The 72,089-nt window shown below is 42.3% G+C and overlaps 1 protein-coding gene across 1 annotated transcript; it reads right to left on the bottom strand.

Moving 5' to 3' along the window:
- Window positions 1-33,020: 33,020 nt before the first annotated feature.
- LOC143363619 (uncharacterized) lies at window positions 33,021-38,303 on the bottom strand. The gene has a single exon (XM_076804184.1). The coding sequence runs from the start codon at window positions 38,301-38,303 to the stop codon at window positions 33,021-33,023; it is 5,283 nt and encodes a 1,760-aa protein (XP_076660299.1).
- Window positions 38,304-72,089: the final 33,786 nt, after the last annotated feature.

Genomic DNA, 72,089 nt, shown 5'->3' with positions numbered 1-72,089 from the left:
AGGATTGGATAGAGGATAGGATATGATAGAGGATAGGATAGGATAGAGGATAGGATAGGACAGAGGATAGGATAGGGGATATGATAGGATAGAGGATAGAATAGGATAGAGGATAGGATACACGATAGGATAGGATAGAGGATAGGATAGGATAGAGGATAGGATAGGATAGAGGATAGGATAGGATAGAGGATAGGATAGGATAGAGGATAGGATAGGATAGAGGATAGGATAGGATAGAGGATAGGATAGGATAGAGGATAGGATAGGATAGAGGATAGGATAGGATAGAGGATAGGATAGGATAGAGGATAGGATAGGATAGAGGATAGGATAGGATAGAGGATAGGATAGGATAGAGGATAGGATAGGATAGAGGATAGGATAGGATAGAGGATAGGATAGGATAGAGGATAGGATAGGATAGAGGATAGGATAGGATAGAGGATAGGATAGGATAGAGGATAGGATAGGATAGAGGATAGGATAGGATAGAGGATAGGATAGGATAGAGGATAGGATAGGATAGAGGATAGGATAGGACAGAGGATAGGATAGGGGATTTGATAGGATATAGGATAGGATACACGATAGGATAGGATAGAGGATAGGATAGGATAGAGGATAGGATAGGATAGAGGATAGGATAGGACAGAGGATTGGATAGGATAGAGGATAGAGTATAGGATAGGATACAGGCAAGGATTGGATTGAGGATAGGATTGGATAGAGGATAGGATAGGGGATTGGATTGGATAGGATAGAGGATAGGCTAGGATAAAGGATAGGATAGAGGATAGGATAGGATAGAGGATAGGATAGGATAGAGGATTGGATAGGATAGAGGAGAGTATAGGATAGAGGATAGGATAGGATAGAGGATAGGATTGGGTAGAGGATAGGATAGACGATAGGATAGGATAGAGGATAGGATAGGGGATTTGATAGGATAGAGGATAGGATAGGATAGAAGATAGGATAGGATAGAGGATAGGATAGGATAGAGGATTGGATAGGATAGAGGAGAGTATAGGATAGAGGACTTGATAGGATAGAGGATAGGATAGGATAGAGGATAGGATTGGGTAGAGGATAGGATAGACGATAGGATAGGATAGAGGATAGGATAGGATTAGAGGATAGGATAGGACAGAGGATAGGATAGACGATAGGATAGGATAGAGGATGCGATAGGATAGAGGAGAGGATAGGATAGAGGATAGGATAGACGATAGGATAGGATAGAGGATAGGATAGGATTAGAGGATAGGATAGGACAGAGGATAGGATAGGATAGGGGATAGGATAGGATAGAGGATAATACAGGATAGACGATAGGATAGGATAGAGGATAGGATAGGATAGAGGATTGGATAGAGGATAGGATAGGATAGAGGATAGGATAGGGGATTTGATAGGATAGAGGATAGGATAGGATAGAGGATAGGATAGACGATAGGATAGGATAGAGGATGCGATAGGATAGAGGATAGGATAGGATAGAGGATAGGATAGACGATAGGATAGGATAGAGGATAGGATAGGATTAGAGGATAGGATAGGACAGAGGATAGGATAGGGGATTTGATAGGATAGAGGATAGGATAGGATAGAGGATAGGATAGACGATAGGATAGGATAGAGGATACGATAGGATAGAAGATAGGATAGGATAGAGGATAGGATAGGATAGAGGATAGGATGGGATAGAGGATAGGATAGGATAGAGGACAGGATAGGATACAGGAATTGATAGGATACAGGAAAGGATAGGATTGAGGATAGACGATAGGATAGGATAGAGGATAGGATAGGGGATCGGATAGGATAGAAGATAGGATAGGATAGAGGATAGGATAGGATAGAGGATAGGATAGAGGATAGGATGGGATAGAGGATAGGATAGGATAGAGGACAGGATAGGATAGGATAGAGGACAGGATAGGATAGAGGAATGGATAGGATACAGGAAAGGATAGGATTGAGGATAGATGATAGGATAGGATAGAGGATTGGATAGGATAGAGGATAGGATAGGATAGACTATAGGATAGGATAGACGATAGGATAGGATAGAGGATAGGATAGGATAGAGGAAAGGATAGGATAGAGGATAGGATAGGATAGAGGACAGGATAGGATAGAGGATAGGATAGGATAGATGTTTGGATAGGATACAGGAAAGGATAGGATTGAGGATAGATGATAGGATAGGACAGAAAATTGGATAGGATACAGGATAGGATACGGTACAGGATAGGATAGGGGATTTGATAGGATAGAGGATAGGATAGGATAGAAGAGAGGATACGATAGAGGATAGGATAGGATAGCGGATAGGATAGGATAGAGGATAGGATAGGATAGTCGATAGGATAGGATAGAGGATAGGGTAGGATAGTGGAAACGATAGGACAGAGGATAGGATAGGATAGAAGATAGGATAGGATAGAGGATAGGATAGGATAGGATAGGATAGAGGATAGGATAGGGGATTTGATACGATAGAGGATAGGATAGGATAGGATAGAGGATAGGATAGGATAGAGGATAGGATAGGATAGAGGATAGGATAGGATAGAGGATAGGATAGAGGATTTGATAGGATAGGGGATTTGATAGGATAGAGGATAGGATAATATGGAAGATAGGATAGGATAGAGGATAGGATGGCATAGAGGATAGGATAGGATAGAGGATAGGATAGGATAGAGGATAGGATATGACAGAGTATACGATATCATAGAGGGTAGGATAGGATAGAGCATAGGATAGGGGATTGGATAGGATAGGATAGAGGATAGGCTAGGATAGAGGATAGGATAGAGGATAGGATAGGATAGAGGACAGGATAGGATAGAGGATAGGATAGGATAGATGTTTGGATAGGATACAGGAAAGGATAGGATTGAGGATAGATGATAGGATAGGATAGAAAATTGGATAGGATACAGGATAGGATAGGATAGAGGATAGGATAGGGGATTTGATAGGATAGAGGATAGGATAGGATAGAAGAGAGGATACGATAGAGGATAGGATAGGATAGCGGATAGGATAGGATAGAGGATAGGATAGGATAGACGATAGGATAGGATAGAGGATAGGGTAGGATAGTGGAAAAGGATAGGATAGAGGATAGGATAGGATAGAAGATAGGATAGGATAGAGGATAGGATAGGATAGGATAGGGGATTTGATACGATAGAGGATAGGATAGGATAGGATAGAGGATAGGATAGGATAGAGGATAGGATAGGATAGAGGATAGGATAGAGGATTTGATAGGATAGGGGATTTGATAGGATAGAGGATAGGATAGGATGGAAGATAGGATAGGATAGAGGATAGGATGGCATAAGGGATAGGATAGGATAGAGGATAGGATAGGATAGAGGATAGGGTAGAGGATAGGATAGGATAGACGATAGGATAGGATAGAGTTATAGGATAGGATAGAAGATAGGATAGGATAGAAGATAGGATAGGATAGAGGATAGGATAGGATAGTGGATAGGATAGGATAGAGGTTAAGATAGAATAGAGGATAGGATAGAGGATAGGATAGGATAGAGGACAGGATAGGATAGAGGATAGGATAGGATAGAGGATAGGATAGGATAGAGGATAGGATAGGATAGAGGATAGGATAGGATAGAGGATAGGATAGGATAGAGGATAGGATAGGATAGAGGATAGGATAGGATAGAGGATAGGATAGACGATAGGATAGGATAGAGGATAGGATAGGATAGAGGATAGGATAGGATAGAGGATTGGATAGGATACAGGAAAGGATAGGATTGATGATAGATAATAGGATAGGATAGAGGATAGGATAGGATAGAGGATTGGATAGGAAACAGGATAGGATAGGATAGAGAATAGGATAGGGGATTTGATAGGATAGAGGATAGGATAGGATGGAAGATAGGATAGGATAGAGGATAGGATGGCATAGAGGATAGGATAGGATAGAGGATAGGATAGGATAGAGGATAGGATAGGATAGAGGATAGGATAGGATAGAGGATAGGATAGGATAGAGGATAGGATAGGATAGAGGATAGGATAGGGGATTTGATACGATAGAGGATAGGATAGGATAGGATAGAGGATAGGATAGGATAGAGGATAGGATAGGATAGAGGATAGGATAGGACAGAGGATAGGATAGGGGATTTGATAGGATAGAGGATAGGATAGGATGGAAGATAGGATAGGATAGAGGATAGGATGGCATAGAGGATAGGATAGGATAGAGGATAGGATAGGATAGAGGATAGGATAGGATAGACGATAGGATAGGATAGAGGATAGGATAGGATAGAAGATAGGAAAGGATAGAGGATAGGATAGGATAGTGGATAGGATAGGATAGAGGTTAGGATAGAATAGAGGATAGGATAGAGGATAGGATAGGATAGAGGATAGGATAGGATAGAGGATAGGATAGGATAGAGGATAGGATAGGATAGAGGATAGGATAGGATAGAGGATAGGATAGGACAGATGATAGGATATGGGATTTCATAGGGTGGAGGATAGGATAGGATAGAAGATAGGATAGGATAGAGGATAGGATAGGATAGAGGATAGGATAGGATAGAGGATAGGATAGGATAGAGGATAGGATAGGATAGAGGATAGGATAGGATAGAGGATAGGATAGGACAGAGGATAGGATAGGGAATTTGATAGGATAGAGGATAGGATAGGATAGAGGATAGGATAGGATAGAGGATAGGATATGATAGAGGATAGGATAGGATAGAGGATAGGAAAGGACAGAGGATAGGATAGGGGATTTGATAGGATAGAGGATAGGATAGGATAGAGAATAGGATAGGATAGAGGATAGGATATGATGGAGGACACGATAGGGGATTTGATAGGATAGAGGATAGGATAGGATAGAGGATAGGATAGGATAGAGGATAGGATAGGATAGAGGATAGGATAGGATAGAGGATAGGATAGGATAGAGGATAGGATAGGATAGAGGATAGGATAGGATAGAGGATAGGATAGGATAGAGGTTAGGATAGGATAGAGGATAGGATAGGATAGAGGATAGGATAGGATAGAGGATAGGATAGGATAGAGGATAGGATAAGATAGAGGATAGGATAGGATAGAGGATAGGATAGGATAGAGGATAGGATAGGATAGAGGATAGGATAGGATAGAGGATAGGATAGGATAGGGGATTTGATACGATAGAGGATTTGATACGATAGAGGATAGGATAGGATAGGATAGAGGATAGGATAGGATAGAGGATAGGATAGGATAGAGGATAGGATAGGACAGAGGATAGGATAGGAGATTTGATAGGATAGAGGATAGGATAGGATGGAAGATAGGATAGGATAGAGGATAGGATGGCATAGAGGATAGGATAGGATAGAGGATAGGATAGGATAGAGGATAGGATAGGATAGACGATAGGATAGGATAGAGGATAGGATAGGATAGAAGATAGGATAGGATAGAGGATAGGATAGGATAGTGGATAGGATAGGATAGAGGTTAGGATAGAATAGAGGATAGGATAGAGGATAGGATAGGATAGAGGATAGGATAGGATAGAGGATAGGATAGGATAGAGGATAGGATAGGTTAGAGGATAGGATAGGATAGAGGATAGGATAGGACATATGATAGGATATGGGATTTCATAGGGTGGAGGATAGGATAGGATAGAAGATAGGATAGGATAGAGGATAGGATAGGATAGAGGATAGGATAGGATAGAGGATAGGATAGGATAGAGGATAGGATAGGATAGAGGATAGGATAGGATAGAGGATAGGATAGGACAGAGGATAGGATAGGGAATTTGATAGGATAGAGGATAGGATAGGATAGAGGATAGGATACACGATAGGATAGGATAGAGGATAGGATAGGACAGAGGATTGGATAGGATAGAGGATAGAGGATAGGCTAGGATACAGGAAAGGATAGGATTGAGGATAGGATTGGATAGAGGATAGGATAGGGGATTGGATTGGATAGGATAGAGGATAGGCTAGGATAAAGGATAGGATAGAGGATAGGATAGGATAGAGGATAGGACAGGATTGACGATAGGATAGGATAGAGGAAAGGATAGGATAGAGGATAGGATATGATAGAAGATAGGATTGGATAGGATAGGATAGAGGATAGGCTAGGATAGAGGATAGGATAGAGGATAGGAAAGGATAGAGGATAGGATAGGATAGAGGATAGGATAGGATATAGGATAGGATAGGACAGAGGATAGGATAGGGGATTTGATAGGATAGAGAATAGGATACACGATAAAATAGGATAGAGGATAGGATAGGACAGAGGATTGGATAGGATAGAGGATAGAGGATAGGATAGGATACAGGAAAGGATAGGATTGAGGATAGGATTGGATAGAGGATAGGATAGGGGATTGGATTGGATAGGATATAGGATAGGCTAGGATAATGGATAGGATAGAGGATAGGATAGGATAGAGGATAGGACAGGATTGACGATAGGATAGGATAGATGATAGGATAGGATAGAGGATAGGATAGGATAGAGGATTGGATAGGATAGAAGATAGGATAGGATAGAGGATAGGATAGGATAGAGGATAGGATAGGATAGAGGATAGGATAGGATAGACGATAGGATAGGATAGAAGATAGGATAGGATAGAGGAAAGGATAGGATAGAGGAAAGGATAAGATAGAAGATAGGATTGGAGAGGATAGGATAGAGGATAGGCTAGGATAGAGGATAGGATAGAGGATAGGATAGGATAGAGGACAGGATAGGATAGAGGATAGGATAGGATAGATGTTTGGATAGGATACAGGAAAGGATAGGATAGAGGATAGGATAGGATAGAGGATAGGATAGGATAGAGGATAGGATAGACGATAGGATAGGATAGAGGATAGGATAGGATAGAGGATAGGATAGGATAGGATAGAGGATAGGATAGGATAGAGGATTGGATAGGATACAGGAAAGGATAGGATTGATGATAGATAATAGGATAGGATAGAGGATAGGATAGGATAGAGGATTGGATAGGAAACAGGATAGGATAGGATAGAGAATAGGATAGGGGATTTGATAGGATAGAGGATAGGATAGGGTAGAAGATAGGATAGGATAGAGGATAGGATAGGATAGAGGAGAGGATAGACGATAGGATAGGATAGAGGATAGCATAGGATAGAGGATAGGATAGGATAGAGGATAGGATAGGATAGAGGATAGGATAGGATAGAGGATAGGATAGGATAGAGGATAGGATAGGATAGAGGATAGGATAGGATAGAGGATAGGATAGGATAGAGGATAGGATAGGATAGAGGATAGGATAGGATAGAGGATAGGATAGGATAGAGGATAGGATAGGATAGAGGATAGGATAGGATAGAGGATAGGATAGGATAGAGGATAGGATAGGATAGAGGATAGGATAGGATAGAGGATAGGATAGGATAGAGGATAGGATATGATAGAGGATAGGATAGGATAGAGGATAGGAAAGGACAGAGGATAGGATAGGGGATTTGATAGGATAGAGGATAGGATAGGATAGAGAATAGGATAGGATAGAGGATAGGATATGATGGAGGACACGATAGGGGATTTGATAGGATAGAGGATAGGATAGGATAGAGGATAGGATAGGATAGAGGATAGGATAGAGGATAGGATAGGATAGAGGATACGATAGGATAGAGGATAGGATAGGATAGAGGATAGGATAGGATAGAGGATAGGATAGGATAGAGGATAGGATAGGATAGAGGATAGGATAGGATAGAGGATAGGATAGGATAGAAGATAGGATAGGATAGAGGATAGGATAGGATAGTGGATAGGATAGGATAGAGGTTAGGATAGAATAGAGGATAGGATAGAGGATAGGATAGGATAGAGGATAGGATAGGATAGAGGATAGGATAGGATAGAGGATAGGATAGGTTAGAGGATAGGATAGGATAGAGGATAGGATAGGACAGATGATAGGATATGGGATTTCATAGGGTGGAGGATAGGATAGGATAGAAGATAGGATAGGATAGAGGATAGGATAGGATAGAGGATAGGATAGGATAGAGGATAGGATAGGATAGAGGATAGGATAGGATAGAGGATAGGATAGGATAGAGGATAGGATAGGACAGAGGATAGGATAGGGAATTTGATAGGATAGAGGATAGGATAGGATAGAGGATAGGATACACGATAGGATAGGATAGAGGATAGGATAGGACAGAGGATTGGATAGGATAGAGGATAGAGGATAGGCTAGGATACAGGAAAGGATAGGATTGAGGATAGGATTGGATAGAGGATAGGATAGGGGATTGGATTGGATAGGATAGAGGATAGGCTAGGATAAAGGATAGGATAGAGGATAGGATAGGATAGAGGATAGGACAGGATTGACGATAGGATAGGATAGAGGAAAGGATAGGATAGAGGATAGGATATGATAGAAGATAGGATTGGATAGGATAGGATAGAGGATAGGCTAGGATAGAGGATAGGATAGAGGATAGGAAAGGATAGAGGATAGGATAGGATAGAGGATAGGATAGGATATAGGATAGGATAGGACAGAGGATAGGATAGGGGATTTGATAGGATAGAGAATAGGATACACGATAAAATAGGATAGAGGATAGGATAGGACAGAGGATTGGATAGGATAGAGGATAGAGGATAGGATAGGATACAGGAAAGGATAGGATTGAGGATAGGATTGGATAGAGGATAGGATAGGGGATTGGATTGGATAGGATATAGGATAGGCTAGGATAATGGATAGGATAGAGGATAGGATAGGATAGAGGATAGGACAGGATTGACGATAGGATAGGATAGAGGATAGGATAGGATAGAGGATAGGATAGGATAGAGGATTGGATAGGATAGAAGATAGGATAGGATAGAGGATAGGATAGGATAGAGGATAGGATAGGATAGAGGATAGGATAGGATAGACGATAGGATAGGATAGAAGATAGGAAAGGATAGAGGAAAGGATAGGATAGAGGAAAGGATAAGATAGAAGATAGGATTGGATAGGATAGGATAGAGGATAAGCTAGGATAGAGGATAGGATAGAGGATAGGATAGGATAGAGGACAGGATAGGATAGAGGATAGGATAGGATAGATGTTTGGATAGGATACAGGAAAGGATAGGATTGAGGATAGATGATAGGATAGGATAGAAAATTGGATAGGATACAGGATAGGATAGGATAGAGGATAGGATAGGGGATTTGATAGGATAGAGGATAGGATAGGATAGAAGAGAGGATACGATAGAGGATAGGATAGGATAGCGGATAGGATAGGATAGAGGATAGGATAGGATAGACGATAGGATAGGATAGAGGATAGGGTAGGATAGTGGAAAAGGATAGGATAGAGGATAGGATAGGATAGAAGATAGGATAGGATAGAGGATAGGATAGGATAGGATAGGGGATTTGATACGATAGAGGATAGGATAGGATAGGATAGAAGATAGGATAGGATAGAGGATAGGATAGGATAGTGGATAGGATAGGATAGAGGTTAGGATAGAATAGAGGATAGGATAGAGGATAGGATATGATAGAGGATAGGATAGGATAGAGGATGGGATAGGATAGAGGATAGGATAGGATAGAGGATAGGATATGATAGAGGATAGGATAGGATAGAGGATAGGAAAGGACAGAGGATAGGATAGGGGATTTGATAGGATAGAGGATAGGATAGGATAGAGAATAGGATAGGATAGAGGATAGGATATGATGGAGGACACGATAGGGGATTTGATAGGATAGAGGATAGGATAGGATAGAGGATAGGATAGGATAGAGGATAGGATAGGATAGAGGATAGGATAGGATAGAGGATAGGATAGGATAGAGGATAGGATAGGATAGAGGATAGGATAGGATAGAGGATAGGATAGGATAGAGGATAGGATAGGATAGAGGTTAGGATAGGATAGAGGATAGGATAGGATAGAGGATAGGATAGGATAGAGGATAGGATAGGATAGAGGATAGGATAAGATAGAGGATAGGATAGGATAGAGGATAGGATAGGATAGAGGATAGGATAGGATAGAGGATAGGATAGGATAGAGGATAGGATAGGATAGGGGATTTGATACGATAGAGGATTTGATACGATAGAGGATAGGATAGGATAGGATAGAGGATAGGATAGGATAGAGGATAGGATAGGATAGAGGATAGGATAGGACAGAGGATAGGATAGGAGATTTGATAGGATAGAGGATAGGATAGGATGGAAGATAGGATAGGATAGAGGATAGGATGGCATAGAGGATAGGATAGGATAGAGGATAGGATAGGATAGAGGATAGGATAGGATAGACGATAGGATAGGATAGAGGATAGGATAGGATAGAAGATAGGATAGGATAGAGGATAGGATAGGATAGTGGATAGGATAGGATAGAGGTTAGGATAGAATAGAGGATAGGATAGAGGATAGGATAGGATAGAGGATAGGATAGGATAGAGGATAGGATAGGATAGAGGATAGGATAGGTTAGAGGATAGGATAGGATAGAGGATAGGATAGGACATATGATAGGATATGGGATTTCATAGGGTGGAGGATAGGATAGGATAGAAGATAGGATAGGATAGAGGATAGGATAGGATAGAGGATAGGATAGGATAGAGGATAGGATAGGATAGAGGATAGGATAGGATAGAGGATAGGATAGGATAGAGGATAGGATAGGACAGAGGATAGGATAGGGAATTTGATAGGATAGAGGATAGGATAGGATAGAGGATAGGATACACGATAGGATAGGATAGAGGATAGGATAGGACAGAGGATTGGATAGGATAGAGGATAGAGGATAGGCTAGGATACAGGAAAGGATAGGATTGAGGATAGGATTGGATAGAGGATAGGATAGGGGATTGGATTGGATAGGATAGAGGATAGGCTAGGATAAAGGATAGGATAGAGGATAGGATAGGATAGAGGATAGGACAGGATTGACGATAGGATAGGATAGAGGAAAGGATAGGATAGAGGATAGGATATGATAGAAGATAGGATTGGATAGGATAGGATAGAGGATAGGCTAGGATAGAGGATAGGATAGAGGATAGGAAAGGATAGAGGATAGGATAGGATAGAGGATAGGATAGGATATAGGATAGGATAGGACAGAGGATAGGATAGGGGATTTGATAGGATAGAGAATAGGATACACGATAAAATAGGATAGAGGATAGGATAGGACAGAGGATTGGATAGGATAGAGGATAGAGGATAGGATAGGATACAGGAAAGGATAGGATTGAGGATAGGATTGGATAGAGGATAGGATAGGGGATTGGATTGGATAGGATATAGGATAGGCTAGGATAATGGATAGGATAGAGGATAGGATAGGATAGAGGATAGGACAGGATTGACGATAGGATAGGATAGATGATAGGATAGGATAGAGGATAGGATAGGATAGAGGATTGGATAGGATAGAAGATAGGATAGGATAGAGGATAGGATAGGATAGAGGATAGGATAGGATAGAGGATAGGATAGGATAGACGATAGGATAGGATAGAAGATAGGATAGGATAGAGGAAAGGATAGGATAGAGGAAAGGATAAGATAGAAGATAGGATTGGAGAGGATAGGATAGAGGATAGGCTAGGATAGAGGATAGGATAGAGGATAGGATAGGATAGAGGACAGGATAGGATAGAGGATAGGATAGGATAGATGTTTGGATAGGATACAGGAAAGGATAGGATAGAGGATAGGATAGGATAGAGGATAGGATAGGATAGAGGATAGGATAGACGATAGGATAGGATAGAGGATAGGATAGGATAGAGGATAGGATAGGATAGGATAGAGGATAGGATAGGATAGAGGATTGGATAGGATAGAGGATAGGATAGGATAGAGGATAGGATAGGATAGAGGATAGGATAGGATAGAGGATAGGATAGGATAGAGGATAGGATAGGATAGAGGATAGGATAGGATAGAGGATAGGATAGGATAGAGGATAGGATAGGATAGAGGATAGGATAGGATAGAGGATAGGATATGATAGAGGATAGGATAGGATAGAGGATAGGAAAGGACAGAGGATAGGATAGGGGATTTGATAGGATAGAGGATAGGATAGGATAGAGAATAGGATAGGATAGAGGATAGGATATGATGGAGGACACGATAGGGGATTTGATAGGATAGAGGATAGGATAGGATAGAGGATAGGATAGGATAGAGGATAGGATAGAGGATAGGATAGGATAGAGGATACGATAGGATAGAGGATAGGATAGGATAGAGGATAGGATAGGATAGAGGATAGGATAGGATAGAGGATAGGATAGGATAGAGGATAGGATAGGATAGAGGATAGGATAGGATAGAGGATAGGATAGGATAGAAGATAGGATAGGATAGAGGATAGGATAGGATAGTGGATAGGATAGGATAGAGGTTAGGATAGAATAGAGGATAGGATAGAGGATAGGATAGGATAGAGGATAGGATAGGATAGAGGATAGGATAGGATAGAGGATAGGATAGGTTAGAGGATAGGATAGGATAGAGGATAGGATAGGACAGATGATAGGATATGGGATTTCATAGGGTGGAGGATAGGATAGGATAGAAGATAGGATAGGATAGAGGATAGGATAGGATAGAGGATAGGATAGGATAGAGGATAGGATAGGATAGAGGATAGGATAGGATAGAGGATAGGATAGGATAGAGGATAGGATAGGACAGAGGATAGGATAGGGAATTTGATAGGATAGAGGATAGGATAGGATAGAGGATAGGATACACGATAGGATAGGATAGAGGATAGGATAGGACAGAGGATTGGATAGGATAGAGGATAGAGGATAGGCTAGGATACAGGAAAGGATAGGATTGAGGATAGGATTGGATAGAGGATAGGATAGGGGATTGGATTGGATAGGATAGAGGATAGGCTAGGATAAAGGATAGGATAGAGGATAGGATAGGATAGAGGATAGGACAGGATTGACGATAGGATAGGATAGAGGAAAGGATAGGATAGAGGATAGGATATGATAGAAGATAGGATTGGATAGGATAGGATAGAGGATAGGCTAGGATAGAGGATAGGATAGAGGATAGGAAAGGATAGAGGATAGGATAGGATAGAGGATAGGATAGGATATAGGATAGGATAGGACAGAGGATAGGATAGGGGATTTGATAGGATAGAGAATAGGATACACGATAAAATAGGATAGAGGATAGGATAGGACAGAGGATTGGATAGGATAGAGGATAGAGGATAGGATAGGATACAGGAAAGGATAGGATTGAGGATAGGATTGGATAGAGGATAGGATAGGGGATTGGATTGGATAGGATATAGGATAGGCTAGGATAATGGATAGGATAGAGGATAGGATAGGATAGAGGATAGGACAGGATTGACGATAGGATAGGATAGAGGATAGGATAGGATAGAGGATAGGATAGGATAGAGGATTGGATAGGATAGAAGATAGGATAGGATAGAGGATAGGATAGGATAGAGGATAGGATAGGATAGAGGATAGGATAGGATAGACGATAGGATAGGATAGAAGATAGGAAAGGATAGAGGAAAGGATAGGATAGAGGAAAGGATAAGATAGAAGATAGGATTGGATAGGATAGGATAGAGGATAAGCTAGGATAGAGGATAGGATAGAGGATAGGATAGGATAGAGGACAGGATAGGATAGAGGATAGGATAGGATAGATGTTTGGATAGGATACAGGAAAGGATAGGATTGAGGATAGATGATAGGATAGGATAGAAAATTGGATAGGATACAGGATAGGATAGGATAGAGGATAGGATAGGGGATTTGATAGGATAGAGGATAGGATAGGATAGAAGAGAGGATACGATAGAGGATAGGATAGGATAGCGGATAGGATAGGATAGAGGATAGGATAGGATAGACGATAGGATAGGATAGAGGATAGGGTAGGATAGTGGAAAAGGATAGGATAGAGGATAGGATAGGATAGAAGATAGGATAGGATAGAGGATAGGATAGGATAGGATAGGGGATTTGATACGATAGAGGATAGGATAGGATAGGATAGAAGATAGGATAGGATAGAGGATAGGATAGGATAGTGGATAGGATAGGATAGAGGTTAGGATAGAATAGAGGATAGGATAGAGGATAGGATATGATAGAGGATAGGATAGGATAGAGGATGGGATAGGATAGAGGATAGGATAGGATAGAGGACAGGATAGGATAGAGGATAGGATAGGATAGAGGATAGGATAGGATAGAGGATAGGATAGGATAGAGGATAGGATAGGATAGAGGATAGGATAGGATAGAGGATAGGATAGGATAGAGGATAGGATAGGATAGAGGATAGGATAGACGATAGGATAGGATAGAGGATAGGATAGGATAGGATAGAGGATAGGATAGGATAGGATAGAGGATAGGATAGGATAGAGGATTGGATAGGATACAGGAAAGGATAGGATTGATGATAGATAATAGGATAGGATAGATAATAGGATAGGATAGAGGATTGGATAGGAAACAGGATAGGATAGGATAGAGAATAGGATAGGGGATTTGATAGGATAGAGGATAGGATAGGATAGAAGATAGGATAGGATAGAGGATAGGATAGGATATAGGATAGGATAGGATAGAGGATAGGATAGAGGAGAGGATAGACGATAGGATAGACGATAGGATAGGATAGAGGATAGGATAGGATAGAGGATAGGATAGGATAGAGGATAGGATAGGATAGAGGATAGGATAGGATAGAGGATAGGATAGGATAGAGGATAGGATAGGATAGAGGATAGGATAGGATAGAGGATAGGCTAGGATAGAGGATAGGATAGAGGATAGGATAGGATAGAGGATAATACAGGATAGACGATAGGATATGATAGAGGATAGGATAGGATAGAGGATTGGATAGAGGATAGGATAGGATAGAGGATAGGATAGGGGATTTGATAGGATAGAGGATAGGATAGGATAGAGAATAGGATAGACGATAGGATAGGATAGAGGATACGATAGGATAGAAGATAGGATAGGATAGAGGATAGGATAGGATAGAGGATAGGATAGAGGATAGGATGGGATAGAGGATAGGATAGGATAGAGGACAGGATAGGATAGAGGAATTGATAGGATACAGGAAAGGATAGGATTGAGGATAGATGATAGGATAGGATAGAGGATAGGATAGGATAGAGGATAGGATAGAGGATCGGATAGGATAGGATAGAGGATAGGATAGAGGATCGGATAGGATAGAAGATATGATAGGATAGAGGATAGGATAGGATAGAGGATAGGATAGAGGATAGGATGGGATAGAGGATAGGATAGGATAGAGGACAGGATAGGATAGAGGAATGGATAGGATACAGGAAAGGATAGGATTGAGGATAGATGATAGGATAGGATAGAGGATTGGATAGGATAGAGGATAGGATAGGATAGAGGATAGGATAGGATAGATGTTTGGATATTATACAGGAAAGGATAGGATTGAGGATAGATGATAGGATAGGATAGAGGATAGGATAGGATAGACGATAGGATAGGATAGAGGATAGGATAGGATAGTGGAAAGGATAGGATAGAGGATAGGATAGGATAGAAGATAGGATAGGATAGAGGATAGGATAGGATAGGATAGGATAGAGGATAGGATAGGATAGGATAGGATAGAGGATAGGATATGGGATTTGATACGATAGAGGATAGGATAGGATAGGATAGAGGATAGGATAGGATAGACGATAGGATAGGATAGAGGATAGGATAGGATAGAAGATAGGATAGGATAGAGGATAGGAAAGGATAGAGAATAGGATAGGATAGAGGATAGGATAGAGGATAGGATAAAGAATAGGATCGGATAGACGATATTATAGGATAGAGTGTACGATATTATAGAGGATAGGATAGGATAGGGGATAGGATAGGACAGAGGATAGGATAGGGGATTTGATAGGATAGAGGATAGGATAGGACAGAGGATTGGATAGGATAGAGGATAGAGGATAGGATAGGATACAGGAAAGGATAGGATTGAGGATAGGATTGGATAGAGGATAGGATAGGGGATTGGATAGGATAGGATAGAGGATAGGATAGGATAGAGGATAGGATAGGACAGAGGATAGGATAGGGGATTTGATAGGATAGAGAATAGGATACACGATAGGATAGGATAGAGGATAGGATAGGACAGAGGATTGGATAGGATAGAGGATAGAGGATAGGAAAGGATACAGGAAAGGATAGGATTGAGGATAGGATTGGATAGAGGATAGGATAGGGGATTGGATTGGATAGGATAGAGGATAGGCTAGGATAAAGGATAGGATAGAGGACAGGATAGGGTAGAGGATAGGACAGGATTGACGATAGGATAGGATAGAGGATAGGATAGGATAGAGGATAGGATAGGATAGAGGATTGGATAGGATAGAGGAGAGGATAGGATAGAGGATAGGACAGGATTGACGATAGGATAGGATAGAGGATAGGATAGGATAGGATAGAGGATAGGATAGGATAGAGGATAGGATAGGATAGAGGATAGGATAGGATACAGGAGAGGATAGGATAGAGGATAGGATAGGATAGAGGATAGGATAGGATAGAGGATAGGATAGGATACAGGAGAGGATAGGATAGAGGATAGGATAGGATAGAGGATAGGATAGGATAGAGGATAGGATAGACGATAGGATAGGATAGAGGATAGGATAGACGATAGGATAGGATAGAGGATAGAATAGGATAGAGGATATGATAGGGTAGAGGATACAGGATAGGATACGATACAGGAAAGGATAGGATTGAGGATAGGATTGGATAGGGGATAGGATAGGATAGAGGATAGGATAGACGATAGGATAGGATAGAGGATAGGATAGGATTAGAGGATAGGATAGGACAGAGGATAGTATAGGGGATTTGATAGGATAGAGGATAGGATAGGACAGAGGATTGGATAGGATAGAGGATAGAGGATAGGATAGGATACAGGAAAGGATAGGATTGAGGATAGTATTGGATAGAGGATAGGATAGGGGATTGGATAGTATAGGATAGAGGATAGGCTAGGATAGAGGATAGGATAGAGGATAGGATAGGATAGAGGATAATACAGGATAGACGATAGGATAGGATTGAGGATAGGATTGGATGGAGGATAGGATAGGGGATTGGATTGGATAGGATAGAGGATAGGCTAGGATAAAGGATTGGATAGAGGATAGGATAGGATAGAGGATAGGACAGGATTGACGATAGGATAGGATAGAGGATAGGATAGGATAGGATAGGATATAGGATAGGATAGGATAGAGGATAGGATAGGATAGAGGATAGGATAGGATAGAGGATAGGATAGACTATAGGATAGGATAGAGGATAGGATAGACGATAGGATAGGATAGAGGATAGAATAGGATAGAGGATATGATAGGGTAGAGGATACAGGATAGGATAGGATACAGGAAAGGATAGGATTGAGGATAGGATTGGATAGGGGATAGGATAGGATAGAGGATAGGATAGACGATAGGATAGGATAGAGGATAGGATAGGATTAGAGGATAGGATAGGACAGAGGATAGGATAGGGGATTTGATAGGATAGAGGATAGGATAGGACAGAGGATAGGATAGGATAGAGGATAGGATAGGACAGAGGATAGGATAGGGGATTTGATAGGATAGAGGATAGGATAGGATACAGGAGAGGATAGGATAGAGGATAGGATAGACGATAGGATAGGATAGAGGACAGGATAGGATTAGAGGATAGGATAGGACAGAGGATAGGATAGGATAGGGGATAGGATAGGATAGAGGATAGGATAGACGATAGGATAGGATAGAGGATAGGATAGGATTAGAGGATAGGATAGGACAGAGGATAGGATAGACGATAGGATAGGATAGAGGATGCGATAGGATAGAGGATAGGATAGGATAGAGGATAGGATAGGATACAGGAGAGGATAGGATAGAGGATAGGATAGACGATAGGATAGGATAGAGGATAGGATAGGATTAGAGGATAGGATAGGACAGAGGATAGGATAGGATAGGGGATAGGATAGGATAGAGGATAATACAGGATAGACGATAGGATAGGATAGAGGATAGGATAGGATAGAGGATTGGATAGAGGATAGGATAGGATAGAGGATAGGATAGGGGATTTGATAGGATAGAGGATAGGATAGGATAGAGGATAGGATAGACGATAGGATAGGATAGAGGATGCGATAGGATAGAGGATAGGATAGGATAGAGGATAGGATAGACGATAGGATAGGATAGAGGATAGGATAGGATTAGAGGATAGGATAGGACAGAGGATAGGATAGGGGATTTGATAGGATAGAGGATAGGATAGGACAGAGGATAGGATAGGATAGAGGATAGGATAGGACAGAGGATAGGATAGGGGATTTGATAGGATAGAGGATAGGATAGGACAGAGGATTGGATAGGATAGAGGATAGAGGATAGGATAGGATACAGGAAAGGATAGGATTGAGGATAGTATTGGATAGAGGATAGGATAGTGGATTGGATAGGATAGGATAGAGGATAGGCTAGGATAGAGGATAGGATAGAGGATAGGATAGGATAGAGGATAATACAGGATAGACGATAGAATAGGATAGAGGATAGGATAGGATAGAGCATTGGATAGAGGATAGGATAGGATAGAGGATAGGATAGGGGATTTGATAGGATAGAGGAAAGGATAGGATAGAGGATAGGATAGACGATAGGATAGGATAGAGGATGCGATAGGATAGAGGATAGGATAGACGATAGGATAGGATAGAGGATGCGATAGGATAGAGGATAGGATAGGATAGAGGATAGGATAGGATACAGGAGAAGATAGGATAGAGGATAGGATAGACGATAGGATAGGATAGAGCATAGGATAGGATTAGAGGATAGGATAGGACAGAGGATAGGATAGGATAGAGGATAGGATAGGACAGAGGATAGGATAGGGGATTTGATAGGATAGAGGATAGGATAGGACAGAGGATTGGATAGGATAGAGGATAGAGGATAGGATAGGATACAGGAAAGGATAGGATTGAGGATAGGATTGGATAGAGGATAGGATAGGGGATTGGATAGGATAGGATAGAGGATAGGCTAGGATAGAGGATAGGATAGAGGATAGGATAGGATAGAGGATAATACAGGATAGACGATAGGATAGGATAGAGGATAGGATAGGATAGAGGATTGGATAGAGGATAGGATAGGGGATTTGATAGGATAGATGATAGGATAGGATAGAGGATAGGATAGACGATAGGATAGGATAGAGGATACGATAGGATAGAAGATAGGATAGGATAGAGGATAGGATAGGATAGAGGATAGGATAGGATAGAGGATAGGATAGGACAGAGGATAGGATAGGGGATTTGATAGGATAGAGGATAGGATAGGATGGAAGATAGGATAGGATAGAGGATAATACAGGATAGACGATAGGATAGGATAGAGGATAGGATAGGATAGAGGATTGGATAGAGGATAGGATAGGGGATTTGATAGGATAGAGGATAGGATAGGATAGAGGATAGGATAGACGATAGGATAGGATAGAGGATACGATAGGATAGAAGATAGGATAGGATAGAGGATAGGATAGGATAGAGGATAGGATAGGATAGAGGATAGGATAGGATAGAGGATAGGATAGGATAGAGGATAGGATAGGGGATTTGATACGATAGAGGATAGGATAGGATAGGATAGAGGATAGGATAGGATAGAGGATAGGATAGGATAGAGGATAGGATAGGACAGAGGATAGGATAGGGGATTTGATAGGATAGAGGATAGGATAGGATGGAAGATAGGATAGGATAGAGGATAGGATGGCATAGAGGATAGGATAGGATAGAGGATAGGATAGGATAGAGGATAGGATAGGATAGACGATAGGATAGGATAGAGGATAGGATAGGATAGAAGATAGGATAGGATAGAGGATAGGATAGGATAGTGGATAGGATAGGATAGAGTTTAGGATAGAATAGAGGATAGGATAGAGGATAGGATAGGATAGAGGATAGGATAGGATAGAGGATAGGATAGGATAGAGGATAGGATAGGACAGATGATAGGATATGGGATTTCATAGGGTGGAGGATAGGATAGGATAGAAGATAGGATAGGATAGAGGATAGGATAGGATAGAGGATAGGATAGGATAGAGGATAGGATAGGATAGAGGATAGGATAGGATAGAGGATAGGATAGGACAGAGGATAGGATAGGGAATTTGATAGGATAGAGGATAGGATAGGATAGAGGATAGGATACACGATAGGATAGGATAGAGGATAGGATAGGACAGAGGATTGGATAGGATAGAGGATAGAGGATAGGCTAGGATACAGGAAAGGATAGGATTGAGGATAGGATTGGATAGAGGATAGGATAGGGGATTGGATTGGATAGGATAGAGGATAGGCTAGGATAAAGGATAGGATAGAGGATAGGATAGGATAGAGGATAGGACAGGATTGACGATAGGATAGGATAGAGGAAAGGATAGGATAGAGGATAGGATATGATAGAAGATAGGATTGGATAGGATAGGATAGAGGATAGGCTAGGATAGAGGATAGGATAGAGGATAGGAAAGGATAGAGGATAGGATAGGATAGAGGATAGGATAGGATATAGGATAGGATAGGACAGAGGATAGGATAGGGGATTTGATAGGATAGAGAATAGGATACACGATAAAATAGGATAGAGGATAGGATAGGACAGAGGATTGCATAGGATAGAGGATAGAGGATAGGATAGGATACAGGAAAGGATAGGATTGAGGATAGGATTGGATAGAGGATAGGATAGGGGATTGGATTGGATAGGATAGAGGATAGGCTAGGATAATGGATAGGATAGAGGATAGGATAGGATAGAGGATAGGACAGGATTGACGATAGGATAGGATAGAGGATAGGATAGGATAGAGGATAGGATAGGATAGAGGATGGATAGGATAGAAGATAGGATAGGATAGAGGATAGGATAGGATAGAGGATAGGATAGGATAGAGGATAGGATAGGATAGACGATAGGATAGGATAGAAGATAGGATAGGATAGAGGAAAGGATAGGATAGAGGAAAGGATAAGATAGAAGATAGGATTGGATAGGATAGGATAGAGGATAGGCTAGGATAGAGGATAGGATAGAGGATAGGATAGGATAGAGGACAGGATAGGATAGAGGATAGGATAGGATAGATGTTTGGATAGGATACAGGAAAGGAGAGGATTGAGGATAGATGATAGGATAGGATAGAAAATTGGATAGGATACAGGATAGGATAGGATAGAGGATAGGATAGGGGATTTGATAGGATAGAGGATAGGATAGGATAGAAGAGAGGATACGATAGAGGATAGGATAGGATAGCGGATAGGATAGGATAGAGGATAGGATAGGATAGACGATAGGATAGGATAGAGGATAGGATAGGATAAAGGATAGGATAGAGGACAGGATAGGGTAGAGGATAGGACAGGATTGACGATAGGATAGGATAGAGGATAGGATAGGATAGAGGATAGGATAGGATAGAGGATTGGATAGGATAGAGGAGAGGATAGGATAGAGGATTTGATAGGATAGAGGATAGAATAGGGGATTTGATAGGATAGAGGATAGGATACACGATAGGATATGATAGAGGATAGGATAGGACAGAGAATTGGATAGGATAGAGGATAGAGGATAGGATAGGATACAGGAAAGGATAGGATTGAGGATAGGATTGGATAGAGGATAGGATAGGGGATTGGATTGGATAGGATAGAGGATAGGCTAGGATAAAGGATAGGATAGAGGATAGGATAGGATAGAGGATAGGACAGGATTGACGATAGGATAGGATAGAGGATAGGATAGGATAGGATAGAGGATAGGATAGGATAGAGGATAGGATAGGATAGAGGATAGGATAGGATAGAGGATAGGATAGGATACAGGAGAGGATAGGATAGAGGATAGGATAGGATAGAGGATAGGATAGGATAGAGGATAGGATAGACGATAGGATAGGATAGAGGATAGGATAGACGATAGGATAGGATAGAGGATAGAATAGGATAGAGGATATGATAGGGTAGAGGATACAGGATAGGATACGATACAGGAAAGGATAGGATTGAGGATAGGATTGGATAGGGGATAGGATAGGATAGAGGATAGGATAGACGATAGGATAGGATAGAGGATAGGATAGGATAGACGATAGGATAGGATAGAGGATAGGATAGGATAGTGGAAAGGATAGGATAGAGGATAGGATAGGATAGGATAGGATAGAGGATAGGATAGGATACAGGAAAGGATAGGATTGAGGATAGTATTGGATAGAGGATAGGATAGGGGATTGGATAGTATAGGATAGAGGATAGGCTAGGATAGAGGATAGGATAGAGGATAGGATAGGATAGAGGATAATACAGGATAGACGATAGGATAGGATTGAGGATAGGATTGGATGGAGGATAGGATAGGGGATTGGATTGGATAGGATAGAGGATAGGCTAGGATAAAGGATTGGATAGAGGATAGGATAGGATAGAGGATAGGACAGGATTGACGATAGGATAGGATAGAGGATAGGATAGGATAGGATAGGATATAGGATAGGATAGGATAGAGGATAGGATAGGATAGAGGATAGGATAGGATAGAGAATTGGATAGGATAGAGGATAGAGGATAGGATAGGATACAGGAAAGGATAGGATTGAGGATAGGATTGGATAGAGGATAGGATAGGGGATTGGATTGGATAGGATAGAGGATAGGCTAGGATAAAGGATAGGATAGAGGATAGGATAGGATAGAGGATAGGACAGGATTGACGATAGGATAGGATAGAGGATAGGATAGGATAGGATAGAGGATAGGATAGGATAGAGGATAGGATAGGATAGAGGATAGGATAGGATAGAGGATAGGATAGGATACAGGAGAGGATAGGATAGAGGATAGGATAGGATAGAGGATAGGATAGGATAGAGGATAGGATAGACGATAGGATAGGATAGAGGATAGGATAGACGATAGGATAGGATAGAGGATAGAATAGGATAGAGGATATGATAGGGTAGAGGATACAGGATAGGATACGATACAGGAAAGGATAGGATTGAGGATAGGATTGGATAGGGGATAGGATAGGATAGAGGATAGGATAGACGATAGGATAGGATAGAGGATAGGATAGGATTAGAGGATAGGATAGGACAGAGGATAGTATAGGGGATTTGATAGGATAGAGGATAGGATAGGACAGAGGATTGGATAGGATAGAGGATAGAGGATAGGATAGGATACAGGAAAGGATAGGATTGAGGATAGTATTGGATAGAGGATAGGATAGGGGATTGGATAGTATAGGATAGAGGATAGGCTAGGATAGAGGATAGGATAGAGGATAGGATAGGATAGAGGATAATACAGGATAGACGATAGGATAGGATTGAGGATAGGATTGGATGGAGGATAGGATAGGGGATTGGATTGGATAGGATAGAGGATAGGCTAGGATAAAGGATTGGATAGAGGATAGGATAGGATAGAGGATAGGACAGGATTGACGATAGGATAGGATAGAGGATAGGATAGGATAGGATAGGATATAGGATAGGATAGGATAGAGGATAGGATAGGATAGAGGATAGGATAGGATAGAGGATAGGATAGACTATAGGATAGGATAGAGGATAGGAAAGACGATAGGATAGGATAGAGGATAGAATAGGATAGAGGATATGATAGGGTAGAGGATACAGGATAGGATAGGATACAGGAAAGGATAGGATTGAGGATAGGATTAGATAGGGGATAGGATAGGATAGAGGATAGGATAGACGATAGGATAGGATAGAGGATAGGATAGGATTAGAGGATAGGATAGGACAGAGGATAGGATAGGGGATTTGATTGGATAGAGGATAGGATAGGACAGAGGATAGGATAGGATAGAGGATAGGATAGGACAGAGGATAGGATAGGGGATTTGATAGGATGGAGGATAGGATAGGATACAGGAGAGGATAGGATAGAGGATAGGATAGACGATAGGATAGGATAGAGGACAGGATAGGATTAGAGGATAGGATAGGACAGAGGATAGGATAGGATAGGGGATAGTATAGGATAGACGATAGGATAGGATAGAGGATAGGATAGGATTAGAGGATAGGATAGGACAGAGGATAGGATAGACGATAGGATAGGATAGAGGATGCGATAGGATAGAGGATAGGATAGGATAGAGGATAGGATAGGATACAGGAGAGGATAGGATAGAGGATAGGATAGACGATAGGATAGGATAGAGGATAGGATAGGATTAGAGGATAGGATAGGACAGAGGATAGGATAGGATAGGGGATAGGATAGGATAGAGGATAATACAGGATAGACGATAGGATAGGATAGAGGATAGGATAGGATAGAGGATTGGATAGAGGATAGGATAGGATAGAGGATAGGATAGGGGATTTGATAGGATAGAGGATAGGATAGGATAGAGGATAGGATAGACGATAGGATAGGATAGAGGATGCGATAGGATAGAGGATAGGATAGGATAGAGGATAGGATAGGATAGAGGATAGGATAGACGATAGGATAGGATAGAGGATAGGATAGGATTAGAGGATAGGATAGGACAGAGGATAGGATAGGGGATTTGATAGGATAGAGGATAGGATAGGACAGAGGATAGGATAGGATAGAGGATAGGATAGGACAGAGGATAGGATAGGGGATTTGATAGGATAGAGGATAGGATAGGACAGAGGATTGGATAGGATAGAGGATAGAGGATAGGATAGGATACAGGAAAGGATAGGATTGAGGATAGTATTGGATAGAGGATAGGATAGTGGATTGGATAGGATAGGATAGAGGATAGGCTAGGATAGAGGATAGGATAGAGGATAGGATAGGATAGCGGATAATACAGGATAGACGATAGAATAGGATAGAGGATAGGATAGGATAGAGCATTGGATAGAGGATAGGATAGGATAGAGGATAGGATAGGATAGAGGATAGGATAGGGGATTTGATAGGATAGAGGATAGGATAGGATAGAGGATAGGATAGACGATAGGATAGGATAGAGGATGCGATAGGATAGAGGATAGGATAGGATAGAGGATAGGATAGGATACAGGAGAGGATAGGATAGAGGATAGGATAGACGATAGGATAGGATAGAGCATAGGATAGGATTAGAGGATAGGATAGGACAGAGGATAGGATAGGGGATTTGATAGGATAGAGGATAGGATAGGACAGAGGATAGGATAGGATAGAGGATAGGATAGGACAGAGGATAGGATAGGGGATTTGATAGGATAGAGGATAGGATAGGACAGAGGATTGGATAGGATAGAGGATAGAGGATAGGATAGGATACAGGAAAGGATAGGATTGAGGATAGGATTGGATAGAGGATAGGATAGGGGATTGGATAGGATAGGATAGAGGATAGGCTAGGATAGAGGATAGGATAGAGGATAGGATAGGATAGAGGATAATACAGGATAGACGATAGGATAGGATAGAGGATAGGATAGGATAGAGGATTGGATAGAGGATAGGATAGGGGATTTGATACGATAGAGGATAGGATAGGATAGGATAGAGGATAGGATAGGATAGAGGATAGGATAGGATAGAGGATAGGATAGGACAGAGGATAGGATAGGGGATTTGATAGGATAGAGGATAGGATAGGATGGAAGATAGGATAGGATAGAGGATAGGATGGCATACAGGATAGGATAGGATAGAGGATAGGATAGGATAGAGGATAGGATAGGATAGACGATAGGATAGGATAGAGGATAGGATAGGATAGAAGATAGGATAGGATAGAGGATAGGATAGGATAGTGGATAGGATAGGATAGAGGTTAGGATAGAATAGAGGATAGGATAGAGGATAGGATAGGATAGAGGATAGGATAGGATAGAGGATAGGATTGGATAGAGGATAGGATAGGACAGATGATAGGATATGGGATTTCATAGGGTGGAGGATAGGATAGGATAGAAGATAGGATAGGATAGAGGATAGGATAGGATAGAGGATAGGATAGGATAGAGGATAGGATAGGATAGAGGATAGGATAGGATAGAGGATAGGATAGGATAGAGGATAGGATAGGACAGAGGATAGGATAGGGAATTTGATAGGATAGAGGATAGGATAGGATAGAGGATAGGATACACGATAGGATAGGATAGAGGATAGGATAGGACAGAGGATTGGATAGGATAGAGGATAGAGGATAGGCTAGGATACAGGAAAGGATAGGATTGAGGATAGGATTGGATAGAGGATAGGATAGGGGATTGGATTGGATAGGATAGAGGATAGGCTAGGATAAAGGATAGGATAGAGGATAGGATAGGATAGAGGATAGGATAGGATAGAGGATAGGACAGGATTGACGATAGGATAGGATAGAGGAAAGGATAGGATAGAGGATAGGATATGATAGAAGATAGGATTGGATAGGATAGGATAGAGGATAGGCTAGGATAGAGGATAGGATAGAGGATAGGAAAGGATAGAGGATAGGATAGGATAGAGGATAGGATAGGATATAGGATAGGATAGGACAGAGGATAGGATAGGGGATTTGATAGGATAGAGAATAGGATACACGATAAAATAGGATAGAGGATAGGATAGGACAGAGGATTGCATAGGATAGAGGATAGAGGATAGGATAGGATACAGGAAAGGATAGGATTGAGGATAGGATTGGATAGAGGATAGGATAGGGGATTGGATTGGATAGGATAGAGGATAGGCTAGGATAATGGATAGGATAGAGGATAGGATAGGATAGAGGATAGGACAGGATTGACGATAGGATAGGATAGAGGATAGGATAGGATAGAGGATAGGATAGGATAGAGGATTGGATAGGATAGAAGATAGGATAGGATAGAGGATAGAGGATAGGATAGGATAGAGGATAGGATAGGATAGAGGATAGGATAGGATAGACGATAGGATAGGATAGAAGATAGGATAGGATAGAGGAAAGGATAGGATAGAGGAAAGGATAAGATAGAAGATAGGATTGGATAGGATAGGATAGAGGATAGGCTAGGATAGAGGATAGGATAGAGGATAGGATAGGATAGAGGACAGGATAGGATAGAGGATAGGATAGGATAGATGTTTGGATAGGATACAGGAAAGGATAGGATTGAGGATAGATGATAGGATAGGATAGAAAATTGGATAGGATACAGGATAGGATAGGATAGAGGATAGGATAGGGGATTTGATAGGATAGAGGATAGGATAGGATAGAAGAGAGGATACGATAGAGGATAGGATAGGATAGCGGATAGGATAGGATAGAGGATAGGATAGGATAGACGATAGGATAGGATAGAGGATAGGATAGGATAGAAGATAGGATAGGATAGAGGATAGGATAGGATAGTGGATAGGATAGGATAGAGGTTAGGATAGAATAGAGGATAGGATAGAGGATAGGATAGGATAGAGGATAGGATAGGGTAGAGGATAGGATAGGATAGAGAATAGGATAGGACAGATGATAGGATATGGGATTTCATAGGGTGGAGGATAGGATAGGATAGAGGATAGGATAGGATAGAGGATAGGATAGGATAGAGGATAGGATAGGATAGAGGATAGGATAGGACAGAGGATAGGATAGGATAGAGGATAGGATAGGATAGAGGATAGGATAGAGGATAGGATAGAGGATTTGATAGGATAGGGGATTTGATAGGATAGAGGATAGGATAGGATGGAAGATAGGATAGGATAGAGGATAGGATGGCATAGAGGATAGGATAGGATAGAGGATAGGATAGGATAGAGGATAGGATATGACAGAGTATACGATATCATAGAGGGTAGGATAGGATAGAGCATAGGATAGGGGATTGGATAGGATAAGATAGAGGATAGGTTAGGATAGAGGATAGGATAGAGGATAGGATAGGATAGAGGACAGGATAGGATAGAGGATAGGATAGGATAGATGTTTGGATAGGATACAGGAAAGGATAGGATTGAGGATAGATGATAGGATAGGATAGAAAATTGGATAGGATACAGGATAGGATAGGATAGAGGATAGGATAGGGGATTTGATAGGATAGAGGATAGGATAGGATAGAAGAGAGGATACGATAGAGGATAGGATAGGATAGCGGATAGGATAGGATAGAGGATAGGATAGGATAGACGATAGGATAGGATAGAGGATAGGGTAGGATAGTGGAAAAGGATAGGATAGAGGATAGGATAGGATAGAAGATAGGATAGGATAGAGGATAGGATAGGATAGGATATGGGATTTGATACGATAGAGGATAGGATAGGATAGGATAGAGGATAGGATAGGATAGAGGATAGGATAGAGGATTTGATAGGATAGGGGATTTGATAGGATAGAGGATAGGATAGGATGGAAGATAGGATAGGATAGAGGATAGGATGGCATAAGGGATAGGATAGGATAGAGGATAGGATAGGATAGAGGATAGGGTAGAGGATAGGATAGGATAGACGATAGGATAGGATAGAGGATAGGATAGGATAGAAGATAGGATAGGATAGAAGATAGGATAGGATAGAGGATAGGATAGGATAGTGGATAGGATAGGATAGAGGTTAGGATAGAATAGAGGATAGGATAGAGGATAGGATATGATAGAGGATAGGATAGGATAGAGGATGGGATAGGATAGAGGATAGGATAGGATAGAGGACAGGATAGGATAGAGGATAGGATAGGATAGAGGATAGGATAGGATAGAGGATAGGATAGGATAGAGGATAGGATAGGATAGAGGATAGGATAGGATAGAGGATAGGATAGGATAGAGGATAGGATAGGATAGAGGATAGGATAGACGATAGGATAGGATAGAGGATAGGATAGGATAGAGGATAGGATAGGATAGGATAGAGGATAGGATAGGATAGGATAGAGGATAGGATAGGATAGAGGATTGGATAGGATACAGGAAAGGATAGGATTGATGATAGATAATAGGATAGGATAGAGGATAGGATAGGATAGAGGATTGGATAGGAAACAGGATAGGATAGGATAGAGAATAGGATAGGGGATTTGATAGGATAGAGGATAGGATAGGATAGAAGATAGGATAGGATAGAGGATAGGATAGGATAGAGGATAGGATAGGATAGAGGATAGGATAGGATAGAGGATAGGATAGGATAGAGGATAGGATAGGATAGAGGATAGGATAGGATAGAGGATAGGATAGGATAGAGGATAGGATAGGATAGAGGATAGGATAGGATAGAGGATAGGATAGGATAGAGGATAGGATAGGATAGAGGATAGGATAGGATAGAGGATAGGATAGGATAGAGGATAGGATAGGATAGAGGATAGGATAGGATAGAGGATAGGCTAGGATAGATTATAGGATAGAGGATAGGATAGGATAGAGGATAATACAGGATAGACGATAGGATAGGATAGAGGATAGGATAGGATAGAGGATTGGATAGAGGATAGGATAGGATAGAGGATAGGATAGGGGATTTGATAGGATAGAGGATAGGATAGGATAGAGAATAGGATAGACGATAGGATAGGATAGAGGATACGATAGGATAGAAGATAGGATAGGATAGAAGATAGGATAGGATAGAGGATAGGATAGAGGATAGGATGGGATAGAGGATAGGATAGGATAGAGGACAGGATAGGATAGAGGAATTGATAGGATACAGGAAAGGATAGGATTGAGGATAGATGATAGGATAGGATAGAGGATAGGATAGGATAGAGGATAGGATAGGATAGAGGATAGGATAGAGGATCGGATAGGATAGGATAGAGGATCGGATAGGATAGAAGATATGATAGGATAGAGGATAGGATAGGATAGAGGATAGGATAGAGGATAGGATGGGATAGAGGATAGGATAGGTTAGAGGACAGGATAGGATAGAGGAATGGATAGGATACAGGAAAGGATAGGATTGAGGATAGATGATAGGATAGGAAAGAGGATTGGATAGGATAGACGATAGGATAGGATAGACGATAGGATAGGATAGAGGATAGGATAGGATAGAGGAAAGGATAGGATAGAGGACAGGATAGGATAGAGGATAGGATAGGATAGATGTTTGGATATTATACAGGAAAGGATAGGATTGAGGATAGATGATAGGATAGGATAGAGGATAGGATAGGATAGACGATAGGATAGGATAGAGGATAGGATAGGATAGTGGAAAGGATAGGATAGAGGATAGGATAGGATAGGATAGGATAGAGGATAGGATATGGGATTTGATACGATAGAGGATAGGATAGGATAGGATAGAGGATAGGATAGGATAGACGATAGGATAGAGGATTTGATAGGATAGGGGATTTGATAGGATAGAGGATAGGATAGGATGGAAGATAGGATAGGATAGAGGATAGGATGGCATAGAGGATAGGATAGGATAGAGGATAGGATAGGATAGAGGATAGGATAGGATAGACGATAGGATAGGATAGAGGATAGGATAGGATAGAAGATAGGATAGGATAGAGGATAGGAAAGGATAGAGAATAGGATAGGATAGAGGATAGGATAGAGGATAGGATAGAGGATAGGATAGAGAATAGGATCGGATAGACGATATTATAGGATAGAGTGTACGATATTATAGAGGATAGGATAGGATAGGGGATAGGATAGGACAGAGGATAGGATAGGGGATTTGATAGGATAGAGGATAGGATAGGACAGAGGATTGGATAGGATAGAGGATAGAGGATAGGATAGGATACAGGAAAGGATAGGATTGAGGATAGGATTGGATAGAGGATAGGATAGGGGATTGGATAGGATAGGATAGAAGATAGGATAGGATAGAGGATAGGATAGGACAGAGGATAGGATAGGGGATTTGATAGGATAGAGAATAGGATACACGATAGGATAGGATAGAGGATACGATAGGACAGAGGATTGGATAGGATAGAGGATAGAGGATAGGAAAGGATACAGGAAAGGATAGGATTGAGGATAGGATTGGATAGAGGATAGGATAGGGGATTGGATTGGATAGGATAGAGTATAGGCTAGGATAAAGGATAGGATAGAGGACAGGATAGGGTAGAGGATAGGACAGGATTGACGATAGGATAGGATAGAGGATAGGATAGGATAGAGGATAGGATAGGATAGAGGATAGGATAGGATAGAGGATTGGATAGGATAGAGGATAGGATAGGATAGAGGCTTTGATAGGATAGAGGATAGGATAGGATTGAGGATAGGATTGGGTAGAGGATAGGATAGACGATAGGATAGGATAGAGGATAGGATAGGGGATTTGATAGGATAGAGGATAGGATAGGATAGAAGATAGGATAGGATAGAGGATAGGATAGGATAGAGGATAGGATAGGATAGAGGATAGGATAGGATAGACGATAGGATAGGATAGAGGATAGGATAGGATAGAGGAAAGGATAGGATAGAGGATAGGATATGATAGAAGATAGGATTGGATAGGATAGGATAGAGGATAGGCTAGGATAGAGGATAGGATAGAGGATAGGATAGGATAGAGGACAGGATAGGATAGAGGATAGGATAGGATAGATGTTTGGATAGGATACAGGAAAGGATAGGATTGAGGATAGATGATAGGATAGGATAGAGGATAGGATAGGATAGACGATAGGATAGGATAGAGGATAGGATAGGATAGTGGAATGGATAGGATAGAGGATAGGATAGGATAGTGGAATGGATAGGATAGAGGATAGGATAGGATAGAAGATAGGATAGGATAGAGGATAGGATAGGATAGGATAGGATAGAGGATAGGATAGGATAGGATAGGATAGAGGATAGGATATGGGATTTGATACGATAGAGGATAGGATAGGATAGGATAGAGGATAGGATAGGATAGAGAATAGGATAGGATAGAGGATAGGATAGAGGATAGGATAGAGGATAGGATAGAGAATAGGATCGGATAGACGATATTATAGGATAGAGTGTACGATATTATAGAGGATAGGATAGGATAGGGGATAGGATAGGATAGAGGATAGGATAGGATAGAGGATAGGATAGAGGATAGGATAGTGTTTCACCGACCCTGGTTTGAATTAAGATACCGCGAAAAGGACAATGCACTGGATCGCGTGCAGAGAGTGGAAAGGAGACGTACGGAGTCGAACTACAACTAGGAAGCTGCACTGGCGTCAACCGGGTTTCTGCGGTTCACAAACTGTCTTTATTGCACTAACTTGATCTATAATTATTCTCGCAGAGGAGAGATGCTTTACAGAACCCGTGGTTATCTCGCAGGGGAGACAAAGCCGACCGATTACAAAGCTACTGGAACGTTAGCAAAATATTCGCGTGTACTCGCAGAGGATGTTACAACGGAACTTATTCGAATTTTTCGGGAGGCCTATTTACATGCTTGATAGACGCCCCACCACCTTCATACACGGGAGCTCGCTTCGCGGTGTCTGCTCGTTCCGTGACGACGAAAGGGGAGGGGGGTGTTCTCGGTGCTCGCCATAGGAATAGACCGTTTGAACGCGTCTAACAAACCGCCCGCCTTGCGCGATCGCGCAACAGGACCAGAGTAAACCTTGTTTGTCTCGGCGAGCTCCCCACAGCCACACACACACACGCACACCTTACATTCTAACTATTTACAATTTCGCGACTGACACCCGGGCCGACGACCGGCCGCGAATGTTACGTCACATAGGTCGTGACGTCGCTCGCTTGGTGCTGGCGTTACGCGCGATCGGTTACGTAGCGCCTGTTCGGGGGTACCGTGTCAATTGTTGACCGGTAACCGGCAGATACGGGTGATGGGTCGTTTGTACTTTGAGGTCGCGGTCTTGACCTCCACCACTCGTACGTGCCCGTCGCTACCTGGAAACGTTTTTGTTACCCTCCCTAATTCCCATTTATTAGGAGGTAGGAGGGGGTTGTCCAAAAGGACTACGGCTCCTTCTGTTATCTCCTTTTGAGCGGCCTGCCATTTGTACCGCGACTGCAGTTCCTGCAGGTACTCGCGGGACCATACTCGCCAGAGCAGTTCGTGGAACTTTTGTATTTGCTGCCATCGTGATAAGTGCGATGTCGGCGCGTCACTCACTGGAGGAATCGGACGTGCATCCAGTGGACTACCGGTTAAGAAGTGTCCTGGCGTGAGAATTTCCAGACACTCCGGGTCGTCTCGTACCCGCGTGATCGGGCGCGAGTTTAAGGTGGCCTCCACCTTGCAGAGTAGAGTGTACATCTCTTCCGACGTTGGCGCGAACGACCCCATGATTCGACGAAGGTGATGCTTAGTCGACCTGACCGCGGCTTCCTGCATTCCTCCGTGGTGAGGGGCACCCGGGGGATAGAACTTCCATTGAATTCGGAGAGTGGAGCATCGGCTTTTCAATTCGTCTGCGTTCGTTATCTCGACGAAGTGTCGAGCGAGTTCGTTGGACGCGCCTACGAAATTCGTCCCATTGTCGCTGGTGATCGTCAGAGGAACACCGCGTCTGGACGTGAAGCGATCGAAGGCGGCGAGAAAAGCAGCCGTGGAACCATCATCAGCCAACTCTAGATGGATCGCGTGAGTAGCAAAGCAGATTAATACTGCAATGTACTTTTTATACGTCCGTTTTCCGCGCCCTGGTGCGTCCCTAACCTGGTATGGACCGGCGTAGTCTACTCCAATGTGAGTAAATGGACGGGACGGACGGCAACGTGACGTCCCGAGGTCTTGCATTACCTGCGTGGCGGTTTCCGCCCGCCAACGCGTGCATTTGACGCATCGATGGATCACGCGGCGGACCGAATTACGCAACCCTAGTATCCAATATTTTTGGCGAGTCGTGTATGTCGTTATTTGTGTTCCGCCGTGCAGGGAGAGAAGATGCGATTCCCGAATGATGAGGTCGGAAACGTAATGTCTCGGCAATATCGCGGGATGCTTCGTTTCCCAGGGCAAAAAGGAGTTTCTGAGCCTCCCACCTACGCGTACGACTCCGTATTGGTCTATGAAGGGGTTGAGCGGCAAGAGTGACGAGCGATTGGGCAACGGTTTTCCCTGGACGAGCGCGGAGATATCAGCTGCGAACGAACTGCGTTGGATGCTTCGCAGTATTGTTCTTTCCGCGTCGCATAGCTCAGGGGCGGTCAGGAACGAGGGGAACGCGGTGCTTGTTTGTTTTCGCACCGTGTTTATAAATCGCCGCACGTGACCGAATACGCGGATCAGGCGTTGCCAGCTGGAGAAGCGAGACAGAACATCCCAGTCCTCTATTTTTGTTGTGCTATGGACGGCGGTCTTACATCTCCCTTCCTCCGTTTCGTAGGTCTGCTGAACGGGCCAATCCTCTTCGTCCCTCTTCAACCAGGCCGGTCCCTCGATCCACAACGTCGATGACAGCAGCGTTTCGGCGTTCACGCCGCGCGAATTTAAATCCGCCGGATTGCAGTGCGTCGGCACGTGTTTCCAGGCGGCATTCGGCAGCGTGGTGTGGATTTTGGACGTCCTGTTGGCCACTGCAGTCTTCCAAGCAGCGGGATGTTTCCGCAACCATGCGAGGACAATCGTGGAGTCCGTCCAGCAAACTGTCCGACTTACCGGTATCCCGATCGAGTGGGTCACGTGAGCGGCCAGCTCGGTCAACATGACGGCTCCATTCAACTCTAAGATAGGGATGGAGACCGTTTTTATCGGGGCTACTCGCGATTTGGCTGTGAGCAGCGTTGTGTGCGTTTCGCCGGTGAGAGACGTCACGCGGGCGTAAATAGCGCACGAAAAGGCTGCGCGAGATGCGTCGCTGAATCCATGCAATTGGATTTCGAGTGAGTCAGGGGCGTACTGAATCCATCGCGGAATCCTCATTGCGTTTAACGCCCGCCAATCCTTGCAGAAGGTGTTCCAGGATTCGCGGGTGTTGTCCGACACGCAGTCATCCCAGCTGATTTTCTCGAGCCATTGCTGCTGCATCAGTATCTTTGCTCGAATGATTATTGGCGACAACCATCCCAGAGGGTCGAATAGCGTCGCGATCTCCGAGAGCAATTCGCGCTTGCTCATTTTCTCCTGCCTGACCGCGAATTTTTGCAGGTTAAAGTAGAACGCGTCGTCCGAGGGCATCCACCTTACACCGAGAACTTTGAGTTCCGAATCCTGGAATATTCGCAGGTCCACCGCGTGCGAGTGTGTCGATTCGGGAATATTTCGCAGGCATTCTGCGTCATTGCCCGCCCATTTTCGCAGGTTGAATCCACCTCGAGATAACAGCTGACAGACCTGTATTCTAGTCTGCTCGAGCAGCTGTTTGTCCGGCGCGCCCATGAACACGTCGTCGACGTAAACACTGCTGCGGAGAATCGGGGCCGCGAGGGGGTATTCCGAACCTTCCAACGTGTTTACCTCTTGGATCACGCGCATCGAGAGGTACGGGGCGCAGGCGGTTCCATACGTAATGGTATTTAGCTCGAACGATTCGAGACTGCCGCTAGACTCGTTTTTCCACAAGATGCACTGGTATTTGCGATCTTGTGGGTGGACAAGGATCTGCCGAAACATTTTCTCGATGTCCGCTACAAATACGTATTTGTGGAGTCGCCACGCGAGCAGTATTCGCGTAATTTCGAGCTGCAATTTCGGGCCAGTGTGGAGGATGTCGTTTAAGGAGTACCCGCTTGACGTGTGGCTCGACGCGTTGAAAACGACTCGTAGCTTGGTGGTCAAGCTTCCCTCGCGTATAACGGCACGATGGGGAATGTAATTCCTCGAACGGTCGACGTTATCGAGACGGGTCATGTGACCGAGCGACTCATACTCGCGTATGAATTCGCTATACTCGCGTTTGACCGCATCGTTGCCGCGTAGCTTCCGATTCAGACGTTCAAGGGACGCGGTGGCTCCTCGGAGCGAGTCTCCGAGGAAGTCCTCGGGGACCGATTTAAGAAACGGCAACCGCACAATGAATCGTCCGTCGTCGTCGCGCGAATAGGTAGTGTCGAAGTGCCGTTCGCATTCTATCTCCAAGGGAGTGAGAGCACGCGCTTCGGGGACTGCTTCTGTCTCCCAAAAACGAGCTAACGCGCGTTCCAACGGATCAATGGTGACTCCGAGATGCGCGGTGACCGCGAGGCGAGGAGAATTCCTTGTATTGAGGCATCCGGACAAGATCCAACCGAGAACCGTGTTTTGCGCGATCGGTCCTTGGTCACTGGTGCGTCGAACGCCAGGTCGGAGAATTTGCGCGAAGATGTCCGCGCCTAGGAGCAATTCGATCCGTTGCTGTGATGCGGGCGTGGGATCCGCGAGCGCGAGATCGGACAGGGCACTATAGTTTTCTACCTGGACTGGAGGCGGAACGTACTGCGTTATGTTGCGCACAATGAACGCGCGAGTCGACAGTGCGGGGGACGCCTGTTTGGACGAGCCTATCCGAAGATGCACGCTGTAATTTATATTGCTTGTTTGCTCGCCGCCGAGACCGGTCACGGAAATCGGTGATCGGACCTTTTGCATACGCAGCTGTTGTACCAGATTGTTGGACACGAACGAGGACTGGGACCCCTGATCTAACAGCGCGCGGGCTAATCGTGACTGGCCGTTAGGCGCGAAGACCTTGACCATTGCGGTAGCTAGTAGGACAGTCCTTGTGCCATTCGGGCTGGCTTCGGCGAAATGTGTCGCGACGTTGCTACCTACCCCTCCCGAACTTGAGGGCTGCGCAGAGGCTTCGGCCGATAGGGGCGTTGTCAGGGTCCGCGCAGGGACAGACGCGTTTGACCGCGGCGGCTGGAGCGAAGCTGCCGGTTTTCGATAATTGACCGTTTTGGGTCTGCTGGGGGCCCTGGTTTCTCCGCGGTGCAACATCGTGTGATGTTTTTCCCCACACTGTCTACAGACATTTGTGCTGGGGCAATTCGAGACGGTGTGATTTGCGCCTAGACAATTGATGCACACACGCTGGTTTTTTAATGTTTCGAATCGAGCGAGTGGAGAGAGGCTACGAAACATGCTGCAGTCGCGGGGTACGTGCGCTTCTTTACAAAGGAAGCAGGTAGTGGAGTCCCTACTTTCTTCGATAATGTGCGCGCTCGTTTTTTGCCGCAAAGTTTTCGAAGGGCCCGAAGAGGTTTGAAGCGACGGCGCCGGTTGACTCGACATTTTGACTGCCGCGGTTTGTTCGAGGATGAACTTTTCCAGAGTATCGTACTTCGGGTAGGATCGCGCATCGCCGAGAGTTTTATTCCACTCCGTTTCTAATTCGCGGTCGAACTTGCTCGAAACGAAATGGACAAGGTGATCCTCCTTTGTGCCTCTACCTAAATGATATAACGCCTCGAGGGTGTTGCGATAATGAATCGCGAACTGATTCAGTGAGTCGAGTTGAGACAATTTGATCGTTTTTAACGAATAAAGCTTTTGCATCAACGTATGTACGATGACTCGTTCATTATCGTAAATCTCCTTGAGACGGTTCCAACCGATCTGGAAGTTCGCGTCAGATACATCGAGGTGCTGTATCGCTTCGAGTGGTTCGCCCGACAATGCCCTAAGCAGGTACTGCAGTCTTTCCGCATCCGTGAGAGTCCCGTTCACGATTACCGCGGAATTGAATCGCGATTCGAAGGATTTCCAACGAGTATAATCGCCGTCGAATTTCGGGAGTTCGATTCGCGGTAATTGTACGTGCGCCGGACGAGTTACCGTCGGTACTGGGAACGCCATCGAAGAATTCGCCGCAGGGGGTGTGATAGGGGGGCGTAGATGCGTCAGCTGCTCCCGTAGGTAAGACCAGCCTTCGAGGTACGCGTCCTCCATCCTGTCCATGGTGTTGGCCTTGAAGTAGGGAAGGTCCTGCTTCGTCTTGTCCGCCTTTCGGTACGCCTGTAGGTACCCGTTGAAGGAGGTGATCTGCGTCCAGGTCTCCTGGTACATCGTTAATCTGGCGTCCAGGTACTCCACCGTAAAATTGTCGACCCCTCTTTTCTTGGTGTTCGACAGTATTTTTGTCAGCTGAGCGAACGCTTGCGTTTGTCGCTCAAGGACCGCCTCGAAGGTCTCCATGGCACTTGTATTCATTTTGAATTGTTTGCGGCTTGAATGTCACGACACTCGACACCCGCGTTTGAAAATGACGGTTTGATTGTCGCCGTTAAACTGAACCCGTACGAACTGTCTCTCTGAGATCCGGCTCGAAGGACCAAAAACTGTTTCACCGACCCTGGTTTGAATTAAGAGTCCGCGAAAAGGACAATGCACTGGATCGCGTGCAGAGAGTGGAAAGGAGACGTACGGAGTCGAACTACAACTAGGAAGCTGCACTGGCGTCAACCGGGTTTCTGCGGTTCACAAACTGTCTTTATTGCACTAACTTGATCTATAATTATTCTCGCAGAGGAGAGATGCTTTACAGAACCCGTGGTTATCTCGCAGGGGAGACAAAGCCGACCGATTACAAAGCTACTGGAACGTTAGCAAAATATTCGCGTGTACTCGCAGAGGATGTTACAACGGAACTTATTCGAATTTTTCGGGAGGCCTATTTACATGCTTGATAGACGCCCCACCACCTTCATACACGGGAGCTCGCTTCGCGGTGTCTGCTCGTTCCGAGACGACGAAAGGAGAGGGGGGTGTTCTCGGTGCTCGCCATAGGAATAGACCGTTTGAACGCGTCTAACAGATAGGATAGGATAGGATAGAGGATAGGATAGGGGATTTGATACGATAGAGGATAGGATAGGATAGGATAGAGGATACGATAGGATAGAGGATAGGATAGGATAGAGGATAGGATAGAGGATTTGATAGGATAGGGGATTTGATAGGATAGAGGATAGGATGGCATGGAGGATAGGATAGGATAGAGGATAGGATAGGATAGAGGATAGGATAGGATAGACGATAGGATAGGATAGAGGATAGGATAGGATAGAAGATAGGATAGGATAGAGGATAGGATAGGATAGAGAATAGGATAGGATAGAGGATAGGATAGAGGATAGGATAGAGGATAGGATAGAGAATAGGATCGGATAGACGATATTATAGGATAGAGTGTACGATATTATAGAGGATAGGATAGGATAGAGGATAGAATAGAGGATAGGATAGGATAGAGGATTGGATACGATAGAGGATAGAGGATAGGATAGGATACAGGATAGGATAGGATAGAGGATAGGATAGGGGATTTGATAGGATAGAGGATAGGATAGGATAGAGGATAGGATAGGATAGTGGATAGGATAGGATAGAGGATAGGATAGAATAGAGGATAGGATAGAGGATAGGATAGGATAGAGGATAGGATAGGATAGAGGATAGGAAAGGATAGAGGATAGGATAGGATAGAGGATAGGATAGGACAGAGGATAGGATAGGACAGAGGATAGGATAGGGGATTTGATAGGATAGAGGATAGGATAGGATAGAGGATAGGATAGGGTAGAGGAAACGATAGGATAGAGGATACAGGATAGGATAGGATACAGGAAAGGATAGGATTGAGGATAGGATTGGATAGGGGATAGGATAGGATAGAGGATAGGATAGACGATAGGATAGGATAGAGGATAGGATAGGGGATTTGACAGGATAGAGGATAGGATAGGATAGAAGAGAGGATAGGATAGAGGATAGGATAGGATAGGATAGACGATAGGATAGGATAGAGGTTAGGATAGGATAGAGGATAGGATAGACGATAGGATAGGATAGTGGATAGGATAGGATAGAGGATAGGATAGGGGATTGGATAGGATAGGATAGAGGATAGGCTAGGATAGAGGATAGGATAGGATAGCGGATAGGATAGGATAGACGATAGGATAGGATAGGATAGAGGATAGGATAGACGATAGGATAGTATAGTGGATAGGATCGGATAGAGGATAGGATAGGGGATTGGATAGGATAGGATAGAGGATAGGCTAGGATAGAGGATAGGATAGAGGATATTAAAGGATAGAGGATAGGATATGATAGAGGATAGGATAGGGTAGAGGATACGGTAGGATAGAGGATACAGGATAGGATAGGATACAGGAAAGGATAGGATTGAGGATAGGATAGGAAAGAGGATAGGATAGGATAGAGGATAGGATAGGACAGAGGATAGGACAGGATAGACGATAGGATAGGATAGAGGATAGGATAGGATAGAGGATAGGATAGGATAGAGGATTGGATACAGGATAGGATAGGATAGAGGATATTATAGGATAGAGGATATGATAGGATAGAGGATAGGATAGGAATGAGGATAGGATAGGATAGAGGATAGGATAGGATAGAGGATATGATAGGATACAGGATACGATAGGACAGAGGATTGGATAGGATAGAGGATAGAGGATAGGATAGGATAGAGGATTGGATAGGATAGGGGATATGATAGGGTAGAGGATATGATAGGACAGAGGATTGCATAGGATAGAGTATAGAGGATAGGATAGACGATAGGATAGGATTGAGGATAGGATTGGATAGGGGATAGGATAGGATAGAGGATAGGATAGGACAGAGGATAGGATAGGGGATTTGATAGGATAGAGGATACGATACACGATAGGATAGGATAGAGGATAGGATAGGACAGAGGATTGGATAGGATAGAGGATAGAGGATAGGATAGGATACAGGAAAGGATAGGATTGAGGATAGGATTGGATAGGGGATAGGATAGGATAGAGGATAGGATAGGACAGAGGATAGGATAGGGGATTTGATAGGATAGAGGATACGATACACGATAGGATAGGATAGAGGATAGGATACGACAGAGGATTGGATAGGATAGAGGATAGAGGATAGGATAGGATACAGGAAAGTATAGGATTGGGGATAGGATTGGATAGAGGATAGGATAGGGGATTGGATTGGATAGGATAGAGGATAGGCTAGGATAGAGGATAGGATAGAGGATAGGATAGGATAGAGGATAGGATAGGGGATTTGATAGGATAGAAGATAGGATAGGATAGAGGATAGGATAGGATAGTGGATAGGATAGGATAGAGGATAGGATAGAATGGACGATAGGATAGGATAGAGGATAGGATAGGATAGACGATAGGATAGGATAGAGGATAGGATAGGATAGAAGATAGGATAGGGGATTTGATAGGATAGAGGATCAGATAGGATAGAAGATAGGATAGGATAGTGGATCGGATAGGATAGAAAAGAGGATAGGATAGAGGAAAGGATAGGATGGAAGATAGGATAGGATAGAGGATAGGACAGGATAGAGGATAGGATAGGATAGAGGATAGCATAGGATAGACGATAGGATAGGATAGAGGATAGGATAGGATAGAAGATAGGATAGGATAGAGGATAGGATAGGATAGAGGATAGGATAGGATAGAGGATAGGATAGGGGATTTGATAGGATAGAGGATAGGATAGGATAGAAGATAGGATAGGATAGAGGATAGGATAGAATAGAGGATAGGATAGGATGGAGGATAGGATAGGATAGAGGATAGGATAGGATAGACGATAGGATAGGATAGAGGATAGAGGATAGGATAGGATACAGGAAAGGATAGGATTGGGGATAGGATTGGATAGAGGATAGGATAGGGGATTGGATTGGATAGGATAGAGGATAGGCTAGGATAGAGGATAGGATACAGGAAAGGATAGGATAGAGGATAGGACAGGATTGACGATAGGATAGGATAGAGGATAGGATAGGATAGAGGATAGGATAGGGTAGAGGATTCGATAGGATAGAGGAGAGGATAGGATAGAGGATTTGATAGGATAGAGGATAGGATTGGATAGAGGATAGGCTATACGATAGGATAGGATAGAGGATAGGATAGGGGATTTGATAGGATAGAGGATAGGATAGGATAGAAGATAGGATAGGATAGTGGATCGGATAGGATAGAAGAGAGGATAGGATAGAGGAAAGGATAGGATGGAAGATAGGATAGGATAGAGGATAGGACAGGATAGAGGATATAATAGGATAGAGGATAGCATAGGATAGACGATAGGATAGGATAGAGGATAGGATAGGATAGAAGATAGGATAGGATAGAGGATAGGATAGGATAGAGGATAGGATAGGATAGAGGATAGGATAGGGGATTTGATAGGATAGAGGATAGGATAGGATAGAAGATAGGATAGGATAGAGGATAGGATAGAATAGAGGATAGGATAGGATGGAGGATAGGATAGGATAGAGGATAGGATAGGATAGACGATAGGATAGGATAGAGGATAGAGGATAGGATAGGATACAGGAAAGGATAGGATTGGGGATAGGATTGGATAGAGGATAGGATAGGGGATTGGATTGGATAGGATAGAGGATAGGCTAGGATAGAGGATAGGATACAGGAAAGGATAGGATAGAGGATAGGACAGGATTGACGATAGGATAGGATAGAGGATAGGATAGGATAGAGGATAGGATAGGGTAGAGGATTGGATAGGATAGAGGAGAGGATAGGATAGAGGATTTGATAGGATAGAGGATAGGATTGGATAGAGGATAGGCTATACGATAGGATAGGATAGAGGATAGGATAGGGGATTTGATAGGATAGAGGATAGGATAGGATAGAAGATAGGATAGGATAGAGGATAGGATAGGATAGAGGATAGGATAGGATAGAGGATAGGATAGGATAGACGATAGGATAGGATAGAGGATTTGATAGGATAGAGGATAGGATTGGATAGAGGATAGGCTATACGATAGGATAGCATAGAGGATAGGATAGGGGATTTGATAGGATAGAGGATAGGATAGGATAGAAGATAGGATAGGATAGAGGATAGGATAGGATAGAGGATAGGATAGGATAGAGGATAGGATAGGATAGAAGATAGGATAGGATAGAGGATAGGATAGGATAGGATAAGATAGAGGATAGTATAGGCGATTTGATAGGATAGAGGATAGGATAGGATAGAGGATAGGATAGGATAGACGATAGGATAGGATAGAGGATAGGATAGAGAATGGGATCGGTTAGACGATATTATAGGATAGAGTGTACGATATTATAGAGGATAGGATAGGATAGAGGATAGAATAGAGGATAGGATAGGATAGAAGATTGGATACGATAGAGGATAGAGGATAGGATAGGATACAGGATAGGATAGGATAGAGGATAGGATAGGGGATTTGATAGGATAGAGGATAGGATAGGATAGAGGATAGGATAGGATAGTGGATAGGATAGGATAGAGGATAGGATAGAATAGAGGATAGGATAGAGGATAGGATAGGATAGAGGATAGGATAGGATAGAGGATAGGATAGGATAGAGGATAGGATAGGACAGAGGATAGGATAGGATAGAGGATAGGATAGGATAGAGGGTAAGGATAGGATAGAGGATAGGATAGGATAGAAGTTAGGATAGGATAGAGGATAGGATAGGATAGGGTAGGATAGAGGATAGGATAGGGGATTTGATACGATAGAGGATAGGATAGGATAGAAGATAGGATAGGATAGAGGATAGGATAGGATAGAGGATGGGATAGAGGATTTCATAGGATAGGGGATTTGATAGGATAGAGGATAGGATAGGATAGGATGGAAGATAGGATAGGATAGAGGATAGGATAGGATAGAGGATAGGATAGGATAGGATGGAAGATAGGATAGGATAGAGGATAGGATAGGATAGAGGATAGGATAGGATAGAGGATAGGATAGGATAGACGATAGGATAGGATAGAGGATAGGATAGGATAGAGGATAGGATAGGATAGAGGATAGGATAGGATAGTGGATAGGATAAGATAGAGGATAGGATAGAATAGAGGATAGGATAGAGGATAGTATAGGATAGAGGATAGGATAGGATAGAGGATAGGATAGGATAGAGGATAGGATAGGACAGAGGATAGGATATGGGATTTCATAGGGTGGAGGATAGGATAGGATAGAAGATAGGATAGGATAGAGGATAGGATAGGATTGAGGATATGATTGGATAGAGGATAGGATAAGGGATTGGATAGGATAGGATAGAGGATAGGATAGGATATAGGATTGGATAGAGGATAGGATATGATAGAGGATATTATAGGATAGAGGATATGATAGGATAGAGGATAGGATAGGACAGAGGATTGGATAGGATAGAGGATAGAGGATAGGATAGGATAGAGGATAGGATAGGATAGGGGATATGATAGGGTAGAGGATATGATAGGATAGAGGATAGGATAGGATAGAGGATTGCATAGGATAGAGTATAGAGGATAGGATAGGATACAGGAAATGATAGGATTGAGGATAGGATTGGATACAGGATAGGATAGGATAGAGGATAGGATAGGACAGAGGACAGGATAGGGGATTTCATAGGGTAGAGGATAGGATAGGATAGAAGATAGGATAGGATAGAGGATAGGATAGGATAGAGGATAGGATAGGATAGAGGATAGGATAGACGATAGGATAGGATAGAGGATAGGATAGGATAGAAGATAGGATAGGGGATTTGATAGGATAGAGGATCAGATAGGATAGAAGATAGGATAGGATAGTGGATCGGATAGGATAGAAGATAGGATAGGATAGAGGAAAGGATAGGATAGAGGATAGGATAGGATAGAGGATTGGATAGGATAGAGGATACAGGATAGGATAGGATACAGGAAAGGATAGGATTGAGGATAGGATTGGAAAGAGGATAGGATAGGATAGAGGATAGGATAGGACAGAGGATAGGATAGGACAGAAGATAGGACAGGATAGACGATAGGATAGGATAGAGGATAGGATAGGATAGAGGATAGGATAGGATAGAGGATTGGATACAGGATAGGATAGGATAGAGGATATTATAGGATAGAGGATATGATAGGATAGAGGATAGGATAGGATAGGGGATATGATAGGGTAGAGGAGATGATAGGATAGAGGATAGGATAGGATAGCAGATTGCATAGGATAGAGTATAGAGGATAGGATAGGATACAGGAAAGGATAGGATTGAGGATAGGATTGGATAGAGGATAGGATAGGGGATTGGATAGGATAGGATAGAGGATAGGCTAGGATAGAGGATAGGAAAGGATAGAGGATAGGATAGGATAGAGGATAGGATGGGATAGAGGATAGGATAGGATAGAGGATATGATAGGGTACAGGATACGATAGGATAGAGGATACAGGATAGGGTAGGATACAGGAAAGGATAGGATTGAGGATAGGATTGGATAGGGGATAGGATAGGATAGAGGATAGGATAGGACAGAGGATAGGATAGGGGATTTGATAGGATAGAGGATAGGATACACGATAGGATAGGTTAGAGGATAGGATAGGACAGAGGATTGGATAGGATAGAGGATAGAGGATAGGATAGGATACAGGAAAGGATAGGATTGAGGATAGGATAGGATAGGGGATTGGATTGGATAGGATAGAGGATAGGCTAGGATAGAGGATAGGATAGAGGATAGGATAGGATAGAGGATAGGATAGGGGATTTGATAGGATAGAGGATAGGATAGGATAGAGGATAGGATAGGATAGTGGATAGGATAGGATAGAGGATAGGATAGAATAGAAGATAGGATAGGATAGAGGATAGGATAGGATAGAGGATAGGATAGACGATAGGATAGGATAGAGGATAGGATAGGATAGAAGATAGGATAGGGGATTTGATAGGATAGAGGATCAGATAGGATAGAGGATAGGATAGAGGTTAGGATAGGATAGAGGATAGGATAGGATAGAGGATCGGATAGGATAGAGGATAGAATAGGATAGAGGATAGGATAGGATAGAGGATATGATAGGGTACAGGATACGATAGGATAGAGGATACAGGATAGGATAGGATACAGGAAAGGATAGGATTGGATAGGGGATAGGATAGGATAGAGGATAGGATAGGACAGAGGATAGGATAGGGGATTTGATAGGATAGAGGATAGGATAGGATAGAGGATAGGATAGGATAGAGGATAGGATAGGACAGAGGATAGGATATGGGATTTCATAGGGTGGAGGATAGGATAGGATAGAAGATAGGATAGGATAGAGGATAGGATAGGATTGAGGATAGGATTGGATAGAGGATAGGATAAGGGATTGGATAGGATAGGATAGAGGATAGGATAGGATATAGGATTGGATAGAGGAATGGATATGATAGAGGATATTATAGGATAGAGGATATGATAGGATAGAGGATAGGATAGGACAGAGGATTGGATAGGATAGAGGATAGAGGATAGGATAGGATAGAGGATAGGATAGGATAGGGGATATGATAGGGTAGAGGATATGATAGGATAGAGGATAGGATAGGATAGAGGATTGCATAGGATAGAGTATAGAGGATAGGATAGGATACAGGAAATGATAGGATCGAGGATAGGATTGGATGCAGGATAGGATAGGATAGAGGATAGGATAGGACAGAGGATAGGATAGGGGATTTCATAGGGTAGAGGATAGGATAGGATAGAAGATAGGATAGGATAGAGGATAGGATAGGATAGAGGATAGGATAGGATAGAGGATAGGATAGACGATAGGATAGGATAGAGGATAGGATAGGATAGAAGATAGGATAGGGGATTTGATAGGATAGAGGATCAGATAGGATAGAAGATAGGATAGGATATTGGATCGGATAGGATAGAAGATAGGATAGGATAGAGGAAAGGATAGGATAGAGGATAGGATAGGATAAAGGATATTATAGGATAGAGGATATGATAGGATAGAGGATAGGATAGGACATAGGATTGGATAGGATAGAGGATAGAGGATAGGATAGGATAGAGGATAGGATACGATAGGGGATATGATAGGGTAGAGGATATGATAGGATAGAGGATAGGATAGGATAGAGGATTGCATAGGATAGAGTATAGAGGATAGGATAGGATACAGGAAATGATAGGATTGAGGATAGGATTGGATGCAGGATAGGATAGGATAGAGGATACGATAGGATAGAGGATACAGGATAGGATAGGATACAGGAAAGGATAGGATTGAGGATAGGATTGGATAGGGGACAGGATAGGATAGAGGATAGGATAGGACAGAGGATAGGATAGGGGATTTGATAGGATAGAGGATAGGATACACGATAGGATAGGATAGAGGATAGGATAGGACAGAGGATTGGATAGGATAGAGGATAGAGAATAGGATAGGATACAGGAAAGGATAGGATTGAGGATAGGATTGGATATAGGATAGGATAGGGGATTGGATTGGACAGGATAGAGGATAGGCTAGGATACAGGATAGGATAGAGGATAGGATAGGATAGAGGATAGGAGAGGGGGTTTGATAGGATAGAGGATAGGATAGGATAGGATAGAGTATAGGATAGGATAGTACAGAGGATAGGATAGGGGATTTGATAGGATAAAGGATAGGATAGGATAGAAGATAGGATAGAGGATAGGATAGGATAGAGGATAGGATAGAGGATAGGATAGGATAGAGGATAGGATAGGATAGAGGATAGAGGATAGGATAGGATACAGGAAAGGATAGGATTGAGGATAGGATTGGATAGAGGATAGGATAGGGGATTGGATAGGATAGGATAGAGGATAGGCTAGGATAGACGATAGGATAAAGGATAGGATAGAGGATAGGAAAGGATAGAGGATAGGAAAGGATAGAGGATAGGATAGGATAGAGGATAGGATAGGATAGAGGATATGATAGGGTAGAGGATACGATAGGATAGAGGATACAGGATAGGATAGGATACAGGAAAGGATAGGTTTGAGGATAGGATTGGATAGGGGATAGGATAGGATAGAGGATAGGATAGACAATAGGATAGGATAGAGGATAGGATAGGATAGAGGATAGGATAGGATAGAGGATAGGATAGGACAGAGGATAGGATAGGGGATTTGATAGGATAGAGGATAGGATACACGACAGGATAGGATAGAGGATATTATAGGACAGAGGATTGGATAGGGTAGAGGATAGAGGATAGGATAGGATACAGGAAAGGATAGGATTGGGGATAGGATTGTATAGAGGATAGGATAGGGGATTGGATTGGATAGGATAGAGGATAGGCTAGGATAGAGGATAGGATACAGGAAAGGATAGGATAGAGGATAGGACAGGATTGACGATAGGATAGGATAGAGGATAGGATAGGATAGAGGATAGGATAGGATAGAGGATTGGATAGGATAGAGGAGAGGATAGGATAGAGGATTTGATAGGATAGAGGATAGGATTGGATAGAGGATAGGCTATACGATAGGATAGGATAGAGGATAGGATAGGGGATTTGATAGGATAGAGGATAGGATAGGATAGAAGATAGGATAGGATAGAGGATAGGATAGGATAGAGGATAGGATAGGATAGAGGATAGGATAGGATAGACGATAGGATAGGATAGAGGATTTGATAGGATAGAGGATAGGATTGGATAGAGGATAGGCTATACGATAGGATAGCATAGCGGATAGGATAGGGGATTTGATAGGATAGAGGATAGGATAGGATAGAAGATAGGATAGGATAGAGGATAGGATAGGATAGAGGATAGGATAGGATATAGGATAGGATAGGATAGAGGATTGGATACAGGATAGGATAGGATAGAGTATATTATAGGATAGAGGATATGATAGGATAGAGGATAGGATAGGACACAGGATTGGATAGGATAGAGGATAGAGGATAGGATAGGATACAGGAAAGGATAGGATAGAGAATAGGATCGGATAGACGATATTATAGGATAGAGTGTACGATATTATAGAGGATAGGATAGGATAGAGGATAGAATAGAGGATAGGATCGGATAGAGGATTGGATACGATAGAGGATAGAGGATAGGATAGGATACAGGATAGGATAGGATAGAGGATAAGATAGGATAGTGGATAGGATAGGATAGAGGATAGGATAGAATAGAGGATCGGATAGAGGATAGGATAGGATAGAGGATAGGATAGGATAGAGGATAGGATACACGATAGGATAGGATAGAAGATAGGATAGGACAGAGGATTGGATAGGATAGAGGATAGAGGATAGGATAGGATACAGGAAAGGATAGGCTTGAGGATAGGATAGGATAGAGGATAGGATAGGATAGAGGATAGGATAGGATAGACGATAGGATAGGATAGAGGATAGGATAGGATAGAGGATAGGATAGGATAGAAGATAGGATAGGATAGAGGATAGGATAGGTTAGGATAGGATAGAGGATAGGATAGGGGATTTGATAGGATAGAGGATAGGATAGGATAGAAGATAGGAGAGGATAGAGGATAGGATAGGATAGAGGATAGGATAGGATAGAGGATAGGATAGGATAGACGATAGGATAGGATAGAGGATAGGATAGGATAGAAGATAGGATAGGATAGAGGATAGGATAGGATAGGATAGGATAGAGGATAGGATAGAGGATTTGATAGGATAGAGGATAGGATAGGATAGAAGATAGAATAGGATAGAGGATAGGATAGGATAGAGGATAGGATACGATAGAGGATAGGATAGGACAGAGGATAGGATAGGGGATTTGATAGGATAGAGGATAGGATACACGATAGGATAGGATAGAGGATAGGATTGGACAGAGGATAGGATAGGATAGAGGATAGGATAGGATAGAGGATAGGATAGGACAGAGGATAGGATAGGGGATTTGATAGGATAGAGGATCAGATAGGATAAAAGATAGGATAGGATAGTGGATCGGATAGGATAGAAGATAGGATAGGATAGAGGAAAGGATAGGATAGAGGATAGGATTGGATAGAGGATAGGATAGGGGATTGGATTGGATAGAGGATAGGATAGGATAGAGGATAGGATAGGGGATTTGATAGGATAGAGGATAGGATAGGATAGAGGATAGGATAGGATAGTGGATAGGATAGGATAGAGGATAGGATAGAATAGAAGATAGGATTGGATAGAGGATAGGATTGGATAGAGGATAGGATAGACGATAGGATAGGATAGAGGATAGGATAGGATAGAAGATAGGATAGGGGATTTGATAGGATAGGATAGAGGATAGGCTAGGATAGAGGATAGGCTAGGATAGAGGCTAGGATAGAGGATAGGATAGGATAGAGGATAGGATAGGGGATTTGATAGGATAGAGGATAGGATAGGATAGAGGATAGGATAGGATAGTGGATAGGATAGGATAGAGGATAGGATAGAATAGAAGATAGGATAGGATAGAGTATAGGATAGGATAGAGGATAGGATAGACGATAGGATAGGATAGAGGATAGGATAGGATAGAAGATAGGATAGGGGATTTGATAGGATAGAGGATCAGATAGGATAGAGGATAGGATAGAGGTTAGGATAGGATAGAGGATAGGATAGGATAGAGGATCGGTTAGGATAGAGGATAGGATAGGATAGAGGATAGGATAGGATAGAGGATATGATAGGGTACAGGATACGATAGGATAGAGGATACAGGATAGGATAGGATACAGGAAAGGATAGGATTGAGGATAGGATTGGATGCAGGATAGGATAGGATAGAGGATAGGATAGGACAGAGGATAGGATAGGGGATTTCATTGAGTAGAGGATAGGATAGGATAGAAGATAGGATAGGATAGAGGATAGGATAGGATAGAGGATAGGATAGGATAGAGGATACGATAGGATAGAGGATACAGGATAGGATAGGATACAGGAAAGGATAGGATTGAGGATAGGATTGGATAGGGGATAGGATAGGATAGAGGATAGGATAGGACAGAGGATAGGATAGGGGATTTGATAGGATAGAGGATAGGATACACGATAGGATAGGATAGAGGATAGGATAGGACAGAGGATTGGATAGGATAGAGGATAGAGGATAGGATAGGATACAGGAAAGGATAGGATTGAGGATAGGATTGGATATAGGATAGGATAGGGGATTGGATTGGACAGGATAGAGGATAGGCTAGGATACAGGATAGGATAGAGGATAGGATAGGATAGAGGATAGGAGAGGGGGTTTGGTAGGATAGAGGATAGGATAGGATAGGATAGAGTATAGGATAGGATAGAGGATAGGATAGTACAGAGGATAGGATAGGGGATTTGATAGGATAGAGGATAGGATAGGATAGAAGATAGGATAGAATAGACGATAGGATAGGATAGAGGATAGGATAGGATAGAAGATAGGATAGAGGATAGGATAGGATAGAGGATAGGATAGAGGATAGGATAGGATAGAGGATAGGATAGGATAGAGGATAGAGGATAGGATAGGATACAGGAAAGGATAGGATTGAGGATAGGATTGGATAGAGGATAGGATAGGGGATTGGATAGGATAGGATAGAGGATAGGCTAGGATAGACGATAGGATAGAGGATAGGAAAGGATATAGGATAGGAAAGGATAGAGGATAGGATAGGATAGAGGATAGGATAGGATAGAGGATATGATAGGGTAGAGGATACGATAGGATAGAGGATACAGGATAGGATAGAATACAGGAAAGGATAGGATTGAGGATAGGATTGGATAGGGGATAGGATAGGATAGAGGATAGGATAGACGATAGGATAGGATAGAGGATAGGATAGGATAGAGGATAGGATAGGACAGAGGATAGGATAGGGGATTTGATAGGATAGAGGATAGGACAGGATTGACGATAGGATAGGATAGAGGATAGGATAGGATAGAGGATAGAATAGGATAGAGGATAGGATAGGATAGAGGATAGGATAGGATAGACGATAGGATAGGATAGTGGATTTGATAGGATAGAGGATAGGATTGGATAGAGGATAGGCTATACGATAGGATAGCATAGAGGATAGGATAGGGGATTTGATAGGATAGAGGATAGGATAGGATAGAAGATAGGATAGGATAGAGGATAGGGTAGGATAGAGGATAGGATAGGATAGGATAGGATAGAGGATAGTATAGGCGATTTTATAGGATAGAGGATAGGATAGGATAGAAGATAGGATAGGATAGAGGATAGGATTGGATAGAGGATAGGATAGGATAGAGGATAGGGTAGGATAGACGATAGGATAGGATAGAGGATAGGATAGGATAGAGGATAGGATAGGATAGAGGATTGGATACAGGATAGGATAGGATAGAGTATATTATAGGATAGAGGATATGATAGGATAGAGGATAGGATAGGACACAGGATTGGATAGGATAGAGGATAGAGGATAGGATAGGATACAGGAAAGGATAGGATAGAGAATAGGATCGGATAGACGATATTATAGGATAGAGTGTACGATATTATAGAGGATAGGATAGGATAGAGGATAGAATAGAGGATAGGATAGGATACAGGATTGGATACGATAGAGGATAGAGGATAGGATAGGATACAGGATAGGATAGGATAGAGGATAGGATACACGATAGGATAGGATAGAGGATAGGATAGGATAGAGGATAGGATAGGATAGACGATAGGATAGGATAGAGGATAGGATAGGATAGAAGATAGGATAGGATAGAGAATAGGATAGGATAGGATAGGATAGGATAGAGGATAGGATAGAGGATTTGATAGGATAGAGGATAGGATAGGATAGAAGATAGGATAGGATAGAGGATAGGATAGGATAGAGGATAGGACAGGATAGACGATAGGATAGGATAGAGGATAGGATAGGATAGAGGATAGGATAGGATAGAGGATTGGATACAGGATAGGATAGGATAGAGGATATTATAGGATAGAGGATATGATAGGATAGAGGATAGGATAGGATAGGGGATATGATAGGGTAGAGGAGATGATAGGATAGAGGATAGGATAGGATAGGGGATTGCATAGGATAGAGTATAGAGGATAGGATAGGATACAGGAAAGGATAGGATTGAGGATAGGATTGGATGCAGGATAGGATAGGATAGAGGATAGGATAGGACAGAGGATAGGATAGGGGATTTCATAGGGTAGAGGATAGGATAGGATACAGGAAAGGATAGGATTGAGGATAGGATTGGATAGAGGATAGGATAGGGGATTGGATAGGATAGGATAGAGGATAGGCTAGGATAGAGGATAGGAAAGGATAGAGGATAGGATAGGATAGAGGATAGGATAGGATAGAGGATAGGATAGGATAGGATAGAGGATATGATAGGGTACAGGATACGATAGGATAGAGGATACAGGATAGGATAGGATACAGGAAAGGATAGGATTGAGGATAGGATTGGATAGGGGATAGGATAGGATAGAGGATAGGATAGGACAGAGGATAGGATAGGGGATTTGATAGGATAGAGGATAGGATACACGATAGGATAGGATAGAGGATAGGATAGGACATAGGATTGTATAGGGTAGAGGATAGAGGATACGATAGGATACAGGAAAGGATAGGATTGAGGATAGGATTGGATCGAGGATAGGATAGGGGATTGGATTGGATAGAGGATAGGAAAGGATAGAGGATAGGATAGGGGATTTGATAGGATAGAGGATAGGATAGGATAGAGGATAGGATAGGATAGTGGATAGGATAGGATAGAGGATAGGATAGAATAGGAGATAGGATAGGATAGAGGATAGGATAGGATAGAGGATAGGATAGACGATAGGATAGGATAGAGGATAGGATAGGATAGAGGATAGGATAGGATAGAGGATAGGATAGGATAGGATAGAGGATAGGATAGGATAGAGGATAGGATAGTACAGAGGATAGGATGGGGGATTTGATAGGATAGAGGATAGGATAGGATAGAAGATAGGATAGGATAGACGATAGGATAGGATAGAGGATAGGATAGGATAGAAGATAGGATAGAGGATAGGATAGGATACAGGATAGGATAGAGGATAGGATAGGATAGAGGATAGGATAGGATAGAGGATAGGATAGGATACAGGATAGGATAGGATAGAGGATAGTATACGATAGAGGATAGGATAGGATAGAGGATAGGATAGGATAGAGGATAGGATAGGACAGAGGATAGGATAGGGGATTTGATAGGATAGAGGATAGGATAGGATAGAGGATAGGATAGGATAGAGGATAGGATAGGATAGACGATAGGATAGGATAGAGGAAAGGATAGGATAGAAGATAGGATAGGATAGAGGATTGGATACAGGATAGGATAGGATAGAGGATATTATAGGATAGAGGATATGATAGGATAGAGGATAGGATAGGACACAGGATTGGATAGGATAGAGGATAGAGGATAGGATATGATACAGGAAAGGATAGGATAGAGAATAGGATCGGATAGACGATATTATAGGATAGAGTGTACGATATTATAGAGGATAGGATAGGATAGAGGATAGAATAGAGGATAGGATAGGATAGAGGATTGGATACGATAGAGGATAGAGGATAGGATAGGATACAGGAAAGGATAGGATTGAGGATAGGATTGGATCGAGGATAGGATAGGGGATTGGATTGGATAGAGGATAGGAAAGGATAGAGGATAGGATAGGGGATTTGATAGGATAGAGGATAGGATAGGATAGAGGATAGGATAGGATAGTGGATAGGATAGGATAGAGGATAGGATAGAATAGGAGATAGGATAGGATAGAGGATAGGATAGGATAGAGGATAGGATAGACGATAGGATAGGATAGAGGATAGGATAGGATAGAGGATAGGATAGGATAGGATAGAGGATAGGATAGGATAGAGGATAGGATAGTACAGAGGATAGGATGGGGGATTTGATAGGATAGAGGATAGGATAGGATAGAAGATAGGATAGGATAGACGATAGGATAGGATAGAGGATAGGATAGGATAGAAGATAGGATAGAGGATAGGATAGGATACAGGATAGGATAGAGGATAGGATAGGATAGAGGATAGGATAGGATAGAGGATAGGATAGGATAGAGGATAGGATAGGATACAGGATAGGATAGGATAGAGGATAGTATACGATAGAGGATAGGATAGGATAGAGGATAGGATAGGATAGAGGATAGGATAGGACAGAGGATAGGATAGGGGATTTGATAGGATAGAGGATAGGATAGGATAGAGGATAGGATAGGATAGAGGATAGGATAGGATAGACGATAGGATAGGATAGAGGAAAGGATAGGATAGAAGATAGGATAGGATAGAGGATAGGATAGGATAGAGGATAGGATAGGATAGAGGATTGGATACAGGATAGGATAGGATAGAGGATATTATAGGATAGAGGATATGATAGGATAGAGGATAGGATAGGACACAGGATTGGATAGGATAGAGGATAGAGGATAGGATATGATACAGGAAAGGATAGGATAGAGAATAGGATCGGATAGACGATATTATAGGATAGAGTGTACGATATTATAGAGGATAGGATAGGATAGAGGATAGAATAGAGGATAGGATAGGATAGAGGATTGGATACGATAGAGGATAGAGGATAGGATAGGATACAGGATAGGATAGGATAGAGGATTGGATAGGGGATTTGATAGGATAGAGGATAGGATAGGATAGAGGATAGGATAGGATAGAGGATAGGATAGAATAGAGGATCGGATAGAGGATAGGATAGGATAGAGGATAGGATAGGATAGGATAGAGGATAGGATAGGATAGAGGATAGGATACACGATAGGATAGGATAGAGGATAGGATAGGGGATTTGATAGGATAGAGGATAGGATAGGATAGAAGATAGGATAGGATAGAGGATAGGATAGGATAGAGGATAGGATAGGACAGATGATAGGATAGGGGATTTGATAGGATAGAGGATAGGATACACGATAGGATAGGATAGAGGATAGGATAGGACAGAGGATAGGATAGGATAGAGGATAGGATAGGATAGAGGATAGGATAGGACAGAGGATACGATAGGGGATTTGATAGGATAGAGGATAGGATACACGATAGGATAGGATAGAGGATAGGATAGGACTGAGGATTGGATAGGATAGAGGATAGAGGATAGGATAGGATACAGGAAAGGATAGGATTGAGGATAGGATTGGATAGATGATAGGATAGGGGATTGGATTGGATAGGATAGAGGATAGGCTAGGATAGAGGATAGGATAGAGGATAGGATAGGATAGAGGATAGGATAGGATAGAGGATTGGATATGATAGATGAGAGGATAGGATAGAGGATTTGATAGGATAGAGGATAGAGGATAGGATAGGATACAGGAAAGGATAGGATTGAGGATAGGATAGAGGATAGGATAGGATAGAGGATAGGACAGGATTGACGATAGGATAGGATAGAGGATAGGATAGGATAGAGGATAGGACAGGATAGAGGATTGGATAGGATAGAGGAGAGGATAGGATAGAGGATTTGATAGGATAGAGGATAGAATAGGATCGAGGATAGGATTGGATAGAGGATAGGATAGACGATAGGATAGGATAGAGGATAGGATAGGGGATTTGATAGGATAGAGGATAGGATAGGATAGAAGATAGGATAGGATAGAGGATAGGATAGAGGATTTGATAGGATAGGGGATTTGATAGGATAGAGGATAGAATAGGATAGGATAGACGATAGGATAGGATAGAGGATAGGATAGGATTGAGGATAGGATAGGATAGAGGATTGGATAGGATAGAGGATAGGATAGGATAGAGGATAGAGGATAGGATAGGATACAGGAAAGGATAGGATTCAGGATAGGATAGGATAGAGGATAGGATAGGATAGAGGATAGGATAGGATAGAGGATAGGATAGGATAGAGGATAGAACAGGATTGACGATAGGATAGGATAGAGGATAGGATAGGATAGAGGATAGGACAGGATAGAGGATTGGATAGGATAGAGGAGAGGATAGGATAGAGGATTTGATAGGATAGAGGATAGAATAGGATAGAGGATAGGATTGGATAGAGGACAGGATAGACGCTAGGATAGGATAGAGGATAGGATAGGGGATTTGATAGGATAGAGGATAGGATAGGATAGAAGATAGGATAGGATAGAGGATAGGATAGGATAGAGGATAGGATAGAGGATGGGATGGGATAGAGGATAGGATAGGATAGAGGACAGGATAGGATAGAGGAATGGATAGGATAGAGGATAGGATAGGATAGAGGATAGGATAGGATAGACGATAGGATAGGATAGTGGATTTGATAGGATAGAGGATAGGATTGGATAGAGGATAGGCTATACGATAGGATAGCATAGAGGATAGGATAGGGGATTTGATAGGATAGAGGATAGGATAGGATAGAAGATAGGATAGGATAGAGGATAGGGTAGGATAGAGGATAGGATAGGATAGGATAGGATAGAGGATAGTATAGGCGATTTTATAGGATAGAGGATAGGATAGGATAGAAGATAGGATAGGATAGAGGATAGGATTGGATAGAGCATAGGATAGGATAGAGGATAGGGTAGGATAGACGATAGGATAGGATAGAGGATAGGATAGGATAGAGGATAGGATAGGATAGAGGATTGGATACAGGATAGGATAGGATAGAGTATATTATAGGATAGAGGATATGATAGGATAGAGGATAGGATAGGACACAGGATTGGATAGGATAGAGGATAGAGGATAGGATAGGATACAGGAAAGGATAGGATAGAGACTAGGATCGGATAGACGATATTATAGGATAGAGTGTACGATATTATAGAGGATAGGATAGGATAGAGGATAGAATAGAGGATAGGATAGGATAGAGGATTGGATACGATAGAGGATAGAGGATAGGATAGGATACAGGATAGGATAGGATAGAGGATAGGATACACGATAGGATAGGATAGAGGATAGGATAGGATAGAGGATAGGATAGGATAGACGATAGGATAGGATAGAGGATAGGATAGGATAGAAGATAGGATAGGATAGAGAATAGGATAGGATAGGATAGGATAGGATAGAGGATAGGATAGAGGATTTGATAGGATAGAGGATAGGATAGGATAGAAGATAGGATAGGATAGAGGATAGGATAGGATAGAGGATAGGACAGGATAGACGATAGGATAGGATAGAGGATAGGATAGGATAGAGGATAGCATAGGATAGAGGATTGGATACAGGATAGGATAGGATAGAGGATATTATAGGATAGAGGATATGATAGGATAGAGGATAGGATAGGATAGGGGATATGATAGGGTAGAGGAGATGATAGGATAGAGGATAGGATAGGATAGGGGATTGCATAGGATAGAGTATAGAGGATAGGATAGGATACAGGAAAGGATAGGATTGAGGATAGGATTGGATGCAGGATAGGATAGGATAGAGGATAGGATAGGACAGAGGATAGGATAGGGGATTTCATAGGGTAGAGGATAGGATAGGATACAGGAAAGGATAGGATTGAGGATAGGATTGGATAGAGGATAGGATAGGGGATTGGATAGGATAGGATAGAGGATAGGCTAGGATAGAGGATAGGAAAGGATAGAGGATAGGATAGGATAGAGGATAGGATAGGATAGAGGATAGAGGATAGGATAGGATACAGGAAAGGATAGGATTGAGGATAGGATTGGATCGAGGATAGGATAGGGGATTGGATTGGATAGAGGATAGGAAAGGATAGAGGATAGGATAGGGGATTTGATAGGATAGAGGATAGGATAGGATAGTGGATAGGATAGGATAGTGGATAGGATAGGATAGAGGATAGGATAGAATAGGAGATAGGATAGGATAGAGGATAGGATAGGATAGAGGATAGGATAGACGATAGGATAGGATAGAGGATAGGATAGGATAGAGGATAGGATAGGATAGGATAGAGGATAGGATAGGATAGAGGATAGGATAGTACAGAGGATAGGATGGGGGATTTCATAGGATAGAGGATAGGATAGGATAGAAGATAGGATAGGATAGACGATAGGATAGGATAGAGGATAGGATAGGATAGAAGATAGGATAGAGGATAGGATAGGATACAGGATAGGATAGAGGATAGGATAGGATAGAAGATAGGATAGGATAGACGATAGGATAGGATAGAGGATAGGATAGGATAGAAGATAGGATAGAGGATAGGATAGGATACAGGATAGGATAGAGGATAGGATAGGATAGATGATAGGATAGGATAGAGGATAGGATAGGATACAGGATAGGATAGGATAGAGGATAGTATACGATAGAGGATAGGATAGGATAGAGGATAGGATAGGATAGAGGATAGGATAGGACAGAGGATAGGATAGGGGATTTGATAGGATAGAGGATAGGATAGGATAGAGGATAGGATAGGATAGAGGATAGGATAGGATAGACGATAGGATAGGATAGAGGAAAGGATAGGATAGAAGATAGGATAGGATAGAGGATAGGATAGGATAGAGGATAGGATAGGATAGAGGATTGGATACAGGATAGGATAGGATAGAGGATATTATAGGATAGAGGATATGATAGGATAGAGGATAGGATAGGACACAGGATTGGATAGGATAGAGGATAGAGGATAGGATATGATACAGGAAAGGATAGGATAGAGAATAGGATCGGATAGACGATATTATAGGATAGAGTGTACGATATTATAGAGGATAGGATAGGATAGAGGATAGAATAGAGGATAGGATAGGATAGAGGATTGGATACGATAGAGGATAGAGGATAGGATAGGATACAGGATAGGATAGGATAGAGGATAGGATAGGGGATTTGATAGGATAGAGGATAGGATAGGATAGAGGATAGGATAGGATAGAGGATAGGATAGAATAGAGGATCGGATAGAGGATAGGATAGGATAGAGGATAGGATAGGATAGGATAGAGGATAGGATAGGATAGAGGATAGGATACACGATAGGATAGGATAGAGGATAGGATAGTGGATTTGATAGGATAGAGGATAGGATAGGATAGAAGATAGGATAGGATAGAGGATAGGATAGGATAGAGGATAGGATAGGACAGATGATAGGATAGGGGATTTGATAGGATAGAGGATAGGATACACGATAGGATAGGATAGAGGATAGGATAGGACAGAGGATAGGATAGGATAGAGGATAGGATAGGATAGAGGATAGGATAGGACAGAGGATACGATAGGGGATTTGATAGGATAGAGGATAGGATACACGATAGGATAGGATAGAGGATAGGATAGGACTGAGGATTGGATAGGATAGAGGATAGAGGATAGGATAGGATACAGGAAAGGATAGGATTGAGGATAGGATTGGATAGAGGATAGGATAGGGGATTGGATTGGATAGGATAGAGGAAAGGCTAGGATAGAGGATAGGATAGAGGATAGGATAGGATAGAGGATAGGATAGGATAGAGGATTGGATATGATAGATGAGAGGATAGGATAGAGGATTTGATAGGATAGAGGATAGAGGATAGGATAGGATAGAGGATAGGACAGGATTGACGATAGGATAGGATAGAGGATAGGATAGGATAGAGGATAGGACAGAATAGAGGATTGGATAGGATAGAGGAGAGGATAGGATAGAGGATTTGATAGGATAGAGGATAGAATAGGATCGAGGATAGGATTGGATAGAGGATAGGATAGACGATAGGATAGGATAGAGGATAGGATAGGGGATTTGATAGGATAGAGGATAGGATAGGATAGAAGATAGGATAGGATAGAGGATAGGATAGAGGATTTGATAGGATAGGGGATTTGATAGGATAGAGGATAGAATAGGATAGGATAGACGATAGGATAGGATAGAGGATAGGATAGGATTGAGGATAGGATAGGATAGAGGATTGGATAGGATAGAGGATAGGATAGGATAGAGGATAGAGGATAGGATAGGATACAGGAAAGGATAGGATTCAGGATAGGATAGGATAGAGGATAGGATAGGATAGAGGGTAGGATAGGATAGAGGATAGGATAGGATAGAGGATAGAACAGGATTGACGATAGGATAGGATAGAGGATAGGATAGGATAGAGGATAGGACAGGATAGAGGATTGGATAGGATAGAGGAGAGGATAGGATAGATGATTTGATAGGATAGAGGATAGAATAGGATAGAGGATAGGATTGGATAGAGGACAGGATAGACGCTAGGATAGGATAGAGGATAGGATAGGGGATTTGATAGGATAGAGGATAGGATAGGATAGAAGATAGGATAGGATAGGGAGAAGGATAGGATAGAGGATAGGATAGAGGATGGGATGGGATAGAGGATAGGATAGGATAGAGGACAGGATTGGATAGAGGAATGGATAGGATACAGGAATGGATAGGATACAGGAAAGGATAGGATTGAGGATAGATGGTAGGATGGGATAGAGGATTGGATAGGATAGAGGATAGGATAGGATAGAGGATAGGATAGGATAGACGATAGGATAGGATAGAGGATAGGATAGGATAGAGGAAAGGATAGGATAGAGGATAGGATAGGATAGAGGATAGGATAGGATAGAGGATAGGATAGGATAGAGGATAGGATAGGATAGAGGATAGGATAGGGGATTTGATAGGATAGCGGATAGGATAGGATAGAAGATAGGATAGGATAGAGGATAGGGTAGGGTAGAGGATAGGATAGGATAGAGGATAGGATAGGATAGACGATAGGATAGGATAGAAGATAGGATAGGATAGAGGATAGGGTAGGGTAGAGGATAGGATAGGATAGACGATAGGATAGGATAGAGGATAGGATAGGATAGAGGAAAGGATAGGATAGAGGATAGGATAGACGATAGGATAGGATAGAGGATAGGATAGGATAGAGGATAGGATAGGATAGAGGATTGGATAGTATAGAGGATAGGATAGAGGATTTGATAGGATAGGGGATTTGATAGGATAGAGGATAGGATAGGATAGGATAGACGATAGGATAGGATAGAGGATAGGATAGGATTGAGGATAGGATAGGATAGAGGATTCGATAGTATAGAGGATAGGATAGGATAGGGGATTTGATAGGATAGAGGATAGAATAGGATAGGATAGACGATAGGATAGGATAGAGGATAGGATAGGATTGAGGATAGGATAGGATAGAGGATTGGATAGGATAGAGGATAGGATAGGATAGAGGATAGAGGATAGGATAGGATACAGGAAAGGATAGGATTCAGGATAGGATAGGATAGAGGATAGGATAGGATAGAGGGTAGGATAGGATAGAGGATAGGATAGGATAGAGGATAGAACAGGATTGACGATAGGATAGGATAGAGGATAGGATAGGATAGAGGATAGGACAGGATAGAGGATTGGATAGGATAGAGGAGAGGATAGGATAGATGATTTGATAGGATAGAGGATAGAATAGGATAGAGGATAGGATTGGATAGAGGACAGGATAGACGCTAGGATAGGATAGAGGATAGGATAGGGGATTTGATAGGATAGAGGATAGGATAGGATAGAAGATAGGATAGGATAGGGAGAAGGATAGGATAGAGGATAGGATAGAGGATGGGATGGGATAGAGGATAGGATAGGATAGAGGACAGGATTGGATAGAGGAATGGATAGGATACAGGAATGGATAGGATACAGGAAAGGATAGGATTGAGGATAGATGGTAGGATGGGATAGAGGATTGGATAGGATAGAGGATAGGATAGGATAGAGGATAGGATAGGATAGACGATAGGATAGGATAGAGGATAGGATAGGATAGAGGAAAGGATAGGATAGAGGATAGGATAGGATAGAGGATAGGATAGGATAGAGGATAGGATAGGATAGAGGATAGGATAGGATAGAGGATAGGATAGGGGATTTGATAGGATAGCGGATAGGATAGGATAGAAGATAGGATAGGATAGAGGATAGGGTAGGGTAGAGGATAGGATAGGATAGAGGATAGGATAGGATAGACGATAGGATAGGATAGAAGATAGGATAGGATAGAGGATAGGGTAGGGTAGAGGATAGGATAGGATAGACGATAGGATAGGATAGAGGATAGGATAGGATAGAGGAAAGGATAGGATAGAGGATAGGATAGACGATAGGATAGGATAGAGGATAGGATAGGATAGAGGATAGGATAGGATAGAGGATTGGATAGTATAGAGGATAGGATAGAGGATTTGATAGGATAGGGGATTTGATAGGATAGAGGATAGGATAGGATAGGATAGACGATAGGATAGGATAGAGGATAGGATAGGATTGAGGATAGGATAGGATAGAGGATTGGATAGTATAGAGGATAGGATAGGATAGAGGATAGGGTAGGATAGAGGATAGGATAGGATAGAGGACAGGATAGGATAGAGGATAGGATACGACAGAGGATTGGATAGAGGATAGGATAGGATACAGGGTATTATAGGATAGACGATATGATAGGGTAGAGAATAGGATAGGATAGAGGATAGGATAGGACAGAGGATTGGATTTGGATACAGGATAGTGGATAGGATAGGATACAGGAAAGGATAGGATAGAGGATAGGATAGGATAGAAGATAGGATAGGATAGAGAATAGGATAGGATAGAGGATATCATAGGATAGAGGATAGGATAGGATAGAGGATAGGATAGGATAGAGGATAGGATAGGATAGAGGATAGGATAGGTGATTTGATAGGATAGAGGATAGGATAGGATAGAAGATAGGATAGGATAGAGGATAGGATAGGATAGAGGATAGGATAGGATGGAGGATAGGATAGGATAGAGGATAGGATAGGATAGACGATAGGATAGGATAGAGGATAGGATAGGATAGAGGATAGGATAGGATAGAGGATAGGATAGGATAGAGGATAGGATAGGATAGAGGATAGGATAGGATAGACGATAGGATAGGATAGAGGATAGGATAGGATAGAAGATAGGATAGGATAGAGGATAGGATAGGATAGGATAGGATAGAGGATAGGATAGGATAGAGGATAGGATTGGACAGAGGATAGGATAGGGGATTTGATAGGATAGAGGATAGGATACACGATAGGATAGGATAGAGGATAGGATAGGACAGAGGATTGGATAGGATAGAGGATAGAGGATAGGATAGGATACAGGAAAGGATAGGATTGAGGATAGGACTGGATAGAGGATAGGATAGGGGATTGGATTGGATAGGATAGAGGATAGGCTAGGATAGAGGATAGGATAGAGGATAGGATAGGATAGAGGATAGGATAGGATAGAGGATAGGACAGGATTGACGATAGGATAGGATAGAGGATAGGATAGGATAGAGGATAGGATAGGATAGAGGATTGGATAGGATAGATGAGAGCATAGGATAGAGGATTTGATAGGATAGAGGATAGAGGATAGGATAGGATACAGGAAAGGATAGGATTGAGGATAGGATTGGATAGAGGATAGGATAGGGGATTGGATTGGATAGGATAGAGGATAGGCTAGGATAGAGGATAGGATAGAGGATAGGATAGAGGATAGGATAGGATAGAGGATAGGACAGGATTGACGATAGGATAGGATAGAGGATAGGATAGGATAGAGGATAGGATAGGATAGAGAATAGGATAGGATAGAGGATTGGATAGGATAGATGAGAGGATAGGATAGAGGATTTGATAGGATAGAGGATATGATAGGATAGAGGATAGGATAGGACAGAGGATTGGATAGGATACAGGATAGTGGATAGGATAGGATACAGGAAAGGATAGGATAGAGGATAGGATAGGATAGAAGATAGGATAGGATAGAGGATAGGATAGGATAGAGGATAGGATAGGATAGAGGATAGGATAGGATAGAGGATAGGATAGGATACAGGATAGGATAGGGGATTTGATAGGATAGAGGATAGGATAGGATAGAGGATAGGATAGGATAGGATAGGATAGTATTGAGGGTAGGATAGGATAGAGGATAGGGTAGGATAGAGGATAGGATAGGATAGTGGAAAGGATAGGATAGAGGATAGGATACGACAGAGGATTGGATAGAGGATAGGATAGGATAGAGGATATTATAGGATAGAGGATATGATAGGATAGAGGATAGGATAGGATAGAGGATAGGATAGGATAGACGATAGGATAGGATAGAGGATAGGATAGGATAGAAGATAGGATAGGATAGAGGATAGGATAGGATAGGATAGGATAGGATAGAGGATAGGATAGGATAGAGGATAGGATTGGACAGAGGATAGGATAGGGGATTTGATAGGATAGAGGATAGGATACACGATAGGATAGGATAGAGGATAGGATAGGACAGAGGATTGGATAGGATAGAGGATAGAGGATAGGATAGGATACAGGAAAGGATAGGATTGAGGATAGGACTGGATAGAGGATAGGATAGGGGATTGGATTGGATAGGATAGAGGATAGGATAGAGGATAGGATAGGATAGAGGATAGGACAGGATTGACGATGGGATAGGATAGGGAATAGGATAGGATAGAGGATAGGATAGGATAGAGGATTGGATAGGATAGATGAGAGGATAGGATAGAGGATTTGATAGGATAGAGGATAGAGGATAGGATAGGATACAGGAAAGGATAGGATTGAGGATAGGATTGGATAGAGGATAGGATAGGGGATTGGATTGGATAGGATAGGGGATAGGCTAGGATAGAGGATAGGATAGAGGATAGGATAGGATAGAGGATAGGACAGGATTGACGATAGGATAGGATAGAGGATAGGATAGGATAGAGGATAGGACAGGATAGAAGATTGGATAGGATAGAGGAGAGGATAGGATAGAGGATTTGATAGGATAGAGGATAGAATAGGATAGAGGATAGGATTGGATAGAAGATAGGATAGACGATAGGATAGGATAGAGGATAGGATAGGGGATTTGATAGGATAGAGGATAGGATAGGATAGAAGATAGGATAGGATAGAGGATAGGATAGAAGATTTGATAGGATAGGGGATTTGATAGGATAGAGGATAGAATAGGATAGGATAGACGATAGGATATTATAGAGGATAGGATAGGATAGAGGATTGGATAGGATAGAGGATAGGATAGGATAGAGGATAGGATAGGATAGAGGATAGGATAGGATAGACGATAGGATAGGATAGAGGATAGGATAGGATAGAGGAAAGGATAGGATAGAGGATAGGATAGGATAGAAGATAGGATAGGATACAGGATAGGATAGGATAGGATAGGATAGTATAGAGGATAGGATAGGATAGAGGATAGGGTAGGATAGAGGATAGGATAGGATAGAGGAAAGGATAGGATAGAGGATAGGATACGACAGAGGATTGGATAGAGGATAGGATAGGATCGAGGATTGGATAGGATACAGGATAGTGGATAGGATAGGATACAGGATAGTGGATAGGATAGGATACAGGAAAGGATAGGGTAGAGGATAGGATAGGATAGAAGATAGGATAGGATAGAGGATAGGATAGGATAGAGGATAGGATAGGATAGAGGATAGGATAGGATAGAGGATAGGATAGGATAGAGGATAGGATAGGATAGACGATAGGATAGGATAGAGGATAGGATAGGATAGAAGATAGGATAGGATAGGATAGGATAGGATAGAGGATAGGATAGGATAGAGGATAGGATTGGACAGAGGATAGGATAGGGGATTTGATAGGATAGAGGATAGGATACACGATAGGATAGGATAGAGGATAGGATAGGACAGAGGATTGGATAGGATAGAGGATAGAGGATAGGATAGGATACAGGAAAGGATAGGATTGAGGATAGGACTGGGTAGAGGATAGGATAGGGGATTGGATTGGATAGGATAGAGGATAGGCTAGGATAGAGGATAGGATAGAGGATAGGATAGGATAGATGATAGGACAGGATTGACGATAGGATAGGATAGAGGATAGGATAGGATAGAGGATAGGATAGGATAGAGGATTGGATAGGATAGATGAGAGGATAGGATAGAGGATTTGATAGGATAGAGGATAGAGGATAGGATAGGATACAGGAAAGGATAGGATTGAGGATAGGATTGGATAGAGGATAGGATAGGGGATTGGATTGGATAGGATAGGGGATAGGCTAGGATAGAGGATAGGATAGAGGATAGGATAGGATAGAGGATAGGACAGGATTGACGATAGGATAGGATAGAGGATAGGATAGGATAGAGGATAGGACAGGATAGAAGATTGGATAGGATAGAGGAGAGGATAGGATAGAGGATTTGATAGGATAGAGGATAGAATAGGATAGAAGATAGGATAGGATAGAGGATAGGATAGAAGATTTGATAGGATAGGGGATTTGATAGGATAGAGGATAGAATAGGATAGGATAGACGATAGGATATTATAGAGGATAGGATAGGATTGAGGATAGGATAGGATAGAGGATTGGATAGGATAGTGGATAGGATAGGATAGAGGATAGGATAGGATAGAGGATTGGATAGGATACAGGATAGTGGATAGGATAGGATAGGATAGTATAGAGGATAGGATAGGATAGAGGATAGGGTAGGATAGAGGATAGGATAGGATAGAGGAAAGGATAGAATAGAGGATAGGATACGACAGAGGATTGGATAGAGGATAGGATAGGATAGAGGATTGGATAGGATACAGGATAGTGGATAGGATAGGATACAGGATAGTGGATAGGATAGGATACAGGAAAGGATAGGATAGAGGATACGATAGGATAGAAGATAGGATAGGATAGAGGATAGGATAGGATAGAGGATAGGATAGGATAGAGGATAGGATAGGATAGAGGATAGGATAGGATAGAGGATAGGATAGGATAGAGGATAGGATAGGATAGAAGATAGGATAGGATAGAGGATAGGATAGGATAGGATAGGATAGGATAGAGGATAGGATAGGATAGAGGATAGGATTGGACAGAGGATAGGATAGGGGATTTGATAGGATAGAGGATAGGATACACGATAGGATAGGATAGAGGATAGGATAGGACAGAGGATTGGATAGGATAGAGGATAGAGGATAGGATAGGATACAGGAAAGGATAGGATTGAGGATAGGACTGGATAGAGGATAGGATAGGGGATTGGAATGGATAGGATAGAGGATAGGCTAGGATAGAGGATAGGATAGAGGATAGGATAGGATAGATGATAGGACAGGATTGACGATAGGATAGGATAGAGGATAGGATAGGATAGAGGATAGGATAGGATAGAGGATTGGATAGGATAGATGAGAGGATAGGATAGAGGATTTGATAGGATAGAGGATAGAGGATAGGATAGGATACAGGAAAGGATAGGATTGAGGATAGGATTGGATAGAGGATAGGATAGGGGATTGGATTGGATAGGATAGGGGATAGGCTAGGATAGAGGATAGGATAGAGGATAGGATAGGATAGAGGATAGGACAGGATTGACGATAGGATAGGATAGAGGATAGGATAGGATAGAGGATAGGACAGGATAGAGGATTGGATAGGATAGAGGAGAGGATAGGATAGAGGATTTGATAGGATAGAGGATAGAATAGGATAGAGGATAGGATTGGATAGAGGATAGGATAGGATAGAGGATAGGATAGGATAGACGATAGGATAGGATAGAGGATAGGATAGGATAGAAGATAGGATAGGATAGAGGATAGGATAGGATAGGATAGGATAGGATAGAGGATAGGATAGGATAGAGGATAGGATTGGACAGAGGATAGGATAGGGGATTTGATAGGATAGAGGATAGGATACACGATAGGATAGGATAGAGGATAGGATAGGACAGAGGATTGGATAGGATAGAGGATAGAGGATAGGAAAGGATACAGGAAAGGATAGGATTGAGGATAGGACTGGATAGAGGATAGGATAGGGGATTGGATTGGATAGGATAGAGGATAGGCTAGGATAGAGGATAGGATAGGATAGAGGATTGGATAGGATAGATGAGAGGATAGGATAGAGGATTTGATAGGATAGAGGATAGAATAGGATAGAGGATAGGATTGGATAGAGGATAGGATAGGGGATTGGATTGGATAGGATAGGGGATAGGCTAGGATAGAGGATAGGATAGACGATAGGATAGGATAGAGGATAGGATAGGATAGAGGAAAGGATAGGATAGAGGATAGGATAGGATAGAAGATAGGATAGGATAGAGGATAGGATAGGATAGGATAGGATAGTATAGAGGATAGGATAGGATAGAGGATAGGGTAGGATAGAGGATAGGATAGGATAGAGGAAAGGATAGGATAGAGGATAGGATACGACAGAGGATTGGATAGAGGATAGGATAGGATAGAGGATTGGATAGGATACAGGATAGTGGATAGGATAGGATACAGGATAGTGGATAGGATAGGATACAGGAAAGGATAGGATAGAGGATAGGATAGGATAGAAGATAGGATAGGATAGAGGATAGGATAGGATAGAGGATAGGATAGGATAGAGGATAGGATAGGATAGAGGATAGGATAGGATAGAGGATAGGATAGGATAGAGGATAGGATAGGATAGAGGATAGGATAGGATAGAAGATAGGATAGGATAGAGGATAGGATAGGATAGGATAGGATAGGATAGAGGATAGGATAGGATAGAGGATAGGATTTGACAGAGGATAGGATAGGGGATTTGATAGGATAGAGGATAGGATACACGATAGGATAGGATAGAGGATAGGATAGGACAGAGGATTGGATAGGATAGAGGATAGAGGATAGGATAGGATACAGGAAAGGATAGGATTGAGGATAGGACTGGATAGAGGATAGGATAGGGGATTGGAATGGATAGGATAGAGGATAGGCTAGGATAGAGGATAGGATAGAGAATAGGATAGGATAGATGATAGGACAGGATTGACGATAGGATAGGATAGAGGATAGGATAGGATAGAGGATAGGATAGGATAGAGGATTGGATAGGATAGATGAGAGGATAGGATAGAGGATTTGATAGGATAGAGGATAGAGGATTTGATAGGATAGAGGATAGAATAGGATAGAGGATAGGATTGGATAGAGGATAGGATAGGGGATTGGATTGGATAGGGTAGGGGATAGGCTAGGATAGAGGATAGGATAGAGGATAGGATAGGATAGAGGATAGGACAGGATTGACGATAGGATAGGATAGAGGATAGGATAGGATAGAGGATAGGACAGGATAGAGGATTGGATAGGATAGAGGAGAGGATAGGATAGAGGATCTGATAGGATAGAGGATAGAATAGGATAGAGGATAGGATTGGATAGAGGATAGGATAGACGATAGGATAGGATAGAGGATAGGATAGGGGATTTGATAGGATAGAGGATAGGATAGGATAGAAGATAGGATAGGATAGAGGATAGGATAGAAGATTTGATAGGATAGGGGATTTGATAGGATAGAGGATAGAATAGGATAGGATAGACGATAGGATAGGATAGAGGATAGGATAGGATTGAGGATAGGATAGGATAGAGGATTGGATAGGATAGAGGATAGGATAGGATAGAGGATAGGATAGGATAGAGGATAGGATAGGATAGAGGATAGGATACACGATAGGATAGGATAGAGGATAGGATAGGACAGAGGATTGGATAGGATAGAGGATAGAGGATAGGATAGGATACAGGAAAGGATAGGATTGAGGATAGGATTGGATAGAGGATAGGATAGGGGATTGGATTGGATAGGATAGAGGATAGGCTAGGATAGAGGATAGGATAGAGGATAGGATAGGATAGAGGATAGTACAGGATTGACGATAGGATAGGATAGAGGATAGGATAGGACAGAGGATAGGATAGGGGATTTGATAGGATAGAGGATAGGATAGGATAGAAGATAGGATAGGATAGAGGATAGGATAGGATAGATGATAGGATAGGATAGAGGATAGGATAGGACAGAGGATAGGATAGGGGATTTGATAGGATAGAGGATAGGATACACGATAGGATAGGATAGAGGATAGGATAGGACAGAGGATAGGATAGGATAGAGGATAGGATAGGATAGAGGATAGGATTGGACAGAGGATAGGATAGGGGATTTGATAGGATAGAGTATAGGATACACGATAGGATAGGATAGAGGATAGGATAGGACAGAGGATTGGATAGGATAGAGGATAGAGGATAGGATAGGATACAGGAAAGGATAGGATTGAGGATAGGATTGGATAGAGGATAGGATAGGGGATTGGATTGGATAGGATAGAGAATAGGCTAGGATAGAGGATAGGATAGAGGATAGGGTAGGATAGAGGATAGGACAGGATTGACGATAGGATAGGATAGAGGATAGGATAGGATAGAGGATAGGATAGGATAGAGGATAGGATAGGATAGAGGATTGGATAGGATAGATGAGAGGATAGGATAGAGGATTTGATAGGATAGAGGATATGATAGGATAGAGGATAGGATAGGACAGAGGATTGGATAGGATACAGGATAGTGGATAGGATAGGATACAGGAAAGGATAGGATAGAGGATAGGATAGGATAGAAGATAGGATAGGATAGAGGATAGGATAGGATAGAGGATAGGATAGGATAGAGGATAGGATAGGATAGATGATAGGATAGGGGATTTGATAGGATAGAGGATAGGATAGGATAGAAGATAGGATAGGATAGAGGATAGGATAGGATAGGATAGGATAGTATAGAGGGTAGGATAGGATAGAGGATAGGGTAGGATAGAGGATAGGATAGGATAGTGGAAAGGATAGGATAGAGGATAGGATACGACAGAGGATTGGATAGAGGATAGGATAGGATAGAGGATATTATAGGATAGAGGATATGATAGGATAGAGGATAGGATAGGATAGAGGATAGGATTGGACAGAGGATAGGATAGGGGATTTGATAGGATAGAGGATAGGATACACGATAGGATAGGATAGAGGATAGGATAGGACAGAGGATTGTATAGGATAGAGGATAGAGGATAGGATAGGATACAGGAAAGGATAGGATTGAGGATAGGACTGGATAGAGGATAGGATAGGGGATTGG

This window comes from Halictus rubicundus, unplaced genomic scaffold, assembly GCF_050948215.1.
Source record: "Halictus rubicundus isolate RS-2024b unplaced genomic scaffold, iyHalRubi1_principal scaffold0077, whole genome shotgun sequence".
Lineage (NCBI taxonomy): Eukaryota > Metazoa > Arthropoda > Insecta > Hymenoptera > Halictidae > Halictus > Halictus rubicundus.
The sequence above is the reverse complement of the archived record's forward strand: the minus strand, read 5'-3'. Positions and strand labels throughout refer to the sequence as shown.

What these genes read in the sequence shown, in the direction of transcription:
- LOC143363619 (XM_076804184.1), bottom strand. Translation starts at nt 38,303, where the DNA reads ATGAATACAAGTGCCATGGAGACCTTCGAGGCGGTCCTTGAGCGACAA.